Raw genomic sequence first — 72,089 nt, 5'->3', positions numbered from 1 at the left:
TGGTGTTGTGCTGCCACTCTAGTTCACTGTACCACCACCATCACTACTGTGGTGTTGTGCTGCCACTCTAGTTCACTGTACCATCACCATCACTACTGTGGTGTTGTGCTGCCACTCTAGTTCCCTGTACCATCACCATCACTACTGTGGTGTTGTGCTGCCACTCTAGTTCACTGTACCATCACTACTGTGGTGTTGTGCTGACACTGTAGTTCACTGAACCATCACCATCACTACTGTGGTGTTATGCTGCCACTCTAGTTCACTGTATCATCACCATCACTACTGTGATGTTGTGCTGCCACTGTAGTTCACTGTACCATCACTACTGTGGTGTTGTGCTGCCACTCTAGTTCACTGTACCATCACTACTGTGGTGTTGTGCTGCCACTCTAGTTCACTGTACCATCACTACTGTGGTGTTGTGCTGCCACTCTAGTTCACTGTACCACCACCATCACTACTGTGGTGTTGTGCTGCCACTCTAGTTCACTGTACCATCACTACTGTGGTGTTGTGCTGCCACTCTAGTTCACTGTACCATCACTACTGTGGTGTTGTGCTGCCACTCTAGTTCACTGTACCATCACTACTGTTGTGTTGTGCTGCCACTCTAGTTCACTGTACCATCACTACTGTGGTGTTGTGCTGCCACTCTAGTTCACTGTACCATCACTACTGTGGTGTTGTGCTGCCACTCTAGTTCACTGTACCATCACTACTGTGGTGTTGTGCTGCCACTCTAGTTCACTGTACCACCACCATCACTACTGTTGTGTTGTGCTGCTACTCTAGTTCACTGTACCACCACCATCACTAATGTTGGTTATGCTGCCACTCTAGTTCACTGTACCACCACCATCACTACTGTGGGGTTTGCTGCCACTCTAGTTCACTGTACCACCACCATCACTTCTGTGGTGTTGTGCTGCCACTCTAGTTCACTGTACCACCACCATCACTACTGTGGTGTTGTGCTGCCACTCTAGTTCACTGTACCATCACCATCACTACTGTGGTGTTGTGCTGCCACTCTAGTTCCCTGTACCATCACCATCACTACTGTGGTGTTGTACTGCCACTCTAGTTCACTGTACCATCACCATCACTACTGTGGTGTTGTGCTGCCACTCTAGTTCACTGTACCATCACCATCACTACTGTGGTGTTGTGCTGCCACTCTAGTTCACTGTACCATCACCATCACTACTGTGGTGTTGTGCTGCCACTCTAGTTCACTGTACCACCACCATCACTACTGTGGTGTTGTGCTGCCACTCTAGTTCACTGTACCATCACCATCACTACTGTGGTGTTGTGCTGCCACTCTAGTTCCCTGTACCATCACCATCACTCCTGCATCACCATGGACTGCGTGTTTTGATGCCCCATGTAATTTAAGTACAGACTTTTATCACTATATCATCATTACTTCACTATCTTTGGTATCATGTACCTGACAAACTCGGCTGCATCACCATCTTCCCAGCTGTATCACTATAGCTTCACTATCACCTCAGGCCCCACACTTGGGGTCATATACTGACCATGTTGAGTAACAAATTGTTGGTGTCACTATATGACAGCTGTTGTCACTGTTATATCACCAACAGCTCACTATCACATAACACTGTCACTGCTACACCAACATCATTTCACTTTCACCACATTATCACCTTACACTAATAGACTTCCTCCTTACATTCACTGTTATATCACTATCATTGCTACAGCACCACTACCTCGCCATCACTGTTATATCATCATCACTGTCATATCACTATCACCTCAGTATCACTGCTATATCACCACTATGCTATCACTGCTATATCACCACTATACTATTAATGCTATATCGCCTCACGATCACAGCTATATCACCTCACTATCACAGCTATATCGCCTCACTATCACTGCTATATCACCATCACCTCACAATCACTCAGGTGTGTTGTGATATTACCACACTGGTCCATGGTGTGTTGTGATATTACCACACTGGACCATGGTGTGTTGTGATTTTACCATACTGGTCCATGGTGTGTTGTGATATTACCATACTGGTCCATGGTGTGTTGTGATATTACCATACTGGTCCATGGTGTGTTGTGATATTACCATACTGGACCATGGTGTGTTGTGATATTACCATACTGGTCCATGGTGTGTTGTGATGTTACCATACTGGACCATGGTGTGTTGTGATATTACCATACTGGTCCATGGTGTGTTGTGATATTACCATACTGGTCCATGGTGTGTTGTGATATTACCATACTGGTCCATAGTGTGTTGTGATATTACCATACTGGTCCATGGTGTGTTGTGATTTACCATACTGGACCATGGTGTGTTGTGATATTACCATACTGGTCCATGGTGTGTTGTGATATTACCATACTGGTCCATGGTGTGTTGTGATATTACCATACTGGTCCATGGTGTGTTGTGATATTACCATACTGGACCATGGTGTGTTGTGATGTTACCATACTGGACCATAGTGTGTTGTGATATTACCATACTGGTCCATGGTGTGTTGTGATATTACCATACTGGACCATGGTGTGTTGTGATATTACCATACTGGTCCATGGTGTGTTGTGATATTACCATACTGGACCATGGTGTGTTGTGATATTACTATACTGGTCTATGGTGTGTTGTGATATTACCATACTGGACCATGGTGTGTTGTAATATTACCATACTGGACCATGGTGTGTTGTGATATTACCATATGGGTGTGAGGTGGTGTTATGCCCACACATACACCAGTATGATCGTACTGTAGCTGGTGTATGATGTGCTCAAACTGTATAGTGATGTCTTGGCTGATTAGCCTAGTATCACTAATATTAATTTATGTAGTTATTCTTTTTTCGACAACACACTAGTATTAAATGTGTATTGCTAATGTATTCCACATATATCTATGTTTATTATATATCTGTACCATAAGTCCTTGCCATGTATTTGTGGATATATATTAGAAGTCTAGTGAATAGCAGTAGCCTAATGTGATGTAGCTTGAAAAACATCCGTATATGCTTATATTATGGAATGCTACATAATGCTGTATAGGAAATATTATGTGAACTATGATGGAGAATGTATAAATTTAGGTCTCGGATGTATTACTGTCATGTATACTGTATAATTTCCCTTTCATTATTGTTCATTGCATTGTCCTCTAAAATTAAATTAGATTTTGGCACTGTGAGATGTATACCACATAGACATGGTTTTGATTCACATGTTGCATATATATACTTAATATTGTAATCATGTATACTTATGTATAATGGCTGGCGGGCAGACATCTTGAAATCCTCCCTTAACCCCTCCTCCCCTCTCCCGCCAGTGTTACCATGTCTTGCCAATATGAATTCTTTGTTCACATACTTTTATATCATGATATAATCTTTTATGTACTGAATTAATATTGAAATGCATTATTATGTAAGGTTATGTATTATAGTCTTTATTTTGTTGATATATGATTTACACGTCCTTGATCGAGATATTTCTGTATATGAGCTTGAGATATTTGAAAGAGGAGTCAGCTGACTCATAGAGGTGGATACAGTGTCGCTCCCGGCCAGCATGGCTCTGGGCGGTCACTCTTTGATTTTCTCAGTCGAGCGCATGTGTTGCCGCTACGGTCCGGGTTTTGTGACCTTATTTGTGTCATTTGACTGCTAGGATATTTGTCATGTTGCAGTAATGTATACCATGGATCAATTCTACCATTGTGCATCCTTTATACCAGGTGATAGGTGCTATTATATATCTTAGTGAGGTGGGTACCTGAGGATCTTAAGTGATGCCATTGTGCTGTATATGATATTGATTCCTCATACCTCATTTGTTAATGGTTGTGACACCACCACCACCACCCTGTATTGGTATTAGAAGCATATTAGGCGCTAGTGTCCCACTGCGCCACGATAGAGCCTGGCGTCAGCTAGTGCTGATTGTATGCAGTTTTGAGACCTGTTGATGATCATGCCCAGCTTTGAGAAGCTGGATAAATCATTGAGTGTGAGTTTATAGATTGTATTCTTTTTTTTGGTATGTTAATGCCCAGTAAACTGGAATATTTTTTGTTAGCCTTTCACTCCCCTAGACACTTATTGATATTTGGCCAGGCTATGTTTTACATTGATGCTGTAGGTTACTCCCTCTTAACACACACACACACACATATATATATATATATATATATATATATATATATATATATATATATATATATATATATATATATATATATATATATATATATATATGTCGTACCTAGTAGCCAGAACTCACTTCTCAGCCTACTATGCAAGGCCCGATTTGCCTAATAAGCCTAGTTTTCATGAATTAATGTTTTTTCGACTACCTAACCTAACCTAACTTTTTTGGCTACCTAACCTATAAAGATAGGTTAGGTAGGGTTGGTTAGGTTCGGTCATATATCTACGTTAATTTTAACGCCAATAAAAAAAATTGACCTCATACATAATGAAATGGGTAGCTTTATCATTTCATAAGAAAAAAATTTGAAAAAAATATATTAATTCAGGAAAACTTGGCTTATTAGGCAAATCGGGCCTTGCATAGTAGGCCAAAAAGTGAGTTCTGGCTACTAGGTACGACATATATATATATATATATATATATATATATATATATATATATATATATATATATATATATATATATATATATATATATATATGTGTGTGTGTCGTACCTAGTAGCCAGAACGCATTTCTCAGCCTACTATGCAAGGCCCGATTTGCCTAATAAGCCAAGTTTTCATGAATTAATGATTTTTCGACTACCTAACCTAACCTAACTTTTTCGGCTACCTAACCTAACCTAAGCTATAAAGATAGGTTAGGTTAGGTTAGGTAGGGTTGGTTAGGTTCGGTTAATTTAGGTTCGGTTATCTTCGTTAATTTAAACTCCAATAAAATAAAATTGACCTCATACATAATGAAATAGGTAACTTTATCATTTCATAAGAAAACAATTAGAGAAAATATATTAATTCAGGAAAACTTGGCTTATTAGGCAAATCGGGCCTTGCATATTAGGCCGAGAAGTGCGTTCTGGCTACTAGGTACGACATATTTATATATATATATATAAATATTATATATATATATATATATATATATATATATATATATATATATATATATATATAATATATATGTATATATATATATATATATATATATATATATATAATATATATGTATATATGTTGGGAGTTCATAACCTCATATCATAACAGGTGGGGAGTATTTCTTAGTTCTTTCTCACCCAACTTGGGAGTGTCAACAAGAATCACTGCTGTCGTTGCTGAGCAGCAATATGAGCCCAGAGGTCCACTTTGGATAGTCGTTGTCCCTGTGAGGCTTTGGGCACCCCCAGCTCCACTGGTTCCTCCCGTCAACTGTGAAGGAAAGAAAGCTCTGCTTCTGGCACTTCACTGATGCCAGTAACACCCAGAGAGTCACCTGGTGAGGCCTCACATCAACCATACGTCCACCAACCATACCACATTGAAGAAATGCCATTTATTTATTTATATACAGGAAGGTACATTGGGTTTATAAGAATCCATAGCAATGATGTTTTTACATTCTTGTAAAGTCTTGTAAATTAGAACAGAAAGCCACTCAAGAGAAAAAGAACACTCCAAAATATTTTTTCATGTATGTGAAATCGTAATAAAAATCTCCTCCAATATTGGACCTACTACTATAAACAAAGGTTCATGCACAGAGGACGACAAAGAAATTAGCGTAAGCCTAAAAAATCAGTACGAGGGGTATATTTAGCACTCCTCATCAATACTAATTTGATTCACAGGGAGTAATCACACTAACAACCTATGTGTTTGGTAGTCCAATGCACACACCTCAGACAATCAGGCCACAACATGGAAAAGGATTGCAACCTGCAGTTCTGCTGAACACACGAGGGTTTCCTGAGGCACTGAAGCCTGACCAGGATTTTCACAAAATCCCACATGCACTCTAGGGAGATTTTCACACAACCCCCGTCCCCCCGCCCATGCACTCTCGCTGTCATCTAGGACACACTACCTCTACCACACTATTCATGCTCCAGCTCCTCTACCACACTCCTCATGCTCCGGCTCCTCTACCACACTCAGGCTCCAGCTCCTCTACCACACTCCTCATACTCCAGCTCCTCTACCACTCATGCTCCAGCTCCTCTACCACACTCCTCATGCTCCAGCTCCTGTACTACACTCCTCCTGCTCCAGCTCCTCTACCACACTCCTCATGCTCCGGCTCCTCAACCACACTCCTCATGCTCCAGCTCCTCTATCACACTCCTCATGCTCCAGCTCCTCTACCACGTTACTCATGCTCCGGCTCCTCTACCACACTCCTCATGCTCCAGCTCCTCTACCACACTCCTCATGCTCCAGCTCCTCTACCACACTCCTCATGCTCCAGCTCCTCTATCACACTCCTCATGCTCCAGCTCCTCTACCACGTTACTCATGCTCCGGCTCCTCTACCATGCTCCTCATGCTCCAGCTTCTCTACCACACTCCCCATGCTCCGGCTCCTCAACCACACTCCTCATGCTCCAGCTCCTCTATTACACTCCTCATGCTCCAACTCCTCTACCACGTTACTCATGCTCCGGCTCCTCTACCATGCTCATGCTCCAGCTCCTCTACCACACTCCTCATGCTCCGGCTCCTCTACCACACTCCTCATGCTCCAGCTCCTCTACCACACTCCTCATGCTCCAGCTCCTCTACCACACTCCTCATGCTCCAGCTCCTCTACCACACTCCTCATGCTCCAGCTCCTCTATCACACTCCTCATGCTCCAGCTCCTCTACCACACTCCTCATGCTCCAGCTCCTGTACTACACTCCTCCTGCTCCAGCTCCTCTACCACACTCCTCATGCTCCGGCTCCTCAACCACACTCCTCATGCTCCAGCTCCTCTATCACACTCCTCATGCTCCAGCTCCTCTACCACGTTACTCATGCTCCGGCTCCTCTACCACACTCCTCATGCTCCAGCTCCTCTACCACACTCCTCATGCTCCAGCTCCTCTACCACACTCCTCATGCTCCAGCTCCTCTATCACACTCCTCATGCTCCAGCTCCTCTACCACGTTACTCATGCTCCGGCTCCTCTACCATGCTCCTCATGCTCCAGCTTCTCTACCACACTCCCCATGCTCCGGCTCCTCAACCACACTCCTCATGCTCCAGCTCTTCTATTACACTCCTCATGCTCCAACTCCTCTACCACGTTACTCATGCTCCGGCTCCTCTACCATGCTCATGCTCCAGCTCCTCTACCACACTCCTCATGCTCCGGCTCCTCTACCACACTCCTCATGCTCCAGCTCCTCTACCACACTCCTCATGCTCCAGCTCCTCTACCACACTCCTCATGCTCCAGCTCCTCTACCACACTCCTCATGCTCCAGCTCCTCTATCACACTCCTCATGCTCCAGCTCCTCTACCATGCTCCTCATGCTCCAGCTCCTCTACCACACTCCTCATGCACCGGCTCCTCTACCACACTCCTCATGCTCCGGCTCCTCTACCACACTCCTCATGCTCCAGCTCCTCTACCACTCATGCTCCAGCTCCTCTACCACACTCCTCATGCTCCAGCACTTCTACCACACTCTTCATGCTCCAGCTCCTCTACCACACTCCTCATGCACCGGCTCCTCTACCACACTCCTCATGCTCCGGCTCCTCTACCACACTCCTCATGCTCCAGCTCCTCTACCACTCATGCTCCAGCTCTTCTACCACACTCCTCATGCTCCAGCTCTTCTACCACACTCCTCATGCTCCAGCTTCTCTACCACACTCCTCATGCTCCAGCTCCTCTACCACACTCCTCATGCTCCCGCTCCTCTACCACACTCCTCATGCTCCAGCTTCTCTCCCACTCATGCTCCAGCTCTTCTACCACACTCCTCATGCTCCAGCTCCTCTACCACTCATGCTCCAGCTCTTCTACCACACTCCTCATGCTCCAGCTCTTCTACCACACTCCTCATTCTCCAGCTCCTCTACCACACTCCTCATGCTCCAGCTTCTCTACCACACTCCTCATGCTCCAGCTCCTCTACCACACTCGTCATGCTCCAGCTCCTCTACCACCCTCCTCATGCTCCAGCTCCTCTACCACACTCATGCTCCAGCTCCTCTACCACACTCCTCATGCTCCGGCTCCTCTACCACACTCCTCATGCTCCAGCTCCTCTACCACACTCCTCATGCTCCGGCTCCTCTACCACACTCCTCATGCTCCAGCTCCTCTACCACACTCATGCTCCAGCTCCTATACCACACTCCTCATGCTCCAGCTCCTCTACCACACTCCTCATGCTCCAGCTCCTCTACCATGCTCCTCATGCTCCAGCTCCTCTACCACACTCCTCATGCTCCAGCTCCTCTACCACACTCCTCATGCTCCAGCTCCTCTACCACACTCCTCATGCTCCAGCTCCTCTACCACACTCCTCATGCTCCAGCTCCTCTACCACACTCCTCATGCTCCAGCTCCTCTACCACACTCCTCATGCTCCAGCTCCTCTACCACACTCCTCATGCTCCGGCTCCTCTACCAAACTCCTCATGCTCCAGCTCCACTACCACACTCCTCATGCTCCAGCTCCTCTACCACACTCCTCATGCTCCAGCTCCTCTACCACTCATACTCCAGCTCCTCTACCACACTCCTCATGCTCCGGTTCCTCTACCACACTCCTCATGCTCCAGCTCCTCTACCACACTCCTCATGCTCCGGCTCCTCTACCACACTCCTCATGCTCCAGCTCCTCTACCACACTCGTCATGCTCCAGCTCCTCTACCACACTCCTCATGCTCCAGCTCCTCTACCACACTCCTCATGCTCCAGCTCCTCTACCACACTCCTCATGCTCCAGCTCCTCTACCACACTCCTCATGCTCCAGCTCCTCTACCACACTCCTCATGCTCCGGCTCCTCTACCACACTCCTCATGCTCCAGCTCCACTACCACACTCCTCATGCTCCAGCTCCTCTACCACACTTCTCATGCTCCAGCTCCTCTACCACACTCCTCATGCTCCAGCTCCTCTACCACACTCCTCATGCTCCAGCTCCTCTACCATACTCCTCATTCTCCAGCTCCTGTACTACACTCCTCATGCTCCAGATCCTCTACCACACTCATGCTCCAGCTCCTCTACCACACTCCTCATGCTCCAGCTCCTCTACCACACTCCTCATGCTCCAGCTCCTCTACCACGTTATACTCATGCTCCGGCTCCTCTACCACTCATGTTCCAGCTCCTCTACCACACTCCTCATGCTCCAGCTCCTCTACCATGCTCCTCATGCTCCAGCTCTTCTACCACACTCCTCATGCTCCAGCCCCTCTACCATGCTCTTCATGCTCCGGCTCCTCTACCATGCTCTTCTGGCTCCGGCTCCTCTACCACACTCCTCATGCTCCAGCTCCTCTACCACACTCATGCTCCAGCTCCTCTACCACACTCCTCATGCTCCAGCTCCTCTACCACTCATGCTCCAGCTCCTCTACCACACTCCTCATGCTCCAGCTCCTCTACCACACTCCTCATGCTCCAGCTCTTCTACCACACTCCTCATGCTCCAGCTCTTCTACCACACTCCTCATTCTCCAGCTCCTCTACCACACTCGTCATGCTCCAGCTCCTCTACCACACTCCTCATGCTCCAGCTCCTCTACCACACTCGTCATGCTCCAGCTCCTCTACCACACTCCTCATGCTCCAGCTCCTCTGCCATGCTTCTCATGCTCCAGCTTCTCTACCACACTTCTCATGCTCCGGCTCCTCTACCACACTCCTCATGCTCCAGCTCCTCTATCACACTCCTCATGCTCCAGCTCCTCTACCACGTTACTCATGCTCCGGCTCCTCTACCACACTCCTCATGCTCCAGCTCCTCTACCACACTCCTCATGCTCCAGCTCCTCTACCACACTCCTCATGCTCCAGCTCCTCTATCACACTCCTCATGCTCCAGCTCCTCTACCACGTTACTCATGCTCCGGCTCCTCTACCATGCTCCTCATGCTCCAGCTTCTCTACCACACTCCTCATGCTCCGGCTCCTCAACCACACTCCTCATGCTCCAGCTCCTCTATTACACTCCTCATGCTCCAGCTCCTCTACCACGTTACTCATGCTCCGGCTCCTCTACCATGCTCCTCATGCTCCAGCTCCTCTACCACACTCCTGATGTTCCGGCTCCTCTATCACACTCCTCATGCTCCAGCTCCTCTACCACACTCCTCATGCTCCAGCTCCTCTACCACACTCCTCAAGCTCCAGCTCCTCTACCACACTCCTCATGCTCCAGCTCCTCTACCACACTCCTCATGCTCCAGCTCCTCTATCACACTCCTCATGCTCCAGCTCCTCTATCATGCTCCTCATGCTCCAGCTCCTCTACCACACTCCTCATGCACCGGCTCCTCTACCACACTCCTCATGCTCCGGCTCCTCTATCACACTCCTCATGCTCCAGCTCCTCTACCACTCATGCTCCAGCTCCTCAACCACACTCCTCATGCTCCAGCTCTTCTACCACACTCCTCTTGCTCCAGCTCCTCTACCACACTCCTCATGCTCCAGCTCCTCTACCACACTCCTCATGCTCCGGCTCCTCTATCACACTCATGCTCCAGCTCCTCTACCACACTCCTCATGCTCCAGCTCTTCTACCACACTCCTCATGCTCCAGCTTCTCTACCACACTCCTCATGCTCCAGCTCCTCTACCACACTCCTCATGCTCCCGCTCCTCTACCACACTCCTCATGCTGCAGCTCCTCTACCACTCATGCTCCAGCTCTTCTACCACACTCCTCATGCTCCAGCTCCTCTACCACTCATGCTCCAGCTCTTCTACCACACTCCTCATGCTCCAGCTCTTCTACCACACTCCTCATGCTCCAGCTCTTCTACCACACTCCTCATGCTCCAGCTCTTCTACCACACTCCTCATTCTCCAGCTCCTCTACCACACTCGTCATGCTCCAGCTCCTCTACCACACTCCTCATGCTCCAGCTCCTCTACCACACTCGTCATGCTCCAGCTCCTCTACCACACTCCTCATGCTCCTGCTCCTCTCCCACACTCCTCATGCTCCAGCTCCTCTACCACGTTACTCATGCTCCGGCTTCTCTACCACACTCCTCATGCTCCAGCTCCTCTACCACACTCCTCATGCTCCAGCTCCTCTACCACACTCCTCATGCTCCAGCTCCTCTATCACACTCCTCATGCTCCAGCTCCTCTACCACGTTACTCATGCTCCGGCTCCTCTACCATGCTCCTCATGCTCCAGCTTCTCTACCACACTCCTCAGGCTCCGGCTCCTCAACCACACTCCTCATGCTCCAGCTCCTCTATTACACTCCTCATGCTCCAGCTCCTCTACCACGTTACTCATTCTCCGGCTCCTCTACCATGCTCCTCATGCTCCAGCTCCTCTACCACACTCCTCATGCTCCGGCTCCTCTACCACACTCCTCATGCTCCAGCTCCTCTATCACACTCCTCATGCTCCAGCTCCTCTACCACGTTACTCATGCTCCGGCTCCTCTACCACACTCCTCATGCTCCAGCTCCTCTACCACTCATGCTCCAGCTCCTCTACCACACTCCTCATGCTCCAGCTCTTCTACCACACTCCTCATGCTCCAGCTCCTCAACCACACTCCTCATGCACCGGCTCCTCTACCACACTCCTCATGCTCCGGCTTCTCTACCACACTCCTCATGCTCCAGCTCCTCTACCACTCATGCTCCAGCTCCTCTACCACACTCCTCATGCTCCAGCTCTTCTACCACACTCCTCATGCTCCAGCTCCTCTACCACACTCATGGTCCAGCTCCTCTACCACACTCCTCATGCTCCGGCTCCTCTATCACACTCATGCTCCAGCTCCTCTACCACACTCATGCTCCAGCTCTTCTACCACACTCCTCATGCTCCAGCTCTTCTACCACACTCTTCATGCTCCAGCTTCTCTACCACACTCCTCATGCTCCAGCTCCTCTACCACACTCCTCATGCTCCCGCTCCTCTACCACACTCCTCATGCTCCAGCTCCTCTACCACTCATGCTCCAGCTCTTCTACCACACTCCTCATGCTCCAGCTCCTCTACCACTCATGCTCCAGCTCTTCTACCACACTCCTCATGCTCCAGCTCTTCTACCACACTCCTCATTCTCCAGCTCCTCTACCACACTCGTCATGCTCCAGCTCCTCTACCACACTCCTCATGCTCCAGCTCCTCTACCACACTCGTCATGCTCCAGCTCCTCTACCACACTCCTCATGCTCCAGCTCCTCTACCACACTCCTCATGCTCCAGCTCCTCTACCACACTCCTCATGCTCCGGCTCCTCTACCACACTCGTCATGCTCCAGCTCCTCTACCACACTCCTCATGCTCCGGCTCCTCTACCACACTCCTCATGCTCCAGCTCCTCTACCACACTCGTCATGCTCCAGCTCCTCTACCACACTCCTCATGCTCCAGCTCCTCTACCACACTCCTCATGCTCCAGCTCCTCTACCATGCTCCTCATGCTCCAGCTCCTCTACCACACTCCTCATGCTCCAGCTCCTCTACCACACTCCTCATGCTGCAGCTCCTCTACCACACTCCTCATGCTCCAGCTCCTCTACCACACTCCTCATGCTCCAGCTCCTCTACCACACTCCTCATGCTCCAGCTCCTCTACCACACTCCTCATGCTCCAGCTCCTCTACCACACTCCTCATGCTCCAGCTCCTCTACCACACTCCTCATGCTCCAGCTCCTCTACGATGCTCCTCATGCTCCAGCTCCTCTACCACACTCCTCATGCTCCAGCTCCTCTACCACACTCGTCATGCTCCAGCTCCTCTACCACACTCCTCATGCTCCAGCTCCTCTACCACACTCCTCATGCTCCAGCTCCTCTAATAAACTCCTCATGCTCCAGCTCCTCTACCACACTCCTCATGCTCCAGCTCCTCTACCACACTCCTCATGTTCCAGCTCCTCTACCATACTCCTCATGCTCCAGCTCCTCTACCATACTCCTCATGCTCCAGCTCCTGTACTACACTCCTCATGCTCTAGCTCCTCTACCACACTCATGCTCCAGCTCCTCTACCACACTCCTCATGCTTCAGCTCCTCTACCATACTCCTCATGCTCCAGCTCCTCTACCACGTTACTCATGTTCCGGCTCCTCTACCACTCATGCTCCAACTCCTCTACCACACTCCTCATGCTCCAGCTCCTCTACCATGCTCCTTATGCTCCAGCTCCTCTACCACACTCCTCATGCTCCAGCTCCTCTACCATGCTCTTCATGCTCCGGCTCCTCTACCATGCTCTTCTGGCTCCGGCTCCTCTACCACACTCCTCATGCTCCAGCTCCTCTACAACACTCCTCATGCTCCAGCTCCTCTACCACACTCCTCATGCTCCAGCTCCTCTACCACTCATGCTCCAGCTCCTCTACCACACTCCTCATGCTCCAGCTCCTCTACTACACTCCTCATGCTCCGGCTCCTCTACCACACTCCTCATGCTCCAGCTCTTCTACCACACTCCTCTTGCTCCAGCTCCTCTACCACACTCCTCATGCTCCAGCTCCTCTACCACACTCCTCATGCTCCGGCTCCTCTACCATTCATGCCCCAGCTCCTCTACCACTCATGCTCCAGCTGCTCTACCACACTCCTCATGCTCCGGCTCCTCTACCATGCTCCTCATGCTCCAGCTCTTCTACCACACTCCTCATGCTCCAGCTCCTCTACCACACTCCTCATGCTCCAGCTCCTCTACCACGTTACTCATGCTCCGGCTCCTCTACCATGCTCCTCATGCTCCAGCTCCTCTACTACACTCTTCATGCTCCAGCTCCTCTCCCACACTCCTCATGCTCCAGCTCCTCTACCACGTTATTCATGCTCCGGCTCCTCTACCACGCTCCTCATGCTCCGGCTCCTCTACCATACTCCTCATGCTCCAGCTCCTCTACCACTCATGCTCCAGCTCCTCTACCACACTACTTATGCTCCAGCTCCTCTACCACTCATGCTCTAGTTCCCCTACCACACTCCTCATGCTCCGACTCCTCTACCAAACCACTCATGCTCCAGCTCCTCTACCACACTACTCATGCTCCGTCATCTGTAATAGCTTCGTGAATCTGGCCCCAGGTGCGTAAGTGCTTGCGTAACTGCTTCGTGAATCGGGCCCCAGGTGCGTAAGTGCTTGCGTAACTGCTTCGTGAATCTGGCCCCAGGTGTGTAAGTGCTTGCGTAACTGCTTCGTGAATCTGGCCCCAGGTGTGTAAGTGCTTGCGTAACTGCTTCGTGAATCTGGCCCTACACTTGGACTGACAAACATTTTCTTTTTTTTTCCATTCACCTGAGGCTCTGAGAGACCTGAACCGGGACCCACACGTGTATGAGGCCGAAGCTCTACCGACCGAGCTATTGAGGAGTCTTAATAGGGAAAGTTTCCAGAAAGTTCCTGATGATTATTGTTGCTATGTTGATGTGAGAGACAGGCTGTAGGACAGGTTGTAGGAGGACAGGTTGTAGGAGGACAGGTTGTTGGAGGGCAGGTTGTAGGAGGACAGGTTGTTGGAGGGCAGGTTGTAGGAGGACAGGTTGTTGGAGGGCAGGTTGTAGGAGGACAGGTTGTAGGAGGACAGGTTGTAGGAGGACAGGTTGTTGGAGGACAGGTTGTAGAAGGACAGGTTGTAGGAGGACAGGTTGTTGGAAGACAGGTTGTAGGAGGACAGGTTGTTGGAGGGCAGGTTGTAGGAGGACAGATTGTAGAAGGACAGGTTGTAGAAGGACAGGTTGTAGAAGGACAGGTTGAAGGAGGACAGGTTGTAGGAGGACAGGTTGTAGGAGGACAGGTTGTTGGAGGGCAGGTTGTAGGAGGACAGGTTGTAGGAGGACAGGTTGTAGGAGGACAGGTTGTTGGAGGACAGGTTGAAGGAGGACAGGTTGTAGGAGGACAGGTTGTAGGAGGACAGGTTGTTGGAGGGCAGGTTGTAGAAGGACAGGTTGTAGGAGGACAGGTTGTTGGAGGACAGGTTGTAGGAGGACAGGTTGTTGGAGGGCAGGTTGTAGGAGGACAGATTGTAGAAGGACAGGTTGTAGAAGGACAGGTTGTAGAAGGACAGGTTGAAGGAGGACAGGTTGTAGGAGGACAGGTTGTAGGAGGACAGATTGTTGGAGGGCAGGTTGTAGAAGGACAGGTTGTAGGAGGACAGGTTGTTGGAGGACAGGTTGTAGGAGGACAGGTTGTTGGAGGGCAGGTTGTAGGAGGACAGGTTGTAGGAGGACAGGTTGTAGAAGGACAGGTTGTAGGAGGACAGGTTGTAGGAGGACAGGTTGTAGGAGGACAGGTTGTAGGAGGACAGGTTGTTGGAGGGCAGGTTGTTGGAGAACAGGTTGTTGGAGGACAGGTTGTTGGAGGACAGGTTGTAGGAGGATAGGTTGTTGGAGGACAGGTTGTAGGAGGACAGGTTGTAGGAGGACAGGTTGTAGGAGGACAGGTTGTTGGAGGGCAGGTTGTAGGAGGACAGGTTGTAGGAGGACAGGTTGTAGAAGGACAGGTTGTAGGAGGACAGGTTGTAAAAGGACAGGTTGTAGGAGGACAGGTTGTAGGAGGACAGGTTGTAGGAGGACAGGTTGTAGGAGGACAGGTTGTTGGAGGGCAGGTTGTAGGAGGACAGGTTGTAGGAGGACAGGTTGTAGGAGGACAGGTTGTAGGAGGACAGGTTGTAGAAGGACAGGTTGTAGGAGGACAGGTTGTTGGAGGGCAGGTTGTAGGAGGACAGGTTGTAGGAGGACAGGTTGTAGGAGGACAGGTTGTAGGAGGACAGGTTGTTGGAGGGCAGGTTGTAGGAGGACAGATTGTAGGAGGACAGGTTGTAGGAGGGCAGGTTGTTGGAAGGCAGGTTGTTGGAGGACAGGTTGTAGGAGGACAGGTTGTAGGAGGACAGGTTGTAGAAGGACAGGTTGTAGGAGGACAGGTTGTAGGAGGACAGGTTGTAGGAGGACAGGTTGTAGGAGGACAGGTTGTAGGAGGACAGGTTGTTGGAGGGCAGGTTGTAGGAGGACAGGTTGTTGGAGGACAGGTTGTTGGAGGACAGGTTGTAGGAGGACAGGTTGTTGGAGGACAGGTTGTAGGAGGACAGGTTGTAGGAGGACAGGTTGTTGGAGGACAGGTTGTAGGAGGACAGGTTGTAGGAGGACAGGTTGTAGGAGGACAGGTTGTAGGAGGACAGGTTGTTGGAGGACAGGTTGTAGGAGGACAGGTTGTTGGAGGGCAGGTTGTTGGAGGACAGGTTGTTGGAGGACAGGTTGTAGGAGGACAGGTTGTTGGAGGACAGGTTGTTGGAGGACAGGTTGTTGGAGGACAGGTTGTAGAAGGACAGGTTGTAGGAGGACAGGTTGTCGGAGGACAGGTTGTAGGAGGACAGGTTGTTGGAGGGCAGGTTGTAGGAGGACAGGTTGTAGAAGGACAGGTTGTAGGAGGACAGGTTGTTGGAGGGCAGGTTGTAGGAGGACAGGTTGTAGAAGGACAGGCTGTAGGAGGACAGGTTGTTGGAGGACAGGATGTAGAAGGACAGGTTGTAGGAGGACAGGTTGTTGGAGGGCAGGTTGTAGGAGGACAGGTTGAAGGAGGACAGGTTGTTGGAGGACAGGTTGTAGGAGGACAGGTTGTTGGAGGGCAGGTTGTAGGAGGACAGGTTGTAGAAGGACAGGCTGTAGGACAGGTTGTAGAGGACAGGTTGTAGAAGGACAGGTTCAAGGAGGACAGGTTGTTGGAGGACAGGTTGTTGGAGGACAGGTTGTAGGAGGACAGGTTGTTGGAGGACAGGTTGTTGGAGTACAGGTTGTAGGAGGACAGGTTGTTGGAGGACAGGTTGTTGGAGGAGAGGTTGTAGGAGGACAGGTTGTAGGAGGACAGGTTGTAGGAGGACAGGTTGTAGGAGGACAGGTTGCAGGAGGACAGGTTGAAGGAGGACAGGTTGTAGGAGGACAGGTTGCAGGAGGACAGGTTGTTGGAGGACAGGTTCTAAGAGGACAGGTTATTGGAGGACAGGTTGAAGGAGGACAGGTTGAAGGAGGACAGGTTGTAGGAGGACAGGTTGTAGGAGGACAGGTTGTAGAAGGACAGGTTGAAGGAGGACAGGTTGTTGGAGGACAGGTTGTAGGAGGACAGGCTGTACAAGGCTTGGCTGTAGGAGGACAGGTTGTAGGAGGACAAGTTGTAGGAGGACAGGTTGTAGGAGGACAGGTTGTAGAAGGCCAGGCTGTAGGAGGACAGGTTGTAGGAGGACAAGTTGTAGGAGGACAGGTTGTAGGAGGAAAGGTTGTAGAAGGACAGGCTGTAGGATGACAGGTTGTAGGAGGCCAGGCTGTAGGAGGACAGGTTGTAGGAGGACAGGTTGTAGGAGGACAGATTGTAGGATGACAGGTTGTAGGAGGACAGGCTGTAGGAGGACAGGTTGTTGGAGGACAGGTTGTAAGAGGACAGGTTGTTGGAGGACAGGTTGAAGGAGGACAGGTTGAAGGAGGACAGGTTGTAGAGGACAGGTTGTAGAAGGACAGGTTGAAGGAGGACAGGTTGTTGGAGGACAGGTTGTAGGAGGACAGGTTGTAGGAGGACAGGTTGTTGGAGGACAGGTTGTAGGAGGACAGGTTGTTGGAGGACAGGTTGTTGGAGGACAGGTTGTAGGAGGACAGGTTGTTGGAGGACAGGTTGTAGGAGGACAGGTTGTTGGAGGACAGGTTGAAGGAGGACAGGTTGTTGGAGGACAGGTTGTAGGAGGACAGGTTGTAGGAGGACAGGTTGTAGGAGGACAGGTTGTTGGAGGACAGGTTGAAGGAGGACAGGTTGTTGGAGGGCAGGTTGTAGGAGGACAGGTTGTAGGAGGACAGGTTGTAAGAGGACAGGTTGTTGGAGGGCAGGTAGTAGGAGGACAGGTTGTAGAAGGACAGGTTGAAGGAGGACAGGTTGAAGGAGGACAGGTTGTTGGAGGACAGGTTGTCGGAGGACAGGTTGTAGGAGGACAGGTTGTTGGAGGACAGGTTGTAGGAGGACAGGTTGTAGGAGGACAGGTTGTAGAAGGACAGGTTGAAGGAGGACAGGTTGTTGGAGGACAGGTTGTAGGAGGACAGGCTGTACAAGGCTTGGCTGTAGGAGGACAGGTTGTAGGAGGACAAGTTGTAGGAGGACAGGTTGTAGGAGGACAGGTTGTAGAAGGCCAGGCTGTAGGAGGACAGGTTGTAGGAGGACAAGTTGTAGGAGGACAGGTTGTAGGAGGACAGGTTGTAGAAGGACAGGCTGTAGGATGACAGGTTGTAGGAGGCCAGGCTGTAGGAGGACAGGTTGTAGGAGGACAGGTTGTAGGAGGACAGATTGTAGGATGACAGGTTGTAGGAGGACAGGCTGTAGGAGCACAGGTTGTAGGAATACAGGTTGTAGGAGGACAGGTTGTAGGAGGACAGGTTGTAGAAGGACAGGCTGTAGGAGGATAGGTTGTAGGAGGACAGGCTGTAGTAGGACAGGCTGTAGGAGGCCAGGTTGTAGGAGGCCAGGCTGTAGGAGGACAGGTTATAGGAGGAGAGGCTGTAGGAGGACAGGTTGTAGGAGGATATAGGCTGTAGGAGGACAGGCTGCAGGAGGACACGTTGTAGTTGGACAGGTTGTAGGAGGACATGTTGTAGGAGTACAGGCTGTAGGAGGACAGGCTGTAGGAGGACAGGTTGTAGGATTACAGGTTGTAGGAGGACAGGCTGTCGGAGGACAGGCTGTAGGAGGACAGGCTGTAGGATGACAAGCTGTAGGAGGACAGGTTGTAGGAAGACAGGCTGTAGGAGGACAGGCTGTAGGAGGACAGGTTGTAGGAGGACAGGCTGTAGGAGGACAGGCTGTAGGAGGACAGGCTGTAGTAGGACAGGTTATAGGAGGACAGGTTGTAGGAGGACAGGTTGTAGGAGGACAGGTTGTAGGAGGAAAGGCTGTAGGAGGACAGGCTGTAGGAGGACAGGCTGTAGGAGGACAAGCTGTAGGAGGACAGGTTGTAGGAAGACAGGCTGTAGGAGGACAGGCTGTAGGAGGACAGGCTGTAGGAGGACAGGTTGTAAAAGGACAGGTTGTAGGAGGACAGGTTGTAGGAAGACAGGCTGTAGGAGGACAGGCTGTTGGAGGACAGGCTGTAGGAGGACAGGCTGTAGGAGGACAGGTTGTAGGAGGACAGGTTGTAGGAGGACAGGCTGTAGGAGGACAGGCTGTAGGAGGCCAGGCTGTAGGAGGACAGGTTGTAGGAGGACAGGTTGTAGGAAGACAGGCTGTAGGAGGACAGGCTGTAGGAGGACAGGTTGTAGGATGACAGGTTGTAGGAGGACAGGCTGTAGGAGGCCAGGCTGTGAGAGGACAGGTTGTAGGAGGACAGGCTGTAGAAGGCCAGGCTGTAGGAGGACAGGTTGTAGGAGGACAGGTTGTAGGAAGACAGACTGTAGGAGGACAGGCTGTAGGAGGACAGGTTGTAGGATGACAGGTTGTAGGAGGACAGGCTGTAGGAGGCCAGGCAGTGAGAGGACAGGTTGTAGGAGGACAGGCTGTAGGAGGACAGGCTGTAGGACAGGTTGTAGGAGGACAGGTTGTAGTAGGACAGGCTGTAGGAGACCAGGCTGTGAGAGGACAGGTTGTAGGAGGACAGGCTGTGAGAGGACAGGTTGTAGGAGGACAGGCTGTAGGAGACCAGGCTGTGAGAGGACAGGTTGTAGGAGGACAGGCTGTAGGAGACCAGGCTGTGAGAGGACAGGTTGTAGGAGGACAGTTCACTAACTAATCATCACTAACGAACACCAGGACATGTTCCTAACATAAAACTTACTCCTTCAATAACGTCATATAATTCAGTCTTCCCACAAGTCAATTAACCTTATTTAAACCTATAAATAATAAGTTGCCAATAACAACCAAAATCATTAAATTACTGAGTTGCAAAAACATTTTATGGCAAATTTTTAGTCACGAAAATTGCTTTCGAGTTGTAATTTTTATTTATATTTAAATGAGTTCGTTTTTGTACAGCCATTAACACGCATTTCTGACGGGTCGTTAATCTCAATTTCCTCAATCGGACGAGGGAGTGGGGAATGGTGGGAAGGACGAGGGGACGTAAGTGAGAGATGGTGGGGAGGACGAAAGGAAGAGGTAGGGGGATAATGGTGGGGAAGGATGAGGAGACGGGGGAGTTTGGGATGGTGGGGACGAGGGGATGGGGGAATGGAGAATGGTGGGGAGGACAAAGGGACAGGGGAGTGGGGCATGGCGGGAAGGAAGAGAGGACGGTGGAGTGGGGAATGGTGGGGAGGACTGGGGGACAGGGAAGGTTGCTGTGGCTCAGCAACGCGTGGCCGGATACTGCTAGTAAATAAATAAATAAATAATAAATAAATAAATAAATGATATAATCGATAATTTTATACATTTTATGATAAACATTTTAACCCAGTTTTATCCAGTGCTCCCACATGTCCCTTAGGCTTGTATTTTAGCTTATGTTACTTGATCTATAACTGTCACGCTATCACGGAATAAATCCACATGTTGACTTAGATATCTCTGAAGTTACACAGTTTATATAATTGACAAATTTCAACATTCTCTGTGATTCTTGTTTGACAGAAAACGAGATACATTTATGGGGTGACTCTGCTGGTTAGTGACCTTAACACCTGTTGTACGAGGAGCGCTCAATCACTTGCTATGCATCATATTAAACTAACAATTAACAATACCCATATTAAAAGCAGAGTAGTTGGAAAATTATTTTTAGTGTTCACATTGACAAGGAACTGAATTTCACTTCGTCATATACGAAATATAGCAAAAATAAATGTCTCAAACAGTAAGCATCGTAAATTTATTTATATATTTATTTTATATATACAAGAAGGTACATTGGGTCAACGACTCAAAAGTCCCAGGTGTAAACGAAATTAAATCACAAGTTATAAAAGAACTGGCAGATGAACTGTGCCTCCCACTGAAATTAATATTCAGAAAATCTTGTATTAACAAGCTTAGGTCTACACAGCAATATGCTGCTTCGCTATTCTATATGATGGATTACAAAGTGTAGATCAAAAACTAGCCACAAGTTCATCTAACCTCCCCGCCTCACAGGAAGGCCAGTCATACACGGAATCAGGAGAGAATATGGAATGCCAGGCTGATCCACCAGTACACTAGCACAAGAATATCTTCCAATACACGTAAGTGTATGAAGTAGTCCCGGTGGTGTAGTGGTTAAGACTCGCCTGGCGTTTAGCTTGCGCTTTGTCCTGAGTTCGTATCCTGGCCGGGGAGGATTTACTGGACGCCGCCAATCCTTAACTATAGCCTTTGTTTACCCCTACAGTAAAATGGGTACCTGGTTGGTATTCCAGGGAACATAGGACTAAGGACCTGCCCGAAACGCTATGTGTGCTAGTGGCTTTACAACCATGTATGAACTCCTCCATATATAAATAATAATAATAATAATAATAATAATAATAAAAGTAGTTACAGAGCTCAAAATACCTCGTACCATTTGGTCTGAAATCATTGATAACAGGGCAGTCAGAGATGTTACAACATTCCCAGTGTTATGTTTAGGCCGGAAGTTAGTTAGTTTAGTTCATTTATTATGCACCCTATACCCATCTTGTGGGCGGTAGTGGAAAGGGTTACAGAGGCACATAATGGGCTCAGGGACTGAACCCCACAATTCATTTAGCTAAGCAAGTTACAATCTTGATGAGCTACCTTGAGGTTACCTTGAGGTGCTTCCGGGGCTTAGCGTCCCCGCGGCCCGGTCGTTGACCAGGCCTCCTGGTTGCCGGACTGATCAACCAGGCTGTTGGACGCGGCTGCTCGCAGCCTGACGTATGAGTCACAGAAGCAAAGCTAGGTTACAAAATTCAGTATAAGTCGTCACATCAACAATGGGTTCGAGATCGACCACAAGTACAGTTTCTAAATTAAGCAACTGACATATGTGGAGAGCTAGTGTCACAATTGATATGTTTGTCCTGCACACCGCCCCCCATCCAGTGGGCAGCGGTGGATAGGTTACAATCACTCAGTTACTACCTACAGTTAGCAAACTGGGGATATTTGGCTAAAATTTCTAGTAGATCATTTTGAATGAAATGTTTACACATCTCTGGAACATTGGTTAAAGAATTGTCTCTGAATTCAGGTAACTTTTCGCACTCCATCACATAGTGACGGAGGGTGTGCGAATAATTTTGTTGACACAGTTTACATTTGGTCAGGTCTACATCAGCAGATAATGAGAATTCCCAGAGATACCTGTAACCGAGTCTAAGCCGAGCAGTAGTAACATCTAGAAGTCTGCTGATTTTATTGGATGATCCATAGATGTGTGGCTCCTCTTGCATGATAGTATGATGATAGATGGAATTACTGGTGTCAATTTCACTTTGCCTCAGATCTACAAGATCTTGTTGAAGTTCTCGGTGTACTGCTGCTCTCAGATTGCTCATTAACAATCCAAGGTTACACTCAACGGCTCCTTTAAAGGCAGATTCTTTGGCTAACTTATCAGCTCTATCATGCATTCGGAGGCCAACATGAGATGGAGACCACATGAAATGGACTCTGTTACCATCCTTAATAATTTTGTTGTATTTGTGTCTAGCTTCGGACACGAGCATGTTACAGTTATGTCTTAAAGAGTTGAGAGCATTTAAGGATGATAAGGAGTCACTTACAATTAATGTATCAAGTTTGGAGACTTGTTCCTTGCACTGAAATGTGTACAAGGCAAATAGTTCAGTCTGAAGGGTAGAGGCCCAGTTGTTTATACGGACTCCCCACTCAAAGTATAGGCCATCGCCCATTGTCAGGACAACTGCACTTCCAGCTGCACCCGTGGTGCGGTATAGGGAACCATCAGTGTATATAATTTGAGAGAGAGAATGCTCTGTGGACAGAGCATCAATATGGCTTAAGGCGTTGAGCTTTGCCTCAAGACGAAGCTTGGGCTGATCTCTAATTTGCTTCTTGGGTGGAAAGGGAGGGATTAAAACTGGAAAGGGTGTAACCTCCCACGGTGCAGGAAAGTGCCGTTGTTGTTTCTCTTGGTACAAATCATGAACCCGATACATTCTGAGTTGAGTTCCAGTTTTTGTTATCCATTTGGAACAATGCTGATCTTCAATAAAGAAATTCTGGAGGGCTTCTGTGCAAGGATTAGGATGAGTTAGCCTAAGCATTTTTATACCAATTTGACAGTTAATTTCAGTAACACGATCAACAACGCTCAGAATATTAAGTTCCTTTCTCATATTAAGTATCTTTGTGGTACAAGGGCACCCAAGGATTTTCCTCAAGGCTTCGTTGTGCAATTTTTCAAGCCCTCCAAGCTTTCTTTCAGGCATCAAAACAAGCAGAGGTGCAGCATAATCCACTAGAGATCTGATGTATGCAACGTACATCATTTTGACAATTCTGACATTGGCACCATAGCCTGAGTGATAACCTGCAACAGCCTTGAGAGCTCGAAGCCTCTCTTTATACTGACGACAGAGTCTGAATACAGCAGGACCATACAGTGGCACCTCAAGGCCAAGGTATTTGAATCTGTTCACATAGTCAAGCTGGGAGCCATCAGACAGTTACATCTTGCGAACAGCTCCTCCCTGCCTGGGTGGGTGCCGATTTAGTATCTTTGTTTTCTCTGCTGAGATAATTAAACCTAGGTCCTGACATGAGTCTAATACAGAGTTAAGAGTGTTCTGCGTGTTAGCATACCCAGTGGTGTGTATCATTATATCATCAGCATAGCTAATGATGTGGACGTTGGGTTTGCTCGGTATAGAGTTTAACAGTGTGTTTATTAAGATATTAAATAAGGTAGGACTGAGGACACCACCCTGCGGGGTACCTAGTTCAAAGTCTCTTGTTACACTCCTATGTCCCTGGAAAAATACATATGACTTCCTGTTGGATAAGTAACCCCTGATCCAACAAAGAAGCCGACCACCAATATTCATTCTTGCAAGCTCACTCAAGATAACATGTCTATTTGCAATATCAAAGGCAGACTTAAGATCTAGGAAGGTGGTATATGACTTTTCAGTGTGCAGGGTAAGAAAGGTGGTGATGCAATGATGCACACTCCTTCCATGCATGAAGCCTTATATCTGGGGGGATAGCATGGTTCTTATTCTATGGAGGAGACGGTTTAGGACCATTCTCTCGAATGTTTTGCAAATGCAGCTAGTAAGGGAAATTGGGCGGAAAGCATTCTCTTGATTTGGCTTGGGAATTGGAATGATTATACTGTTGGTCCAAGAGATAGGAAGTTCCCCAGTAACATAGCTTGTTACGGCCCTATTGGGTCGCAACCGGGTTCTTCTCTGATATTGTTAGAGTTTGGGTATCCGGCCCCAAGTTAGTAGTGGCTTTCAAGGGGTGTGTTCCGTAACGCAAGTTAAATTAATGGGGAAGGGATACAAATGCACTGCTTTATATATATAATCACCACCACCATAAATAAATATATAAACAGTCACACGGGGTTGCTATAACTACACTTATTATATACAGATTCGTCTTCCTCTGAAGACACAGGGTGCTCCACGGTGCTCACGATGAGTAGCCCTGGTTCTCTTCTTTGGCCCACGATGAATCTTCTGATTCTCTCGGCGAATCTACCCTGGCCACAGGCCAGCCAAATCACAGTCCCACTGGGTGCGTCGTCGTGGAGGCCTTCAACCACGATCCAGCCTGTAGCTGGCAGGTTCCGATCAGCTCCGCTGTGTAGGCCACTCCACGACCGATACTAGGGTTGTGAGCCCTAGGCAGGAGCCTCGTGTGATTCCGCTGATCACTCTCCTCTCTCAGCACCACAGTGGCTAGTCTCCTCCACCAACCAGCCCTGGATACGACGATTCCTCGACTTTGCCACGTCACAGACAGGCTAACACTCTCAACAGTGTCCGTCCGGGGGTGACTCACAGTTCTCAGAGCAAACTCGTGGAGAGACCTTGGCTGCCTTGGGTAGACTGCCTCATCATCCAATACAGTAGTCCCAGGTCGACTCTGTAATCAGACACGTCATTAGTACTAGGGACGCTCTAGGGCACCTCACTTACAGGCTTAGACACAAACGTCCACCTATCCACTCCATAGATGGCGTTGCTGTCTAAGCGCCACCTCACCAGAGGTCAGCAGCGGCTATGTTACGAGCTGATTAAGACGGGAATCCAGCACCTGTGGCCGGTATATCCCGTCCTCACTAGTTGGCGTCGTCCATTTGGAGGGGGTTTCGGGAGCTGACTCACAGATGGCGTTGTCGTCACTGCTCCGTGCTACGACGCTGGATTTGGGTCCGTAACATAGCTCATATTATACAGCTCAAGCAGGGGATTCCCTGGTACTAAAGGAAGCAGACGCAATATGTCATAAGTGATACCATCTTCACCGGGGGATGTGGCTTTGCCTTTGTTTAGGGCCGCGAGTAATTCAAACTCAGTAAATGGCACGTTGCATTTATCTTCCTTGTGGAGCATGAAGTCAACGAGCCTTTCTCGATCTCCGTAACCAGCATTTAATCTGAACTGTATGTCTGGGGGAAGATTATTGAAGCTAGAGGTGGTTGCCCAAGCATCGACTAACTCGTTAGCTCTGTGTAGAGGGTGAGGGTGTGCTACTTGGCCGATCTTATCGCCTTTAATTCTTTTAATATCCTTCCATGCCTAACTGAGGGGGGTGTGAGAGTTGAGACTGTTAACAAAAGTTTCCCAGTTATCTTGCCTGAGCTCTGTCATGCGCTCCTTCGCCTTGGCTAGGGCTTTCTGAAAGAGCTTGAGCATTGCTGGCGTACTTGTTTCCCTATATGCAAGCCCAACTCGTCTGGCAGTGCGTTTCAAAGTACGCAGTTTGGGGTCATTGTAATTGGCATGGCGTTTATTACCTTTCATATCGTTCCGACTATTGGATGGTGCAGGGGGCCGACCTAAAGGGTCAGCAAACATCTGAATGCTCTGTACTAGACCGTCGTTAAATGTCTGGACTGTGGAGGGATCATAAGTGCTGTACCACGCTGACACATGAGCAACAAAGAAAGTCTTTACGTCGAGCAGGAGGAACACTGGGCCGTTTGTGTTTGAAAGTTCCACCGGGCAGGATGGTATTTCCTATACATTGAGTAGCCAATCTAGGGTGATGATCTGACAACAAATCTGTTACAATAGGTGATGTGTACCAGACGTGAGAGACGTTGAAACCAACACAGAGGTCTAGAATGCCTCCACAAATATGCGTGGGTTCAAGGTCACCCACAATCTGCACATCTTGTTGACTATTTAGTAGCGACAGCAGTTGATTCCCGTTACCGTTACTGAAGCGAGAGCCACCAATGTCCTTGTGTCTAGCATTGTAGTCACCAAGAATGATGGTTGGCTCTGCTGGAGCGCAGGCCGGAAGATCAATATAATTTAACTTTCCTGCTGGAGCATATAGATTAAACACATTGAGAATAGAGTTGCCCACATAGATCCTCACTCCAAGATACTGTTGACCTGCAGTTTGTTTTTCTGGCAGAAGTTGATGGGGTAGGGATTGTTTGATGTATAGAATGCAAGAGTTACTGGATCTGAGGTTGTAAGAAACAAATGAGGGCAATTTCGTGGGTGAGGATCTTGCGGGAACTCTGCACTCCTGGAGACATACAATATCGATGTGTTCAGTTGTTACTTATTTATTTATTTATTTATTTATGCATATACAAGAATGTACATAAGGAATGTGAGGATACAAATATGGTAATTACAGTCTTGTAAAGCCACTAGCACGCGCAGCTAGTGGTGTAAACTAGCTTTACATCACAAATTACTTTGTGATGTAAATCTGAGAACCTTTTTTTGAGGGATGCAATGTTCCAGCTAAGGACGGATAACTTAGTTAATTGTGCATTTAAAGTCAGCATTATATATTGATATTATTAGTTCACTTAATATATATTATCTATATACATATTATCTATTGCACTACGATATAAGTCCAGGAACATTTCTTAGTTTATTACCAATGTCACACATTTGCATCCAATGGTCTAGTACAATTTGTCTGTCATTTCCAGCTATAGAGTCGCTTTGAACATACTTTAGCACAACTCTGGCAGTTAACTTGCGTGGAAGGACTCCACTACACAAGATCACTAGAAGTTTCCCCTGATGGGCAAGCGAACACATGTTTGGAGGGTTCAAGGGTGGAAGGGGGAGTTTGGCGGTCATTGCTTACAAGTCCCCTCATACGCGTGAGCATCATCGAAATATCGCTGGTGGATTTTTTCTCATGTTGGAGTTGCTCTTGCAGCCGCTCCGTTTGCTGCTGTGCCTGCTGCTGGTGTTCTTGCAACCGGTCACGAAGAGCAACCACTGCTTGAACAGTGGAGCAACCCAAGGGCGAGGTGGTAGGGAGGCTGAGGTTGCGATCTGTCTCATTTTGATCCAGTTCTTTATCCCCCACTTCCAGTTGACTGTGGGGTCCAGCTGTGGATGGTGGTCTCACAGCAGGTGACATTATCCCAGAACCAGGAAGTGGCCACTCCACATCAAGAGAAGGCCCACCACTGGCAGAAGATGCAGCACCTGGTTTTTGTGGGAAATATTGACACATCGCTGGAACATTGGTTATAGAATTGTCTCTAAATTCACCTATCTTTTCGCACTCCATCACATAGTGTCGGAGGGTGTGCGAATAATTTTGTTGACACAGTTTACATTTGGTCAGGTCTACATCGGCAGATAATGAGAATTCCCAGAGATACTTGTAACCGAGTCTAAGCCGAGCAGTAGTTAGCATTGTAAATGTGTGGCCACGTCTGTGGTAGAAAATAATAATAATAATAAAAAAAATTCCATGACCGATAAGCAACTGAATGCCACTGTAAAAACATATGTATCTTCACTTGAGCTTTATATATGTCTATGGTAAAGTATTTAAAATGAAGCTTATGTTTCTATCTTTCTTGAGACATAAAACTCTTACGTTTATTAAGGAATCTGCGTGAAATAAGCATTGTTCTGAAATTAATATTGCGGGTTTCCAGCTCTACGAGCCATTAAATATGCAACTTTTATACCGCTACAAATATCTTCGGTTTTACTTTAAATATTGTCCTGGAAAAGTTTTCACATACAGTTCCTTTTTCCAGCATGGGCAACCATTTTGGAAACACCACACAAGGGTTGACCCGATTGATACATGGGTTAGATTCTATTACGGTTCAGATCACATCCACTATGGGAGAGCTGTTTCCTTCAAAAAGTATAATCATGTGGCATTATGTTTAAAGAAACAATTCCAAGTACATTCTTTGATTAAAAAACATGAGAATAAATACAAGTGTTAATTTCAAATGACTAGATATAAACAAAAATAAGAGGTTGGAAAAATGATATGTGTAACAACACCAAAACATTGGAACCCTTAGGTGATGAGAGAGTAAACAACCGCCGCCATTTTAGCAGGCCGGTGATGTCCAGCACGAGTATTAAGGGAAAACCTTGACACAAACTGCACCTATCATAAAGAAGAAGCACCACCATTGACCACCAAGTGCTCACATCAAGTCTAACTCTAAGAAACAACACTCAAGCCTTGACGCTTCTCCCAACATCCGGGGGAGAAAACCTTCACACTAACTGCACCTGTCATAAAGAAGATGAAGACTCACCAGTGTCCACAGTGTCTGAAGGTATTCACTCGTCCAGAAAGTGTGAAGACTCACATGTTAGTGCATTCAGGTGACAAACCTCATGAGTGTCCAAAGTGTGGGAAGAGATTCAGTCAACGTGGAAATATGAAGACTCACATGTTAGTGCATTCAGGTGACAAGCCTCACGAGTGTCCAGAATGTGGAAAAAGATTCAGTCATCATGGAAATATGAAGATTCACAGGATGGTGCATGTGGATGAGAAACCTTTTCAATGTGCCGAGTGTGGCAAAAAATTTAAAAAACGTGGAACTATAATAATGCACATGTTAGTGCATTCAGGTGACAAGCCTCATGAATGTCCAGAGTGTGGGAAGAGATTCAGTCGTCTTGGAGATATGACGTCTCACATGTTAGTGCATTCAGGTGACAAACGTCATGGGTGTCCAGAGTGTGGAAAGAGATTCAGTCGTCTTGGACATATCAAGTCTCACATGTTAGTGCATTCAGGTGATAAACCTCACGAGTGTCCAGAGTGTGGGAAAAGATTCAGCCGTCTTGGAAGTATGAAGACTCACAGGATGGTGCATGCGGATGAGAGACCTTTTCAATGTGCCGAGTGTGGCAAAAAATTTAAAAAACGTGGAACTATAATACAGCACATGTTAGTGCATTCAGGTGACAAGCCTCATGAATGTCTGGAGTGTGGGAAGAGATTTAGTCGTCTCGGACATATAAAGAGGCACAAGATGATACATGCAGATAATAGGCTAACACTTTGAGTGTGGAAGATAATTAAGAAAATGTTGAAGGATAATGAGGCACATAATGGTATATTAACTTACCTTTAACAGTGTGCTATCACAATGTCAGTTGGATGTTCTTCAGAGGTAATTATATTGGGTCCGTCTAATTACCACAAGCTAACACAAGCTACACAAGCTTCAGAAAGCTTCCTGTCAATACGTTAGTAATGAATAAATATGATATATTTACTCATTATAAAGTTGGTGCTGAACGTACAACACGAAAAAAAAAAAATTTAATCTGAAAAAGTATCTTTTTATAAAGAAATTAGACGAAAATAAAGAGCTGGTGACGCCAAATCAAGTCGATGATCCAAGCGTCAATGTTGTGGAGCGACTTATCCAAGACAGATTGTTGCCTGGAGAGTGTTTGCTGGCATATCAGCCTCTTGTACACACGTCGCACTTCTCTGCTCAAATTGTCACAAATTGAAATAATGGTATAAACTACAATAATGCATAGTTACAATAATATTTAGCATAAATAGCCAGAAAATATTGAAATTGTATTGAAAAATAGGTATCTGGAAGTGAAATTAACTCCATGGGACAATTGTGAAATTAACTCCATGGGACAATTATCTTTAAGATTATTTTACTTTACAATTATCATTAGTCAAATTTTTTATATGTTCATCTTGACAGTCTCTACTGACTTTTTGTTCTCTCCACTAAACTTGTGTATCCTCCATGGTGATTTAGTGACCTTTATTCTACCTCTAATTGTTTCAATTCTTTTGTTTACTTGCATTTATTGTTGTGTTTTGCTATAATTATTCTCTAATTTTAGTAGACTTAATACTTTGTAAGCTCTCATTGTATTGTTATATTATTGTATTGTTGTGTTTTGCTATAATTACTTTCTATTTTACAGCAGATTTAGTATTTTACTGTTCCTGTAATTGCTTATCTTATTGTATCGTGACATTATTTTATCTATATGCTTACTGATATTGATCCTGATCGAAATGTTCCGTCCCATATCCACACAAATCAGCACATTGATCATCATTATTGCAGGTATTACACAGCAAATCTTGCATAAAACAAACTCCTAAATAACACCTGCTTATCAGTTTACAACCAAAATGTTAGGTCACTTGGTAAACATTTTGATGATATAAATGCACTACTTACAGCACTAGGCACTAAATTATCATTCATCATTTTAACGGAAACTTGGCTAAGTAATGACTATACCCAACTCTTCAATTTAGCTGGTTATAAAACAATTCATAACTGCAGGCCTAATAAAAAAGGTGGAGGCACAGCAATATATTACAAAGATACCTTCATTTGCAATAGTGTTATTAGTGATAGAGACGACTATTGTGAATATACCTTTGCCAAGTTCTCCAGTAAATCCCTTAAATCCTCCCTGACTATCGGTGCCATCTATAGATTTCCTAATACCAACATAGCTTTATCCTCAGACAATGTAAGGAATCTTATCATAAATAACAATCTCAATAAAAATCACATCATTCTGGGAGGTGATTTCAATATTGACCTGGGTCTTCAAAACAACCCTCAAGTTGACTATTTCCATAACAGCATGCACTCCTGTATGCTAATCCCCACAATCACCAAGCCCACCCGAGTCACTCAAACATCTGCCACTACCCTGGATCACCTATGGACTAATATAACAGATCCCCTTACATCTGGGGTAATTTATGATGGAACAACTGACCACTATCCTACCTTCCTCATAGCAAACTTGGACACATCACCACCAGAAACCAAGAAACTCTCATTCAGGCTACATAGTGAATCAGCTTTAGACAATATCTCTAATGCACTTCACAATATTAACTGGGAATCTGAATTTAATAATACACAGGATATAAACTCATTAACTAACCTCTTTCTCTCCAAAACTCTAAGTCTCTACAACACTCGCTGTCCCCTCCTTACCAAACAAGTAACTGATAAAAGAAAAAATAACCCCTGACTCACAAGTGGCATAATTAAATCAGTCAACAAAAAACATGAATATGAAAAGAAATTTAGGAGTGGCTTAGTTTCAAAGGAAGTAGTTAAAAGGTACTCATCAGTGCTTACCAGTATCATAAGAAAAGCAAAACTTTCATATTATGAGACTAGATTCAAAGAAGCAAAAGGCAACATGAAAAGCACATGGAATACCATCTCTAATATCCTAGGAACTAAACAACACTCCCACAACCAGATAACACTCTCCAAGGATGGCCTTACACCGTTATCTGACTTAGAAATGGCGAATGAATTTAATAGCTTCTTTTCATCGATTGGTGCTAACCTTGCAAGTAAAATCCCACAGACTCAGGCACATAACACATATCTCTCAGGCAGCTATCCAAACTCTCTTCTCCTTTCACCAGTCAGCCCGACAGATGTTGTGTCCATCATACACTCACTAAAAACCAAAGCTGGGAACATCAGTGAAATCCCATCCATTGTATACAAGAGCGCCTCCCATGCCCTTGCACCACCTATAGCTCTGCTGTTCAACAAATTCCTTGAGTGTCATACCTTCCCTGATATCCTTAAAAAAGCAAGAGTAACGCCAGTTCATAAAGGAGGTAATCCGGCAGACATAAACAACTATAGACTAGTATTGAACCTACCCATTCTATCAAAAATATTTGAAAAAATTATCTACAAACAGCTCTACTCCTATCTCGTAAAATTCGACATTCTTAGCCCCTGTCAGTTTGGCTTCCGCTCTCAAAAGCGTACCAACGATGCAATTATTAGTCTCCTTGATATAATTTACTCTGCCCTTGACAAAAATGAGTTTCCGATTGGACTCTTCATTGACCTGAGAAAGGCCTTTGATACTGTTAATCACGATTACCTCTTATGTAAACTCCATCATTATGGAATCCGAGGCCATTCACTGGACTATATCCAATCCTATCTTAGTGATAGACACCAATGTGTAGCCATCAACAATATAACCTCTCCCATTCTACCAATAACCGTTGGAGTGCCACAGGGCAGCATCTTGGGACCTCTTCTATGTCTTATATACATCAATGATCTGCCTAATGTCTCTAACATTCTGAAACCTATTTTGTTTGCTGATGATACTACCCTCATCTACTCCAACCACAACCCACATACATTAAATGATGTTGTTAATAATGAACTAAAAAAAAGTCCACTTATGGATGTCAACCAACAAACTAACACTTAACATAGAAAAGACCTACTACATCTTATTTGGAAGCAAATCTACAAATGCAATTCAGCTTCAGATAGACAATGTAAACATTAGCAATAAAAATGATGGAAAGTTTCTTGGCCTATTCCTAGACAAGAGACTCAACTTCAGTACCCACATACAACACATAACTAAAAAAAGTCTCTAAAACAGTTGGTATACTCTCCAAAATCAGATATTATGTACCTAACTCTGCTCTCATCTCTCTATATTATGCATTAATCTATCCCTATCTCAACTATGGTATCTGTGCATGGGATTCAACCACTGCAAACCACCTCAAGTCCATCATCACCCAGCAAAACTCTGCCATCAGAATAATAACAAATTCTGCTTTCAGACAACACTCAGCCCCCTTGTTTAACTTCCTAAACATGCTAAACATAATCTCACTCCACACATTCTCTTGTGTCAACTACATTTACAAAACCCTGTTCTTAAATGCAAATCCTGCTCTGAAACTCTTCCTGGGCAGATGTAATAGGACCCATTATCACCACACCAGAAATAAATATCTCTTTGATATCCCCAGAGTTAAACTTAATCTGTGTAAACACTCTATGCAAATAAAGGGACCCAGTTTATGGAACTCACTCCCTACTGAATTGAAAAGCTGTCCAACTTTTACATCATTCAAAATCAATACTAAAAAGTACCTAATTTCATCTTCATAGTTTTTCACTTTTTGCCTTAAAATTGCACTGTGTCTATTGCTACCCAATCTCCCAACCTTTATGTTCCCAATTTGAACATCTTTACCATTGTGATCATTGCTGTCTTATATGTGCTGTCAATCTGCTGTATGGTGTTTATTAATCTTGTTTAAATTACCAATCAAGCTGTCAATGTAATCAATCAGAGCTTTAATATAACAATGTGCTTTAATATACTTACTAAGCTCTCTCATCTCATTTTTCTCTTGCAATGTATTTGTTATCATTTATCAATTCTGATAGAAATTAGCTACTTAAAATTATCTGTTAGATTAAGGACCTGCCCGAAACGCTGCGCGTACTAGTGGCTTTACAAGAATGTAAATACTGTACTATCCAATGTATTCTCACAAACCCAATGTACCTTCTTGTATATATATAAATAAATAAATAAATAAATAAATAAATAAAGCGATCTTACATTCAAGTTAATTACAGAGATATTGTGATTATGTGTTAATACATTGTTTACATCATGAGCTATAAAATATCTGCAATTTTGATCATTAAAGTGATGATTGTCATAGATAGTGGATAAGAGGTTTAGTTCTGGGTCTATACTTATCTGCATAAAAAGGCTGGTTGTAGGAAAACAAGGCAAGAATGGCAATTACAAAACAAAATTTTGATATAAAAGGGGGAAAATTAAAATATAAACAAGACCTATACAAGACAAACACAAAATGAAGAAAAAAAAGAAAAATGAGGTAGATTGCGTACAAGTACTCTCAGGTACACTGTAAGTAATATTTTGCATTTTGAGACACAGGCAAAGTCAGGGGTACAATGGAGTAAGGAGTATGGCGAGGCTAGGCAACAGAAGTAATAATGAAAGCAAAGAATAAAGTTGAATAATAAACATAGGCAAGTTTAATCTAAAGATTATTAACTATAAATAGTTTAGTTATGATCCTATAATTAATAAGAACTAAAGAAAATATTAAGGCACTCAATTAATTAAGTCCAATAAATGACTAATATACATTAAATTAAAATTTACTTTAAAAAAGTGTAACAAAGAGACTTAGGATACCTAGCCCGCACTAGATGACAAGGGGGTTAATTATGTTGACTCAATGAGAGGGATAATAAGGTGAGACAAACCACATTGGGAGAGGAAAGTGTTGAGGTTATCCTCATTAGCAATTGTAAACATTTTACCTCCTGAGGTCTTTCTCACTTTAATCAAGCCATCTCTAACGAATCACTTATGAATCGCATCTGGGTTTTGATGACGGATTTGACGCAGGCGGTGGAGGAGTTGCTGTCTTTTTCTAGTCAAGCACTCGTTGATGTAGATTTCCTTTCGTTGGGATGCAGCTGTCCGGACAAGATGCGATTTTATGGACTGGGAAGCTAGCTTGAGGCGAATTTTTCGCTGGTTCAGACCTGATGTAATCTTTTTGCCTACTCTGTAGGCAGCAATAATGTCAGTTTTATTTAGAGTGACACGCAATTCGTCTTTTATGAGAGCATGAACTATTTCAATACACTTTTCACCTTCACGTTCCACAGGAATATTTTGGGACGACACAATAATATAGTCAAGCAGCTTTTGCTGGTCCTGTTCATCCTGGGAGATGGAATGTTGAGCAGATGACACATTTTATATCATATTCTTTATGCTCAATTAGTATTAAGTTCTAGATATTAATGTTTTTTCTTGCCCGAAACGCATTGCGTAATAGTGGCTTTAGGCATTGTATGTACTAGCTCTATCTATATATCAATCCATTAATGTAACATCACTTGTATGTATATACCTTACCTGAATAAACATCTGAATCTGAATCTGATTTGCAGATGACACTAAGATCTATGATAAAGAAGGAAGTGAAAGTGATATTGAGACCTTACAAAGAGATCTACATGAACTCCACCAATGGTCAGATGACTGGCAAATGCTCTTTAATGTCGATAAATGCAAGACCTTGCCTGTAGGGCATAACATTCCACGTCACAACTACCAAATTGCCAGCACTACCTTACAACAGATAGATGAAGAATGCGACATTGGAATCAGAATCCATCATTCACTAAAAGTTGCACAACAAGTGGGAGCGGCAATAAAAAAGCGAACCAAACTTTGGGAATAATCAAGCGTGCCTTTACCTTCAAGTAAACTAAAGTAGTCCTTCAATTGTATAAGTCTCTGGTGCGCCCCCACCTGGATTATTACATACAGGCATTGAGACCTTATCTTCAGAAAGACATAGCTGCTCTGGAGAAGATGCAACACCGGACAACAAAAATCATACCAGAGCTTAGTCATCTCTCGTATCAGGAAGGGTTGAGGGCCACTGGCCAAACAACACAGTAAATCAGGCATGACAGGGCGGAGCTCATCGAAACACTTAAAATACTAAACAATTTGGACGATGTTGATCCGGACACTTTCTTCACAAGGTCAGATACAATACAATACAATACAATACAATTTTATTTAGGTAAGGTACATACATACAATAAATATTTACAAGGATTGTTTAACTTATAGGTATAGCTAGTACATACAATGCCTAAAGCCACTATTACGCAAAGCGTTTCGGGCATGATAAACTTAAATGACAAGCTTAATACTAATTGAACATAATGAGTAGAATGAAAACAAGAAATGAAAACATAGATGAAAAAGCAGCACAAATACAATTATGTCGACAAACAGCGCTCTTTAAAGAAAAAAACAGACATTGGTTGACAATAGAAGGGTAAGGTAGGTTACAGGGAATTTATTAGGTATAGCTTCGCTTTTAACTTAAACTGGTTGAGAGAGGTACAGTCTTTAACATGGTTGGGAAGGAAGATGTAACACGAACGAGGAGCAACGGGTTCAAGCTCAACAAGCCACAATGTAGGACAGAAAACAGGAGAGGCTTTTTCTCCCGTATGGTGGTAAACCCGTGGAACAGCCTACCCGCCAAAGAGTAGGTAAGGTAAACGCCAAAACTCTACTGGGTTTTAAAATACAGATAGAAAAGATCGTCCAGGCAAATGGGTACCCAGCAAACATTTTCATGTTTTTAAAACATCCTAAAAACGACATTTCATTGTTTTCAGCACGTTTATAATTACGTTTAGAAAAGGTTTTTTGAGAACTTTTATATACAACCTTAGAACGTATATAATTAACATTTCTAAAAACTTTTTTATGATCTTTTAATTACCTACATTAAAGCGTTTAGGGTAAATTAGGGTATAATAATTTTGTAATTCATATCTGAAATAGAAAGGGAGAGAAAGAAAGAAGACATATCTGAGATAGAAATGGACATCCTATATATGTATGTGTAAATTACAAATAAATAGGGTACAAAAAGAGAATTAAAATATTATATTTATTTAATTAAGAATGAGTAATACAACAAAATATATGTAATAGCTCGAAATATATAGACTATATCTATAACAGAATATAAAAGTAAAAATTTAAAAATCTATAAAAATCTATATATGCAATATGTGAACACAATAGATTTTGTGATCAAGCAGCCTGTGATTCATGTCATGCTGAGATCAGTCTGACGTTATAAGCAGTTATTGTTACTTAAAACTAAAACAAGTAAAATTTTCCGAGTATACATATAACACTATAGTTTTTCTATGACTAATAATAAAAATCTATTAATCAAAAGTTTAGGACTAATTAACTAAAAATAAAAATCTACAAGTGAATGTAAACACAGTCAAGTATAATATTCATGTAGAAAGAGAAAGAAAAAGAGAGAGAAGGAAAGAAAGAGAAAGAAAGAAAGGGAGAAAGAGAAAGAAAAGAAAAAACAGTCATGTATAATATTCATATTAGCACCATGCAATATAACTTAGATTAAGTAAAAAATCTCAGACATTTTTAAATCAAATGAAATATGAGAGCCAGAGAGAGAGACCCAGAGCCAGAGAGAGAGAGCGTGAGCCAGAGAGAGAGAGAGTCAGAGAGAGAGAGAGTCAGAGAGAGAGAGAGAGCCAGAGAGAGAGAGAGAGAGCCAGAGAGAGAGAGAGAGAGCCAGAGAGAGAGAGAGCCAGAGAGAGAGAGAGAGCCAGAGAGAGAGAGAGAGCCAGAGAGAGAGAGAGAGAGCCAGAGAGAGCGAGAGCCAGAGAGAAAGAGAGCCAGAGAGAGCGAGAGAGCCAGAGAGAGAGCGAGAGAGCCAGAGAGAGAGACAGAGCCAGAGAGAGAGAGACAGAGCCAGAGAGAGAGAGCCAGAAAGAGAGAGAGAGAGAGAGAGAGAGAGAGAGAGAGAGACAGAGAGAGAGAGAGCCAGAGAGAGAGAGAGAGAGAGAGAGAGAGAGAGAGAGAGGGAGGGAGGGAGAGAGAGAGAGAGCCAGAGAGAGAGAGAGAGAGCCAGAGAGAGCGAAAGAGCCAGAGAGAGCGAGAGAGCCAGAGAGAGAGAGAGAGAGAGCCAGAGAGAGAGAGAGAGCCAGAGAGAGAGAGAGAGCCAGAGAGAGAGAGAGAGCCAGAGAGAGAGAGAGAGAGGGAGGGGGAGAGAGAGAGAGAGAGAGAGAGAGAGAGAGAGAGAGAGAGAGAGAGAGAGAGAGAGAGAGAGAGAGAGAGAGAGAGAGAGAGAGAGAGAGAGAGAGACAGAGAGAGAGAGAGAGCCAGAGAGAGAGAGAGAGCAAGAGAGAGAGAGAGAGAGAGCCAGAGAGAGAGAGAGAGAGAGAGAGCCAGAGAGAGAGAGAGAGAGCCAGAGAGAGAGAGAGAGCCAGAGAGAGAGAGAGAGAGAGAGAGCCAGAGAGAGAGAGAGAGCCAGAGAGAGAGAGAGAGAGAGAGAGAGAGAGCCAGAGAGAGAGAGAGAGAGCCAGAGAGAGAGAGAGAGAGAGAGAGCCAGAGAGAGAGAGAGAGAGCCAGAGAGAGAGAGAGAGAGCCAGAGAGAGAGCAAGAGAGCCAGAGAGAGCGAGAGAGAGAGAGAGAGCCAGAGAGAGAGAGAGCCAGAGAGAGAGAGAGAGCAAGAGAGCCAGAGAGAGAGAGAGAAAGAGAGAGACAGACAGAGACAGAAAGACACACACACAACAAAAGAGGAGACAGAACAAAATTAAGGCAAGGAGAGAGAAGACAGAACAGAAACAACAGAGAGAGGAGAGAAATGAGAAATCATTGAAGAGAAGGGGAAGAGAAACACAAGATAAGAAAAAGATACAAGAAAAATATACAAGATAAAAATGACATAAATGAATACCACAAATATAAAAAGTAAAGGAAGAGAGAAGCTAGAAGAGACAGGAAACGAGAGGTGTTAGAAGAGAGGAGGAAAGGAGAGATTAAAAGACAAGAAAAACAGGAGAGAAACGTAAAAGAAATAAAAAAAAGGGACATTTGTGAGGAGAGAAAATAAAGAGACCAGAGAAGACCATATATCAAGAGTGTGAGGATAAAGACTTATATATTTTCTTAGTAGACATCCTCTGGCTCTTGTTGCCCTTCTTGTATACGAATTGTACTTGCAAGTTTTCCCTGAAAAGATATTAACAAAATTAATATTTAATTATTTATTTATATAAATTACACACACACAAACTTACATATATATATATATATATATATATATATATATATATATATATATATATATATATATATATATATATATATATAATATATATAGACCAGAGACCAATTATATATATATATATATATATATATATATATATATATATATATATATATATAATTTCGTAAACCTCACCCTGTAAACATTCATGTTTCTACATGTTAAACAAGCTACGAGGATGAGGGAAGGGGATGTTCCCTCCATGCTGGATATTATATTTACCAGGAAAGAGAAAGATATATTTATCATTCAGTACCTCCCTCCTTTGGTACCTCCCTCCTTTTACCCAAGTGACATGGTCACTTGGGTAAAAGTGACCATGTCTTTTTGGGAATAAAGTATGCAATGCATTATAATCTGGAAGAAAATGAGCTTGAAGCAGTTGAAAAACCTGACTTGTGGAGAGGTCATTATGGGGAACTCAGATATTTCCTTAAGGAATTTGACAAACACTTGCTGTTAGGACATGAAGTAAATGAGATGTATGTCAAGTTTTGTGAAATATATGATAATGGCACAACAAAATTTATACTAAAGCAGAGATGCAGAACTAGGAAAAGGGGAAAAATTGCCCAAACATACAAGCAATACACAGATGCGAGAAACAACAATAGCAGTAAGGAGAGGGGCAGAAAGACTGACTTTCGGTCATATTCAACAACACAAATATACATACACACACACACACATTATTGGAAAAAATTGGAATTGGAATATTGGAAAAAATAATTAAAACTAAATGGGTAGAACACCTGGAGAGAAATGATATAATTTCAGACAGACAGTATGGTTTTCGATTTGGAAGATCCTGTGTATCGAATTTACTCAGTTTCTATGATCGAGCAACAGATATATTACAGGAAAGAGATGGTTGGGTTGACTGCATCTATTTGGACCTAAAAAAGGCATTCGACAGTTCCACATAGAGAGGTTGTTCTGGAAACTGGAAAATATTGGAGGGGTGACAGGTAAGCTTCTAATATGGATGAAAAATTTTCTGACATAGAAAAATGAGGGCAGTAATCAGAGGCAATGTATCGGACTGGAGAAATGTCACAAGTGGAGTACCACAGGGTTCAGTTCTTGCACCAGTGATGTTTATTGTCTACATAAATGATCTACCAGTTGGTATACAGAATTACATGAACATGTTTGCTGATGATGCTAAGATAATAGGAAGGATAAGAAATTTAGATGATTGTCATGCCCTTCAAGAAAACCTGGATAAAATAAGTATATGGAGCACCACTTGGCAAATGGAATTTAATGTTAATAAATGCCATGTTATGGAATGTGGAACAGGAGAACATAGACCCCACACAACCTATACATTATGTGAGAAATCTTTAAAGAATTCTGATAAAGAAAGAGATCTAGGGGTGGTTCTAGATAGAAAACTATCACCTGAGGACCACATAAAGAATATTGTGCGAGGAGCCTATGCTACGCTTTCTAACTTTAGAATTGCGTTTAAATACATGGATGGTGATATACTAAAGAAATTGTTCATGACTTTTGTTACGCCAAAGCTAGAATATGCAGCTGTTGTGTGGTGCCCAACAACAGAAGTTGGCCCATATCTTAAGAAGCACATCAACAAACTGGAAAAGGTGCAAAGACATGCTACTAAGTGGCTCCCAGAACTGAAGGGCAAGAGCTACGAGGAGACGTTAGAGGCATTAAATATGCCAAAACTAAAAGACAGAAGAGGTGATATGATCACTACATACAAAATAGTAACAGGAATTGATAAAACCGACAGGGAAGATTTCCTGAGACCTGGAACTTCAAGAACAGGAGGTCATAGATTGAAACTAGCTTAACACAGATGCTAAAGAAATATAAGAAAATTCACTTTCGCAAATAGAGTGGTAGACGGTTGGAACAAGTTAGGTGAGAAGGTGGTGGAGGCCAAGACTGTCAGTAGTTTCAAAGCGTTATATGACAAAGAGTGCTGGGAAGACGGTCTCATCCTTTAACTACACTTAGGTAATTACACACACACACACACATACATATTATATATATATATATATATATATATATATATATATATATATATATATATATATATATATATATATATATATATATATATATATATATATCGGACAATTAGTAAAAAAAAAAAAAAAAAAATTAAATTATTTTACCTTGTACCTAGATCCACCAGGCCTGTTTGGTGCCTGTTTCAGTACTTCAGACATCTGGAAGGTCACATCCTCCTCCTCAACTTGTGGATGTGCGTTGATAGATGATTCTGTAAAATTAAGTTATTTATATAATAATAAATTCAGTATAACAATAATATTCTGTAAAATTAAAAGTAATTTATACATCAATCAGATAAAACTCTCCAGAGATGGTGATACACAACATATAAAGGACAAGTTTCAGAACAAAATATGCATTTAGGAATAAGGTTTTGTACATGTAGGTAGCACATGAGAAAATAAGTGGAAGGTGATCAAGTTTATATTAACATGTTAATGACTTTGTTAAGGCTTTGCAAGAATGAAAAAATATTAATAATATAATATCACCTACCAATTAATTGTACATCATTTATAAGTCAATTATTTGCATTATTATTATTCAATACTAATGATATAAAAATGCATTTTGTAATCTACTATTTATGCAAGTATTAAGCACAGGATCATGAAATAAACTGCAAAATACTGTAATGGATAAACCAATTAAGTTTACATTTTCCTATAGCTAAGTCAGTCAGTTCTATTAGCAGCAGAGAACAATTATGCCCAACCTCTATTAAATGAAACAATCTTAAGAGCAAGTGATAGAAATATAATCATTTATGCTTGGGATTATGGAATGGTTCCAAATATGAAAAATATTAAGTTTTTTGGTTAAAATTTTTTAACTTAAAATTTACATTTTTAAGTGAATTTTAAACTTTAAAAAAATTATTTAATTTTTTGGTTACTTACTTAAAATAACATTATATAGTTCTTGTTTTTGTAGAAATGCCAATTTCTTCTTTTGCCCTTCCAGACTGTATAGTGACCACAGGCCGTTTGTTCATATCTTCATTATTCTTCGAACTGTGGTTGCACAATCAGACCCACGTACACTGGTTAAAAGCATCACCTAAAAGCAACAACAAAAATGTAGTACACTGACGAATTTTGAATATATATATATATATATATATATATATATATATATATATATATTAGTTGATTTTATACCCGCATTAGGTCAGGTGATAATACAATGAAGGTGAAAACATGGGGGGATACATAAGGGATAAACATAGGGGCTGCAGAAGGCTTATTGGCCCATACGAGGCATCTCCTATCTAAACACAAAGATTAATCCAGTGTAATTGGCCTGTTATGTTGTAACATAACATATATATATATATATATATATATATATATATATTATATATATATATATATATATATATATATATATATATATATATATATATATATATATATATATATATATATATATATGTCGTACCTAGTAGCCAGAACGCACTTTTATGCCTACTATGCAAGGCCCGATTTGCCTAATAAGCCAAGTTTTCCTGAATTAATATGTTTTCTCTAATTTTTTTCTTATGAAATGATAAAGCTACTAATTTCATTATGTTTGAGGTCAAATTTTTTTTATTGGAGTTAAAATTAACGTAGATATATGACCGAACCTAACCAACCCTACCTAACCTAACCTAACCTACCTTTATAGGTTAGGTTGGGTTAGGTAGTAGAAAAAGTTAGGTTAGGTTAGGTTAGGTAGGTTAGGTAGTCGAAAAAACATTAATTCATGAAAACTTGGCTTATTAGGCAAATCGGGCCTTGCATAGTAGGCTGAAAAGTGCATTCTGGCTACTAGGTACGACATATATATATATATATATATATATATATATATATATATATATATATATATATATATATATATATATATATGTGTATATATATATATATATGTATGCCATATACATATATATGCTATGTTGTATGCTACAACTTGGCTGATAATAAAGCCATTCACAACTGCAGGCCTAATAAAAAAAGGAGGTGGCATAGCAATATCTTACAAAGATACCTTCATCTGCAATAGTCTCATTAGTAATAGAGACGACTATTGTGAATATACCTTTGCCAAGTTCTCCAGTAAATCCCTTAAATCCTCCTTGACTATAAGTGCCATCTATAGATTTCCCAATACCGACATAGCTTCATTCTCAGATAACGTAAGGAATCTTATCATAAATAACAATCTCAACAAAAATCAAACCAACTTAGTGGTTTGTAATGGTGAACAAAACATGCAGATACTTATATATAACCTGTGAATAGAGTGTAATAACACCAAAACTATTTGTTTATTGTTTTATGACCATAATAATTGAATCACTAATATGATTCACTAATATATAATCCTAATAATAATCACTAATATATAATCCATTGAGCATGCTGCATCTCTTTCAGTCTCTTTGCAATTTGAACAAGAGGGTTTTTAATTGATCGAACCATATTCTTAAAGTAAAGTAAATGAGATGTATTCCATATTTTGCAAAATATACGATGAAGGCACACAAACATTCATACCAAAACTGAAGGGCAGGATTTATGAGGAGACATTAGAGGCATTAAATATTCCAAACTAGAAGACAGAAGGAAAAGAGGAGATATGATCACTACGTACAAAACAGTAACAGGAATTGATAAACTTGATAGGGAAGATTTCCCGAGACCTGGAATTTCAAGAACAAGAGGTTATAGATTTAAACGAACTAAACAAAGATGCCGAAGAAATGTAAGACAATTCACTTTTGCAAACAGAATGGTAAACGGTTGGAACATGTTAGGTGAGAAGGTGGTGGAGGCCAAATCCGTCAAAAGTTTCAAAGCATTATATGACAAAGAGTGCTGGGAAAATGGGACACCACGAGTGTAGCTCTCCATCCATCTGATTGATAACCCAAATGAATTTTTCATGGATATGATACCAACATCAAATCATAAATCAGATGTGATCCTATCCCCACTGGATTTTGAAGAAGCCATAGACAGTATGCCTATGCACTCTGCACCAGGCCCTGACTCTTGGAACTCTATATTCATCAAGAACTGTAAAAAACGTTATCGCAGGCCCTTCACATTCTTTGGAGACAAAGCCAAGATACTGGCATTGTCCCTGACATACTAAAAACAGCAGAGATAGCACCGCCCCATAAAGGAGGAAATAAGGCAGAGGCAAAAAACTACAGACCGATAGCACTAACATCGCACATCATAAAAATCTTTGAGAGAATGCTAAGAAGTAAGATCACAAAATACATGGAATCACAGCATCTCCATAACCCCAGACAACATGGTTTCAGAACAGGGCGCTCTTGCCTATCACAGTTGCTGGACCACTCTGACATGGCACTAGATGCCATGGAAGACAAACAAAACGCTTTGACAAAAAAAAGCCTTTGACAAATGTGACCATTGTGTTATTGCACATAAAATGCGTTCAAAAGGAATTACCGGAAAAATAGGCAGATGGATATACAACTTCCTGACTAATAGAACCCAATGTGTAGTAGTCAACAAAATAAAATCTGGACCATCAACCGTAAAGAGCTCAGTCCCCAAGGGTACTGTGCTTGCTCCAATACTTTTTCTCATCCTCATATCGGACATAGACAAGGACACAACCTATAGTACTTGATCATCCTTTGCAGATGACACTAGAATCTTCACGAGAGTAGGCAACATAGAGGACACGGCAAACCTCCAATCAGATGTAAATCAGGTCTTTCTATGGGCTACAGAAAATAACATGGTGATTAACGAACATAAGTTTCAGCTCATGCGCTACGGAAAAAATGAAAATATAAAAACGGAAACCACTTACAAAACTCAGTCAAATCATAACATTGAACGGAAAAGCAACGTAAAGGATTTGGGTGTACTGATGTCAGAAGGCCTAACATTTAAAGAACACAATAAAGTAGCCGTCACAACTGCAAGAAAAATGACAGGATAGATAACAAGAACTTTTCACACTAGAGATGCTATACCGATGATGATAGTTTTCAAGACGCTAGTGTTCTCTAGAGTGGAATACTGCTGCATAATGAAAGCCCCTTTCAAAGCTGGAGAAATTACTGACCTATACTTATGCATTTATCTTCGGTTTAACACAACAGGCACCAGACACACGCTAGGCATCATACACACTAGGATAAAACAAACATTAGGCTGGAAGTCAGAAAAGAATTCCAAGAATTTTACTGGAAAGGCTTGCTGTTAGGAAAGGAAGTAATTGAGATGAATTAATGCACAGTATGTCAATTTTGTGAAATATATGATAAAGGAACAAAAACATTTATACCAAAACAGAGATGCAGAACTAGGAAACAGGATTTGTTCAACTGAAATTTCAAGACGGACAGAGACCAAAAGACACAAAAATGGAATCAATATACGAAGAGGCCAAACCCCCAAACATACCAGTAATACAAAGAGAAACAACTACACGGCAGTGAGGAGAGAGGCAGAAAGAAATTTTGAAAAAAAGGAACAAACAAATGTAAAGTAGAACAAATCATATTCTATAAATACAGCAACAACTAATTGCAGGTAAAGGATAATATTCAGAGCTTTTAAATGCATGGATGGCGAAATACTCAAGAAATTGTTCACGACTTTTGTTAGACCAAAGTTGGAATATGCAGCGGTTGTATGGTGCCCATATCTTAAGAAGCACATAAACAAACTGGAAAAGGTGCAAAGACATGCTACTAAGTGGCTCCCAGAACTGAAGGACAAGAACTATGAGGAGAGGTTAGAGGCATTAAATATACCAAATATACTACACAAATATATATACTACACATGCACAATAAACTACCCTACACAGGCTGAGTATGGTGTGTACAATAAATTATTAGCTAAAAGATAAGACTGAGTTTGTATAAATGGGGGTTAAGTCAGAGTGGGAAAATGTAAGTGGAGTGCCTAAAAACCCTGTCCTGGGACCTCTGTAATTCATAATATATACAAATAATTTAGACTCAGGTTTGATCAGCAATATTTGAAAATTTCCAGACGATACAAAAGGGATTTTTTTCTGGATTCAGGATTATTTTTTTATGGCTGAAAACAGGTTTTCAGCAATAAAAGAAATACAGTATTGCTGGAACAACCGTCGACATCTTCAAGAGAAAACCTGAACATCTTCAAGAAGTGAAGATGACCTTGAGAAGAAGTATAGGTTGGGAGAAGTATAGGTTAGGAATTGTCTCCAAAGAATTCTCAAAGAATTACTCGTTATTGCTATCCAAGATAATTAGACGAGCCAAAGCTAAATACTACGAAGATAAATTTACCCAAATAAAGAGTACCTTACCTAAAAATATGTATGTACCTTACGTAAATAAACATTTGATTTTGAAGTGCCGGACAAACAAGGCTGTGGTGGATATGTGGGCCTGAGGGGCCTGTCCAAGCAACAGCCTGTTGGATCAAGCTCTCACATGTCAAGCCTGGCCTTGGAAGGGCTTGGTGAGTAGAACAACTACCAGAACCCTATAATGCATGTATCAAGGTGTCCAGGCAGTGAGCACCACATAATGCAGTGCAGTCCTGTAAGAATAAGCACAGTAAGTATGGGCATGGAGGGGGTGCAGCAGTGGCTTGTGAAGGGCTGGAGAGTAAATGGACATGCCCAGGGGTAAAAAGCATTAGGGTAACAGAACATAGCCCATAAAAATAGTAATGACAATGAATGAATAATTATATGAATGCAATAATACTTCATATCTCAATAGGAAAACTAAGCAGGGTGCAAGACAAGGTACTGGTGGTGATAGTGGTTGGTACAAGTCCTCACATCCCCACAGACACCAGTAACAGCCCTCACCTCCCAACACAGTACCCTTGTAGCGAGTTAATCTTATACTCGCTTCATTATCTTATAGCATAACTAATTAACACTAATTACAGAAGCTACACAGGTGATACTTTGGTGTGAGTTGAGCGCACTGAGCGTCGGTATCGGTACACCCTTGTTCCTTAACAACCCTTTGGACCTATATTACAGAAAAATAGAATCAATTAATTTAATAAAATATAAAATATAAGTGCTTACTTACGATAATACTATCGGTGGAACACAAAATCTTCTTCTTCTTGATAGTAGGTGCAGTTTGCATGAAGGGTTAGTCCTCTTCTTCTTCTTCTTCTTGATAGTAGGTGCAGTTTGCATGAAGGGTTTGTCCTCCCGATGACTGCACCAGTACAGATGTTGGTAGAGGCGTTTATGTTGAAGATGATAAGAGTTTCAAAAGTGCTTGTTGCGTTGTGCTGTAGACAGAGGAGCTGCGACTAAAACAGAGGTGGATGTTAGAGGGAGACTTGCCGCACCGTAGGGCGGTGTGTTGTGTTTATGGCGTCAGCTGATCCTTGGTGTTGCGACGAAACATTTGTTTTCTGTGTTTAGCTGTTGGTGGCGCCAGGTATAAATGTGGCGCGGGTCAGATGTGACCCAATTTGTTGGTCGATTGGAGATATTTAGCCAGTGCTTTGACTATTTGGTATTTTTCTTGTAACGAGTGGTCACCGCCTCCTAATATATGCTCGATGGTAAAGGGTATTTTAAATGAGATAAGTTCTTGTTTGAAATTTACTCTGGCACTATAGTGTCGGAAGCAATGTAGGAGATAGTGTTCGATTGTTTCAGGCACCTGACAGTGGATGCAGAGTTCGTTGATGTCTGTTCTGTACTTAGAGCTTTGTGCTGCTAGTTTGGTGTGTCCCAGCCTTAATCTGGTCATCGCTATATCAATTTCTCTGCTTTTATATCTGACATGTTTCCAAGTTTCCCATTTCTTTTTAATGGACCCATAGTACAAAGGTGAGCATGACGTTTTCCATTTCGTCGCAAAATCTTGGGTGATGGTATTTTTGAAGGCTCCTTTACGTGCAACATGGGGAATTGGATGACGGGTAATGTGAGGTGTGTTGTGCATTGCTTTGGCTAGTTGATCTACTAGTTCATTATGGAGAATACCACAATGCGCTGGGACCCATTGGATAGAGGTATCATAACTGTTCAATCGATGTTCATGAAGAAGTTGAAGACATGGGTAAACAAACTCCTTGCACGTTTTTGAAGAGTACGTAATTGCTTGAATCGCACTCTTGGAGTCACTGCAGATTGTATATGTCCCGACTGGTAATGTTGTGATTATTTGGAGAGCTTGATATAAGGCATATAATTCAGCTGTGAAAACAGATAGTTGGTTTGGTAACCGCCATCCCTGCTTGAGATGGTATTCCGGTATCCATACAGCGCTAGTGACCGAGGGTACGTTGTTCTTGATGATGCGAGATCCATCTGTATAAATCGCTGTGGTATTTGGGTAGCAATTTTTCATTGTTGAGAGAAAGACTGAGGCTATGGCTGAGTTTGGTGCAGACTTTGGAATGTTGTCTTCGAGTTGTATTGCTGTATTAGGAGTTGTATAAAGCCAGGGTGGAATAGGGGGAACAGTAAGTTGGGTTTCCGAGTTTTGGAGTAGAGAGAGGTCTATATTGAGGTTATTTGTAGCCCGTGTGAGGAAAGGTTGTGAGTGATTGGTTGGGAAGCGGGGGTTATGTGGGTTAACTGTTGGGTTAATTTTTGATCTGTATGGGTGTGTCTGGTGAGCAGTGGTACAGAGTGACAGATAGTTGGCACACATTATGTCTCGTCTGGTGGCTAGGCTTGTGAGGCCCGTTTCCCCGTAAAGTCCGAGGATAGGAGTGGAACGCATTGCGCCACATATAAGTCGCATGGCATTGTTTTGGATGACCTCTAGGCTCTGTAGGTTGGTAGGCGCAGCCGATGCATATGCTTGGCAACAATAGTCTATTTGGCTGCGAATGTAGGTTGTATAGAAACGGAGCAGGATTTTATGGTGTGCTCCCCAGGTGGTGCCAGTGAGGGCTTTCAGTATGGCGAGTCGGGGTTGTGTCGTCTGTTTAAGGTGTTGAATGTGTGCTTTCCAGGTAAGTGAGGGCGAGTCTAAGTGCATGCCAAGGTATTTATGTTCTCGTACGTGTTGGATGGGAGTGTTGTGTATTGTGAGGGTGGGTAGATGAACGAGTCTTTTTTTAGTGAAAATTTGATAATAGGTTTTGGTAGTACTAACTTGAAGGCCCCATTGTTGTGTCCAATCTATGAGGTGATCAAGTGCTGTTTGCATTGTTGAGACTGTATTAGGTAAGGCGTTGTCTGAATAATACAGTGTTAAGTCGTCGGCGTACGCCGAGAGGTTAACAGGATGGGTGTTAGGCAAATCTGCTAAGAATGCAGCAAAAAGGGTTGGGCTTAATATGGAGCCTTGTGGGACACCCGTTTGTATTGGGATGTCATCGGAAAACTCGCCTTGTATATAGACTTTAGAGGTCCTGTTCGTAAGATAAGATTTTAACCATAAAAGTAATCTTCCCTGTACGCCTAAACGCGCAAGCTTTGCGAGGAGGCAAGTATGAGGAATGCTATCAAAAGCTCCTTTGAGGTCTAAGTAGACAACAAGACAATATTTACTGCTTCTGAGAGAGGTGCGGATTTCATGTTCAAGGCAGAGTATCTGATCGAGTGTGGAGCATTGCGGTCGAAATCCAGCTTGGAGTGACGGTATAATATTATTATATTCTAGATACCATTGGAGGCGAGTATGTACTAGTCTTTCCATGACTTTACTGAGGCATGATAGTAGGGAAATAGGTCTATATGACGCAGGTTGGGATGGGTCTTTTCCTGGTTTAAGGAACGGAAGAATAATACTGGTCTGCCATTGTGAGGGAATATTTCCGTGAGTCCAGCATAGGTTGTAATAGTTTAGGAGAGTACTATGTGCAGTTGATGGGAGATGTTTTATGAGTTCATATGGAATTCCATCCTCTCCAGGTGCCTTGCCAAGAGGTAGGCGGGTTAAGGCTAATTGTAGCTCGCTTAAGGTGTATATGTTGTCGACGCCAGGCATGGGTAGCAGTATGGCACGGTCAATTTCTTGTCTGAGGGGGAGTTCTTGGGCATGAAAGAAGGGTGTTGAGAGGGTAACTTTAAGACATTCAGCAAGAACATTTGCACGCTCCTGAGGTGTTTGACAGAGTGAACCGTTGATCGTCAGGGGGAACGAAGGGAATGTTGGGCGACCTTTAATGCTGTTAAATGTAGCCCAGACTTTTGAATGTGGCGTAGTGGGTGTGAGGCTATCACAAAATTTTGCCCATGATGCTCGCTTTGCTGACAGTATGGTTTTTTTGGCTTCTGCTGTAGCCCGCCGGAGATTAACCCAGTTCTGTAGGGAGGGTTGACGTCTTTGTTTTTTTATGGCTCGTCGGCGTAAAGCGACTGTTCGTGCACATTCCGCGTTCCACCACGGTTTAAGTGGTTTGTTGGACCTATGTCCTGAAGTTTTCTTGAGCATTTGGGTGGCTGCACAATTTATGGCCGAGGTGATTGTGGACAGTCGCGTGTTGGGGTCTACATCGTCTGTATCTGGGAGACAGACAGTATCAGCCCATTTTTTCTTATCTAGTTTCTTAATGTTCCACTTGGGGAGCGTTAGGGGGTGGGTTGGTGGCTGAAAGTTAGTAAATTTTATAATGAGGGGTTTGTGGTCACTTCCAATATCTGGTCCAGTATGAAACTGTAGTTCTTGTTGAAAGTGTGCAGAGCCAAAGCAGATGTCCAATGAGGCTTCATAATTGGTTCTGTAGTTAAAGTAGGTTGCAAGGTAGGGCGGCGAAAGAAGAATATATGGTGTAGTGTCTAAGTAGTTATATAAATCGGTGCCTGCAGTATTTTGGGTACCTCTACTCCATGTGGGGTGGTTTGCATTGAGATCACCTGTAACAATGATCGGTTGCCGTAGTTGGTTTAGATAGAATTCTAGTTCATTTAAATTTATTGTGCCACCAGGGTTGTATATACCCAGAAAGGATATGTGTGTACCATTGTAGGGTATTAGGCATGCTAAAATTTCTAGCTTACCATTTACAAAATGTGTAAGCGTTACAGGTTTACATGTCATGTTACTCCGTGTTAGGAGGAAAATACCACCACCCATACGGTTTGGTCTGTCCAGTCTCTGCATCTGAAAGTTTTTAAAAATAGGATTTTGTTTAGGGGTGAGCCAGGATTCGGTTATGAAAGCTAAGTCCGGTTTGGATGAGTAAAGGAATTGTTTAAGTTCTGTGAGAGATGTTTTAATGCTTTTTGCGTTCCAAGTCATGAATGTTAGGGGAGCCATTTAGGATGTGTGGGTTATGGATGTGTCTGTTTTCCTTGGCATGCCAGTAGTAGTACGTGTTGGATACCTAGATGTGGATGTGGGCTGTGCCTTACTCTTGGTACTGGCGGTTTGGGTTTGTGGCAAGTCAGCCTGTGGAATGATTTTGGTAAGGCGTGCTAGGGAGTTATTTATGAGTTTTTCTATCATCTGTTCAAACAATGTGTGTCCAGCAATGGTGGCTTTGTTTGGGCGGATGTCAGTGTCTGTAGCTGTTGATGGGATGTCTTTTGGGTCAGCCTCAGGAGTGGGTTGTGTTACTTGTGTAAAGAATTTAGTTAGCAGTCGGTCCAGCGTCTTTTCTAGTGCATTTTCAATGCGCGTGACAACAGTTTCAACAAGATCATTTTCAATGCGAGTGACAAGAGTTTCAACAAGATCAGGATTCAGTTGTGCATTTTGTGAGGGATGGTTGGACCCTGGGGTTGTGGGAGTGTCGGTGACAGATATATCAGGTACAGGCAAAGGCTGTGTTTGAGTGTGAGGTAGTGTTTGATGATGGGCTGTGTTTGGTTGTTTCAGTGCACTACTGTATAGCAGGTTGTTGGTAGGGAGAACCTTAGTTTTTGCTGCTGCTGCTATGTATGAGGGACATTGTTTGAATGTAATGTCGTGGTCGCCACCACAGTTTGAGCAGGTAAGTGTATCTGATGTACAATCTTGCGTGTAATGGGAACCAGAGCATTTCCCACATTTAATGTCTTTGGTGCAGCCTTTCCAGGTATGGTTAAAACCTTTACATTTAAAACACTGAGTGGGACGTGGTATATACACCTCTAGTTTATGGAGGAAGCCATTTAACCAAATCCTCTCAGGGGGGATGTAGTCTAGAAAGGTGGGTTAGTCCTCGCCATGACTGAACTGACGACAAAATGGCCGATGTGTTGATATGGCGTCAGTTGACGCTGTGACGTCACAGGTGAGGGACGCTTTGCGCATTACTCCCTCGTACTTAAAAAGTACTACAGGTACTTTTTGGTTTTATTTTTGAATATGGCAGAAGTTGGACAGCTTTTCAAATCATTATAAGGGAGTGAGTTCCATAAACTAGGTCCCTTTATTTACATAGAGTGTTTACATAGATTAAGTTTGACTCTGGGGATATCAAAGAGATATTTATGTCTGGTGGGGACGTGGCCATGTGTTCTATTACATCTGTCCAGGAAGAGTTTCAGAACAGGGTTTGCAGTTAGAAAAAGGGCTTTATAAACGTAATTTACACAGGAGAATGTATGGAGTGAATTTGTTTAGCATGTTTAAGGATTTGAACAAGGGAGCTGTGTGTTGTCTGAAGGTAGAGTTAGTTATTGTCCTGATAGCAGATTTTTACTGGATGATGATGGGCTTGAGGTAGTTTGCAGAGGTTGAACCCCAAGCACAAACGCCATAAGAATGATAGGGATAGATAAGTGCATAATAGAGTGAGAGGAGAGCAGAGTAGGGTACATAATATCTGATCTTAAACAGTATACCAACTGTTTTAGAAACCTTTTTAGTTATGTGTTGTATATGGGTGCGGAAGTTGAGTCTCTTGTCTAAGTATAGGCTAAGAAACTTTCCATCATTTTTATTGCTAATGTTTACATTATCTATCTGAAGCTGAATTGCATTTGTTGATTTGTTTCCAAATAAGATATAGTAGGTCTTTTCTATGTTTTGTGTGAGGCTTGTTGGTTGACAACCACAAGTAGACTTTTTTTAATTAATTGTTTACAACATTATTTAACAGGAGTGGGTTGGGGTCAGAGTAGATGAGTAGTATCATCAGCCAACAATATAGGTTTAAGTATGTTAGAGACATTAGGGAGATCATTGATGTATATAAGAAACAGGAGGGTCCTAGGATGCTGCTCTGTGGCACCTTTACGGTAATTAAGTGGTAGAGTGGGAGAGGTTATATCATTGATGGCTTCATATTGGTGTCTGTTACTAAGATAGGATCGGATATAGTTTAGGGCAAGGCCACGGATTCCATAATGGTGGAATTTAAGTAAGAGGTAGTTATGGTTAACAGTATCAAAGGCCTTTCTCAGGCCGATGAAGAGTTCAATTGGAAACTCACTTTTGTCAAGGGCTGAGAAGATTAAGTCAAGCAGACTAACAATAGCATCATTGGTACTCTTTTGGGAGCGGAAGCCAAACTGACAGGGACTTAGTATATTGAATTTTACAAGATTGGAGTAGAGCTGTTTGTAAAAAAAAAAAAAATAATTTTGATAATATAGGTAGATTCGATATGGGTCTGTAATTATTTATGTCTGCCGTGTTACCTCCTTTATGAACTGGCGTTACTCTTGCTTTTTTAAGGATATCAGGGAAGGTATGACACTCTAGGGATTTGTTGAACAGCAGTGCTATGGATGGTGCAAGGGCATGGGAGGCACGCCTGTGTACCATCGATGGTATTTCACTAATGTTCCCAGCTTTGGTTTTTAGCGAGTGAATGATGGACACAACATCTGTAGGGCTGACCGGAGAGAGGAGAAGAGAGTTTGGATAGCTGCGTGAAAGATATGTGGTAACATATGTCTGAGTCTCTGGGATTTTTCGGGCAAGGTGAGCACCAAACGATGAAAAGAAGCTATTAAATTCAGTTGCTGTTTCAAGATCTGTTGCAGGTGTATAACCATCCTTGGAGATTTTTATCTTATTATGTAAATGTTGTTTAGCTCCTAGGATGGTAGAGATGGCTCTCCATGTGCTTTTTATGTTGCCTTTTGCTTCTTTGAATCTATTCTCGTAATAGGAACGCTTTGCTCTTATTATACTGGTAAGCACTGATGCATACCTCTTAACTACTTCTTTTCCAACTAGGCCAATCCTAAGTTTTTTTTCATATTCATATTTCTTGTCGATTGCTTTAAGTATGCCATTAGTGAGCCAGGGATTATTTAACCTTTTTGCCAGTTACTTGCTTGGTGAGGAGAGGACAATAAGTATTGTAAAGGCTTTAAATTTTGGAAAGAGGCTAGTTAACGAATTATTATCCTGTGTATTGATAAATTTAGATTCCCAGTTTACATTGTGGAGGGCATTTGTGAGATTGCCTATTGCCGCTTCACATTGTAACCTAAAGGTAATTTTCTTGTTACCTGGTGGTGTTATGGCCATGTTCGCTACAAGGAAGGTAGGATAGTGGTCAGTTGTTCTGTCAGTGATTATACTTGATGTAAGAGGAGCTGTTATGTTGGTCCATCAGTGATCCAGGGTAGTCGCAGATGTTTGAGTGACTCGGGTGGGCCTGGTGATTGCGGGGATGAGCATACAGGAATTCATGCTGTTGAGGAAACAGTCTACTTGAGGGTTATTTTGTAGCCCTAGGTCAATATTGAAATCACCTCTGAGAACTATGTGATTTTTGTTGAGATTATTGTTTATGATAAGGTTCCTCAAGTTGTTATTGTATTTGTGTCTAGCTTCAGACACAAGCATGTTACAGTTATGTCTTAAAGAGTTGAGAGCAATTAAGGATGATAAAGAGTCACTTACAACTAATGTATCAAGTTTGGATACTTGTACACATTTCAGTGCAAGGAGCAAGGCAAATAGTTCAGTCTGAAGGGTAGAGGCCCAGTTGTTTATACGGACTCCCCACTCAAAATATAAGTCATATCCTATTGCCAGGACAACTGCACTTCCAGCTGCACCCGTTGGGCGCTGTAGGAAACCTTCAGTGTATATGATTTGAGAGAGAGAATGCTCTGTGGACAGAGCATCAATATGGCTTAAGACGTTGAGCTTTGCCTCAAGACAAAGCTGGGACTGATCTCTAATTTGCTCCTTTGATGGAAAGGGAGGGATTAAAATTGAAAAGGGTGTAATTTCCTACAGTGCAGGAAAGTGCTATTGTTGTCTCTCTTGGTACAAATTATAAATCTGATACTTTCTGAGTTCAGTTCCAATTTTATTTATCTATTTGAAACAATGTTTACATTCAATAAAGAAATTCTGGAGGGCTTCTGTGCAACGGTTAGGATGAGCTAGCCTAAGCATTTTTATACCAATTTGACAGTTATTTTCAGTAACACGATAAACAACGCTCGGAATATTAAGTTCCTTTCTCATATTAAGTATCTTTGTGGTACGAAGGCACCCAAGGATTATCCTCAAGGCTTCGTTCTGCAATTTTTCAAGCCCTCCAAGCTTTCTTTCAGGATGCCTTAAAGTTAGTTTAGTTCATTTATTATGCACCCCATACCCATCTTGTGGGCGGTAGTGGAAAGGGTTGCAGAGGCACATAATGGGCTCAGGGACTGAACCCAACAATTCATTTAGCTAAGCAAGTTACAATCTTGATGAGCTAGTTACAAAATTCAGTATAAGTCGTCACATCAACAATAGGTTCGAGATCGATCACAAGTACAGTTTCTAAATTAAGCAACTGACATATGTGGAGAGCTAGTGTCACAATTGATATGTTTGTCCTGCACACCGCTCCCCATCCAGTGGGCAGCGGTGGATAGGTTACAATCACTTAGTTACTACTTACAGTTAGCAAACTGGGGATATTTGGCTAAAATTTCTGGTACCAGATCATTTTGAATGAAATATTGACACATCGTTGGTACATTGGTTATAGAATTGTCTCTGAATTCACTATCACATAGTGACGAAGGGGTGTGCAAATAATTTTGTTGACAGTTAACATTTGGTCAGGTCTACATCGGCAGATAATGAGAATTCCCAGAAATACTTGTAACCGAGTCTAAGCCGAGCAGTAGTAACATCTAGAAGTCTGCTGATTTTATTGGATGAACTATAGATGTGTGGCTCCTTTTGCATAATAGTATTGAACGAAAGTTAATCTCCCCAAACACTTTCGCGTTTTGGGCAAGTTACCCCTCCACTCTCTCCATTTTTGTTTGGACATTCCCTGGTAGTGTGCGGAAATACTGAAAAGTGTATACTCTTTTCAACTTTGTCACCTTAATTCTCGTCCTATGTCTTTCATTTTGGTATCAATGCGTTCGCAATAGAATTCCCAACAGAACTATGTGCATATAATGTCAAAGACAGCAGCGCGCTCCACCCGCCGACAAGATGAATGTAGGCCAAGGGTACCAGAAAAAGAAAGCTGAGCCACCCTCAGGCAACTCTCATTACATTAGAGAGTGTGATAATACTGAAAAGTGTATACCCTTTTCAACTTTGTTACCTCAATTCTCATCCTAGTTTTTTCAATTTGGCATCAATGTGTTCGCAATAGAATTCTCTACAGGACTAAAGGCATATAAACTCCAAAAGCCCGGCTTACCATCCGCAACAAACAGAGTAAGCGAGAGTGTGTTACCAGGGAGCGCACAAGAGCGATAAAATGTATACACTCTTTTCATTTTGGTCACCCCAATTTTCATCCTAGGTCTTTCATTTTGGTATCAATGTGTTAGCAATAGAATTATCTACAGGTTTAAATGCATATAAACTCCAAAAGCAAGGTGTACCATCCGCACAAAACAGAGAAAGTGAGAGAAAGTAACCCGGGAGCACTCTAGTGCAATGTAATGTGAACACTCTTTTCACTTTGGTTACCTCAATTCTCGTCATATGTCTTTCATTTTGGTATCAATGTGTTCGCAATTGTATCTGCTGGCATTTTACCCTTTGCTTGGATCTGAAGGGTTTTAGGCTCACCACGATGCAATCTGATAGTACCACAGGTGTATATACCTATCTTCAAGCAGCAATTCACTCATTCAAACCGACTTATAATAGTTATCCATATATAAATGGTAATCTTTGTTCTACCTGTTAACCTGTCATATGAAGAAAGATTGTCAAAGCTTATATTACATTCTCTAGAAAAGCAAAGAATTAGGAGTGACATATGGTAGAGGTGCACAATGGGATGAATGGACATAACAAAGGGGACATTAATGGGGTATTAAAAGTAGCAACACAAGACAGAACTCGAAACAAAGTGTAAAAATTGGAAAAATTTAGATTTAAGAAAGAACTGCATGAGTAAATACACTGGGTTTGTACCTTAAGGTTCATGTATGCAATATTACAGAGTTCCAGTTAACTCCCATGCATGCAATTACTTTATGTTATGTTTATGTTTTTTATGTTAAAATGTTTTTGTTGATTTGTTTGTATATTTTCATAAGTAAAGCATGCTTACCGTCTTATTCCAAGTTTTATGATAACTTTACAAGGTTTAAAACATAAAGTTCAATATATATTCTGGTTTTCACACAGGAATTATACGTTAATATAACATCATAATAACGTAATGATGTCGTGTAAATAACGTTATACTGACGTCATATAAATGTTATATTTATGTTATAAGAACGTAAATTGGATAGCTTTACAGAAAGTAAACAAAAAAAACTAAATGTTGACTGAAAATTATTTATTCTTAAATATAAAGCATGAAAACATTATAATACCATAGCATTCACTATTATTTTTAAATTTTTACATAAATCTTAAAAAACTGTGTCTCAAGAATATATGTTTTTAGTTATATCCTTTGGTTTTAAGAACATCAGATATACGTATTTATGTCAAAAGTTACAGTATTACCTTTGTGGAACCATTTAAAAACGTCCACAAACGTTCTGTGTTTGCTGGGTAGGACCTTTCACAAGCCGCCAACTTCCTGTCCTCATTGAGGCCACCAATATTAGTGGCTCTCAGGTTAATTAAAGGTCGGCAAAGATCAGTAACCAAAGAAAATGGGAAGAGCACTATGGCGAGTAAGCGAGCGAGCGAGTGACGTCATCACAACAAAGGTTGCTATAGACGTCTCCACGACTCGTGAAGTTCGCCTGTCTTAAAGACCTGTGTCCACAATACCCGCCAAATTGTCCCTCCCACAGTACTCTCAGGACACTTATGGCAGTGTAAGTGTGTGGTGAGGCCACACCACTGAAGACATTGAGGATATACCACGAGGGAGAGACAAAACTGTTGAAGGAAGGAGTCACTGGCTCCACCTGACCACCTTGTTTCTCGCACTCTCATCATCCTCCATAAGTACTTGAGTGCATTACCTGCTTGATAGGGTTCTGGGAGTTCTTCTACTTCCCAAGCCCGGCCCGAGGCTAGGCTCGACTTGTGAGAGTTTGGTCCACCAGGCTGTTGCTTGGAGCGGCCCGCAGGGCCACATACCCACCACAGCCTGGCTGATCCGGAACTTCTCTTAGAAAACAGTCCAGTTTTCTCTTGAAGATGTCCACGGTTGTTCCGGCAATATTTCTTATAGTCACTGGGAGAACGTTGAACAACCGTGGACCTCTGATGTTCATACAGCGAAGAGTTAGGGGTGACATGATAGAGGTTTACAAGTGGATGAATGGACACAACAAAGGGGATATTAATAGGGTATTAAAAGTATCAGCACAAGACAGAACACGAAACAATGGGTATAAATTGGATAAATTTAGATTTAGGAAAGACTTGGGTAAATACTGGTTCGGTAACAGGGTAGTTGATTGTTGATTTGTGGAACCAATTACCGCGTAACGTGGTGGAGGTGGGGTCCCTCGATTGTTTCAAGCGCGGGTTGGACATGCAAAATGAGTGGGATTGGGTGGTTATAGATAGGAGCTGCCTCGTATGGGCCAATAGGCCGTCTGTAGTTGCCTTTGCTCTTATGTTCTCTGATTGTGCCTATGGCACCTTTGCTCCTCACAGGTTTAATCCTGCATTTTCTTCCATATCATTCACTCCAGTACGTTGTTATTTTACTGTGTAGATTTGGGACCTGGCCCTCCAGTATTTTCCATGTGTATATTATTTGGTATATCTCTCGTCTCCTTTCTAGAGAGTACATTCGGAGAGCTTTGAGACGATCCCAATAATTTAGGTGTTTTATCTCAACGATGCGTGCCGTATATGTTCTCTGTATTCCCTCTATTTCAGCAATCTCTCCTGCTCTGAAGGGGGGAAGTGAGTACTGAGCTTTCTGCTCCACCATTGTCTGCTCCAATATTGTCTTACACCCCTAACATACAATTGTTAATAATAAAAATTTATTTAGGAAAAGTACATACATAGTTGCAGAGTTACAGTACAAACATTCTGTTTGATTTAAAGATAGAGGTAGTACATACAATACCTAAAGCCACTAGTACGCATAGCGTTTTGGGCAAGGTGAGGTGGGGAAAAAAACCCACTTAGACTAAAACTTAATAGTAATTAAGCTTAAAGTATAATTGCATTGAAAGAAAAAAAAATAATAAAAGATGAAAAAAGGGGGGGAACATGGTAGAAAATAGCCAATATACAAGTTGGTCAACAAACAGCATGTTTTTTTTTCTTCAACAAAAATGTTGGGGTATGGAAATAGGACTATGGAATTGTTGGAGGTGTGGACGTTGGCCAGTGGAATTGTTGGGGTAAATTATATGCCTGGCATTGTTGGGGTGTGGACATTGGCCTATCAAATAATGATAACTTTTATAATAATAATAAGAAATTTCACTGGGGCTGTGTAGTGTTGCAAACCCATGACCAAGGTATTGCCAGCTGCATACTCTACTACTGTACCACCACTGACTTTCTTACAATTGGATTTCTACTGATATCACAGGAACGGCCAAGCGGACAGCACGCTGGACTTGTGATCCTGTGGTCCTGGGATCGATCCCAGGCGCCGGCGAGAAACAATGGGCAGTTTCTTTCACCCTACGCCCCTGTTACCTAGCAGTAAAAATTGGTACCTGGGTGTTAGTCAGCTGTCACGGGCTGCTTCCTGGGGGTGGAGGCCTGGTCGAGGACCTGGCCGCGGGGACACTAAAAAAAGCCCCGAAATCATCTCAAGATAACCTCAAGTCTGTGATATCCTGATATCACAGTCCTGAAGCCAGTCCAAGTTTTATGTAAGACCCCCAAGCACTCAGGTGAAGGATAAAGTACTGTAGTTCAACATTGTATGCTCAACTTCAGATACACAGAAAATCACACTGTGATATACATCAATGAACAATCCACTGAGGCTGTGAGGTGATGCAAACATTGCAGGTTTGCATCATCTCACAGCCCGAGGGAATTTTCTCATTTACGTACTGTATATCACTTTAGTGTGATTTTCTGTGTAAATAATAATAATAATATTAATAATAATATTATTTATTCAAAAGATTGTGTGTACAAAGAACAAAGTCCATCTTTGGCTAACTGCCAACAAACTCACCCTTAACATTGACAAAACCTTCTATATTCTGTTTGGCAATAAATCCTCTAGTCTTATAAATCTCAAAATAAACAATACCCAAATTTGTAACAAATTAGATGGCAAATTCCTTGGCATTCTCATTGACCACAAGCTGAATTTCCAGGGACACATTCTAAATATATCAAAAAAAGTTTCAAAAACTGTGGGCATTCTTTCTAAGATCAGATATTATGTACCACGCCCTGCTCTGGTGACTCTCTATTACTCCCTTATCTATCCTTATCTCAACTATGGTATTTGTGCTTGGGGTTCTACTACCCAAAATCACTTACGTCCTCTAATTACCCAACACAAAGCCGCTATTAGAACAATATCCAACTCTGGCCCCAGACATCACTCGGTACCCCTACTCAAATCTCTTAATATGTTAGATATTAAGTCACTGCACATTCTCTCATGTGTATTATACATATATAAAACGCTAAACTATAATGCCAATCCTGATCTTAAAAGCTTCATAGAAGGTTGTAACAGAACCCATGAGCACCACACCAGAAATAAATACAGTTTTGATATTCCTAGAGTACGTCTTAATCAAACTAGAAATGCTCTGCAAATCAAGGGGCCCAGAATGTGGAATGACCTTCCCAACCATGTTAAAGACTGTACCTCTCTCAACCAGTTTAAGATAAAAACTAAACACTACCTAATAAATTCCCTGTAATCTACCTCACTCCTCTATTGTCAACCCATGTCTGTTATTTTCTTTTTTTTTCTTTTTTTTAATCAACACTGTTTGTCAACCTATTGTATTTGTGCTGCTTTTTCAGTCATGTTCCCCCTTTTTTTTTATCTTTATTTGTATTTGTTCTCAACATCTTTTATTCTTTATGCTCAATTAGTATTAAGTTCTAGATATTAATGTTTTTTCTTGCCCGAAACGCATTGCGTAATAGTGGCTTTAGGCATTGTATGTACTAGCTCTATCTATATATCAATCCATTAATGTAACATCACTTGTATGTATATACCTTACCTGAATAAACATCTGAATCTGAATCTGAATAAGAATATTGTTCAATTGAAGGGACAGAAGTTACACATACTAATGAAGCCACTATTACGCAAAGCGTTTTGGGTAAAATTAATAATAATATAGAAATTTTTTAATTAAAGTTGTGACGGGATAAAACACTTAATACTGTTAGAGAAGTAAGCTAACAAAATGAGAATGTTCAAGGAAAATAAAAAATGAATACAAAGAAGGTGATACTTAAGGATGACAAGCATAGACTATTACATTATGGAGTCAGTAGTTCTAGCAACAGTACAGTAGTTTATTTACATTAATTATAGAATGGAAATACAAGGTGTAATTTAGAAAAGCAAGTGAACTATTCCTCATAACATTTTCTTTGAACATATCAGAACATAGAGTAACATACTATAATTTAAGTTTAATTTGGCCAACAGTTTCAAATAACCAAGATCATAAAGGACACGAGTAAACACTTTATCAAAGAAATGCATGAAATTAAATGACATTAAATGTAGATAGTAAATGTAGAAATTAAATGTGTGTACTCGCTTGAATGAACTATATGAAGCATAGCCGATTCATTCCAGTGTGGAATTCATTCCATCCGTTCGGCCCCAGCAACTCCCTCCCCCCCCCCAAAAAAAAATACAATCACATTAATGAATATGCCAGTCCACATTTGCCTTATGAAAAATTTAAATAATAAAGAATTTGTATTGCAATGAAATAAATTGATATTGCACGTTACAGTACTGTACTTACTCTACCAGTTGAGTTTTGTAGTGCAAACTTTGTTAGCCTTAATATCCTGAGAGTGCCACACATATGAATATAAATTGTTTAAAGAACAGTAACTTTTCTAACAAATGTACATTATACTCTACAGTCTGTACATGAAGTACAGACCACTAGAATCACACTACTGCAGTACACTTATATCATATAAACTACACTTTGTATATTTAATGTCATTAGAACTGTGCTGTACAGCTCAATTGGTACTCCCAGGTAAGTTATGGCTAGTGCTGGGTGCTGGTCCAGTTGCCTGGGCATCCTTGGAAGGTGAGTCCTTGCTAGTGCTGGGTGCTGGTCCAGTTGCCTGAGCATCCTCGGAAGGTGAGTCCTTGCTAGTGCTGGGTGCTGGTCCAGTTGCCTGGGCATCCTCGGAAGGTGAGTCCTTGCTAGTGCTGGGTGCTGGTCCAGTTGCCTGGGCATCCTTGGAAGGTGAGTCCTTGCTAGTGCTGGGTGCTGGTCCAGTTGCCTGGACATCCTCGGAAGGTGAGTCCTTGCTAGTGCTGGGTGCTGGTCCTGTAGGCCTACTGTGAAACCGTACCAAAAACTTTTGAATCTTAGTTTGTTTCTTTGTTATAATATCTTTCATGTCCTTTAGGTGCAGGTAATAATCTGTCAGCTCTTCATTATCAGTTACAACAACCAAATCAAGCAGATCATTAACCTTTTGCAATGATGCAGCATATAGAATAGGTAACATACTATCATCTTCCTCTTCCACATCCTCATCATTATTACCAGTAACACACTGGATAATCTCATCATCAGTTAATTCACCATAACCTGGATCATCAGCATCATTATCTAACCACTCATACACATCAGAAAGTTGCAAATCTTCCTCACCTTCATCTCTGAATGTCTGAAAAATCGCATTATCAAAGCTCTCAAAATCATAGTCATCTTCGTCTTCATTCTAACCAGGTACCGGACTCAGAATTTTATTCCATGCATTCTGTAATGTGGTGACCTTCAACTCTCTCCATTCTTTGGCCGAGTTGTAAATTGTGTCTTTAATTGAATATTTCTTGAAGTTTTCTAGTGTTCACTAGCCTTTGTATCCTTATTAGCCACTGTGCTGCTTGGGCTCCAAATGTGGCACCCCCTTCCCCCTCCTGTATGCATAAAATAAATTCTTGGCAAAAAATTTTTTCACTTATAATATTGTTAAAATACAGTCTCTGATCATGGGAAACTAAACAAAAAATATTGTATGTGACATACTTTAGCCGTGATGGAGCTGGGAAGTTGAGAAAATTATGGGCACTAGGCGATGGAGCGCTCCTGGTCAGTCAGCTTGCGTTGCCCAGTGCATCTCATCTTCCTCACAGAGCAGAACCTCCATAATGTCTGAATTCATAACTCTTTTATAAAGCCTTTTCAGAGCATAGATAACCCCCCTAATCCATGGGCTGTATTACAGATGTAGTGTTTGGTGGTAAAGCCATACATGTTATTTTGCCATCAGGCGATGTTAATTTAGCAATGGGGTGAGCTGGGGCATTATCAGTCAACAACATTGCCTTTACCTCAGCAGGATGAATTCTACACATATTGATCTGCTGCTTTTTTTATTTTTTTTTACAAAAGTGATTCTGGAACCAATCCTCAAAAATAATCTGTGTGAACCAGGCATTTTTTGTGTTGTAGTAGATGACAGGTAATCTGTTCATGCAGATTTTCAATGCTCTCGGGTTGGCACATTTCCCAATTCGTACTGTACTTTGTTCGGTGACTGCCATCTGCGTTACAGCACAATAATGCTGAAATTCTTTCCTTCTTTACCTTGCAACCAGGGATACTCTTCTCAAGCCTGAAGGCCAAAGTGTTTTTTTGAAGGCATTTCCAGTTAAAGCCTGTTTCATCTGCATTGTACACTTAAAACCAGTTTAAATTATTAGATATCATGTGGTGAGAAAGTTTAAGCTTATATGCACTAGCGCTTCCAACATCTGCACCTAAGGCCTCGCCACAAATTTTCTTGTTAATGATGCCCTAACTCTTTAAATCGACATGCCCATTCAGTGCTAGCCTTGAAATTGTCTATGTTTAACTTTACAGCAAGTCTTTCAGCTGCATTTCTAATAGAATCAACTGAAACAGCAATTCTTTGCTGTGTAAACAATGCTGTGTAAGCCATTTAAATACGGACGAGTTCAAATCCGTATACTTAGCAGGCTTCAATGTTTTCCTGTTGCCTATTGCATGAGTTTGAGCAAAGAATTTCTTAATATTATCCTTCTGGTTTTTTATATCACAAACTGTAGCTTTACCGACGTCGAATTCTTGGGCGAGTCGAGTGACAGTATCCTTGCTCTGCTTTCTCTATCAAATCAACTTTCTGATCAATTGACAAATGTTTTCTCTTTTGTTTTAAACCTTCATACATAAACCTTGTTTTATACAGTACAGTTCTGTATTAACCCTTAAGCTGTGCATGGCATACATATACGACAGGATCTGATGGCAAAGTTCAGTTTCTCAAATTTGCTCTAATGTTTTCCAATTTTTTGTGCATACTAGCAAATCCTGCAACTTTGTCTAAATGATCATAAACGTAACTTGAAAAATAAGAAAATAAAAAATAATTATAAAATTGAATATTGAAAACTTCAGATTTTAAAATCAGCTGCAAAAGTATAAACTATCACCAATTGTTCATTTGGTGTTATTATGCTCTCAGAATAGTAAATGATCTTCATTTTCATAGATTTAGAATATATGTTTTCAGTTTAGTTTACTGTAAAAAAATCGTCAATGTGGCATTTGAATTATGCGCCAAATTTACAAAAAAAAAGAAATTGATAACTACAAATGTTTAGAGTTTGTGAAAAATCCATTCTAATAGGATTGTAGAACACACAGCAGTGAACATTATTTGTAAAAATGGTAAAAATCTGTTAGAAACTGAATTTTATGAAGCTGACTCAAAATTTTAGAGATACTTGAAGTTTTGAAGATACTTGAAGATACTTGTAATTGAAGTTGAAGTTATCGACAATGAATAAGGTAGTTCTACTGTAATTCATTAATTTACTTATATGTTTTAATAAACGTTGTTTGGCATTCGTACTCGAATATGTGAAAGTTGTAGGTCAATATGTGTTGGAATGATGTCAAGAAAAAATAACCCCCCAAAAAACTAAATATAGGGAAAATTATAATGATTTAAGGGATAAAAATATATGCTTTGTAAAAGTGATAAAGCCCTAATCTGGTCCCTAATCATCAAAACTGCCTAAAGAGACAAAGAAAATAGAATTTGAAATCTGTGAAAAACTCGGTAAAAAAAAAATCAAAGTCCCAAGTTCTGCCAGTTATGACTGATTTATCTGGTGATCAATTTCATTCTATCTTGACATAGTTAGGGGATGGGTATGTACTCTCCAGGATGTAGAGGTTACAACAAAAGGAGATAATAAACAAACGAGACAAAAAAAAAAGACATTGGTGAAAGTAACAGATATTAACATTAGGCAATGCATTTTTATATATAACAAAATAGAGCATGATAACATACTCATTATTATTGGTATTATTATGTATTACTCAGCAATGCTATACAGACACCAGCTGCATATCTACTTTGTGGGCACTTCTTGCTACTGTTCTTCTTTTTTGTACATTGGACAAGTGTTTGCGTCTCTTTATTACTGCATTATCCCTCAGTTCCAGTTAATAGGAGCTGTTCTCCTTAAAAAAATTTTTTCTAAAATACATTTCTGAAAATATTGGAATGAAACTTTCATGATGCTTAAGCCAATAAGTTGGAGATTTGTTTAACATTTAATATTAATTTTCACATAATTCGAATATTTTCTGGGGGGAGCCCCGTCGGCTCCCCAGAGCTTTACCGGCTGATATGCTAATGTCAGACTTTGGCATCAGTCATGTGTATGGAGTTCTAGGGCCTACCGGGGACCACGGCCAGAACCTGGCCCCCTCAGAGAGGCAAGGGGAGCAATGGCCTATAGAAACCCCCGTGTGGTAGGAAGCATTCTATGTCTGCAATCGACCGGGTCAAGCATCCAGAAAGGTAAGCATTCCAAAACAAACCCCTATTCTGGTGAAAATTGCTACCTAAAGCCGAACTAGAGGATAGAACTCTTCAACAGAAAACCAGGAAACTAGTACGATGTCATACGTCACCGCGCCGCTGTCTGCGCAGCTCCCCCCTCCCCGGGAGGGGGAAGGGGGAGCCCCAGACCTCCCACGCCGGCTATCCACCCATCAGTTCTTCGGCTGATGCTATAGGCACCGGTTATGTGCTCCGGCTCCAGTGGTTGTTTCAGCACTGTACCTAGAGTGTGGTGTCTGTTTTCTAGGTGGTGCATGAGCCGGAGGAGGGAGTGATTCTCCAGTACTCCGGCTGCATGCGCCTAGGGTTCCCTTCCCTAGGTGCCCTGTAAGTACTGCCTTTGGGGCTTGGGGCCGCCTTCCACAAGTTCCTTGGGTCCTGCCCCTGCTTGGCCGTTTACTGCTTGGTTTTCGGCCGCTCTTTGTGTGTTCGGGTGTTCTGTCTCCCTTGTTCGCCTTAGAGTAAGGGGCAGTTTTTGCACTGGTGGGGCGCAGGGTACTGTGCAGCTTGTCTTTACCAATCATAGCGGCCGGCTCTGTTCCGCTTGGGTACGCTGTCCTCTTGCGGGGTTTTCTTTTTCTTTTTGTTTATCTACCTGGTGGGGGTCTGCCTTCGTTCTTGCCCCTTGTGTCCCTTGTGTTCTGAGTATTTCCTGGTGGTAGCCCCTGCTAGGTCTCCGTGAGTTTGCACGTCCCGGGGGTTCAGCTCTTAGAAAGTTGTTTGGTAGCTTTGGGTGCCGGTTAGCAGTACCCTGCCTGGGATTACCTGAGCGCGAGTCCTCTTATAGTAAACGGTCGCGACCCTGGGAAACCCCTGGGGGCGTGCGGGTCCGTGCGCGTGCGGGAGAGCAACCCCCTCGCTTCCTGCGAGTTTGAGGGTTGCTCTCACCCTTTGTCTCTGGGTGACTCTCTGTTTTGCCTCCGTCTGCTGCCTGTGGGGTCAGTGACACCTTCGACCCGGAGTCCTGCGAGTTTGGTTGCTCGTTGTAGCTCGGTTACCCAGTTGTGCTGACAAAGCTGGTACGGGCAGCAGGGGCGTTGCACTTGAGCCTTGGTGGTGGCAACGGTCTCGTGGTCTCGTGGATTGTGTTGAGACTCGGGCAGTCTCGGGGAATTCCCCTTCCGGGGTAGTGACGGGGGCATTTGAGCCTGTTCCTCCAACCGTGTTGTATGAGTCTGCCAGTTGGCTCCCTTCCTTAGTGTTTTCACGGCTGCCCCGGTTTTCTGGTACGGCCGGGGCTTTGGGGGAACGGCTCGGCCCCGGGGCCTGTCGTGTGGGTTCCCGGGGCTGGGAAGGGGCTGACTTGGGGGGCCTTGGGCCCGTTTGACCCCGTGGTTTTTTTTTATCCCCCTCTAGGCGGGGCTTGTGGTTACGCGGAGTGGGGTCTTTCCTCCCCACTCGCCGTACGTGCTGTTGGGCGTCGGCCCCTCCCCGGGCTCGGTTCCTTGGCCTTTGAGTCGGTTGGTTCCGTCCTGTGGGTGGATGTTTCCTCCCACCCTTTTTTGGGACGGTGTTTTCGTCATGTTTCCTCGTTTGATGGGGTTCTGCGTGACTTCTGATCTCGGATGCGTCTGCGCCTTTGTGTGCCTTCGGGACTAGTGTTGGCTTCTGTGTTCTCGAGGGTTAGGGAAGGTTTTTCGCTACTTCCCGCATTATTGGAACGTCTGTCGGCTCCTCGTCCTTGTCGCCGTTTTGGGCTATTTGTGGCCCGGTTGGGCTACTTGTGAGCCGGTTGGGATACTTGTAGCCCTGTTGGGCTACTTCTCGCTCTGTTGGGCTTTTTGTCGCTCTGTTGGGCTACTTGTCGCTCTGTTGGGCTACTTGTCACTCTGTTGGGCTACTTGTCGCTCTGTTGGGCTACTTGTCGCTCTGTTGGGCTACTTGTTGCCCTATTGGGCTACTTGTCGCCCTGTTGAGCTACTTGTCGCCTGGTTGGGTTCCTTTTTGGGCTCTTTGCTTCTTTGGCCGGTTTTATTGTTCCTGCTTCCTTTTTTGGCTACTTTTCTAGTGCAGTAGTCCTGGTTGGCGCCTGCCCGCAGAGAGGGCTGTGCGGTTCGGCCAGCGTGTCATGCGCATGCACTGTGGAGTTTGTTTTGGTCTGGGCGGTGTTTCAGTGCTGGTGTTTTGCGCCCTTTTTGCTACGATACTTCGCCTCTCGTTCTTCTCCCTTGCTGCGGTATGTGCCCCTTCGCTCCGGGGGTGTGTTGGTTCCTTGTTGTGGGGAAGACACTGCGGTTTTCTCTGTGTCATGGGTGTGGGCCGCCTCCTTCGCCTCTCCCTGCTCTCCTGCGGGTCCGGCAGGGTCTGGCTTTCGCATCTTCACCTGGCAGTGCTCCCAGGTTCTTCTGGGCACGGTTGAGTCATGTCAAGTTCGTGCCACCGTTCGCCAGGTGAGTTTCTGCGGTCTGGCGTCTTTTGGCCGGGCGCTGGATGCGGAGTTGTTTATATACCTGTCTTTATTTAGGTATATTTTTGTACGACTGAGACTGTTCGCACACCTGTGACTGTCCCTTTTTCAACCCTTCCTGTCCCCTTCATGTGCATGTCCAACCCATGCTGGAGTCATTCAGGGGACCCACCTTTTTTAATGTTGTGAGGTGTGGGGGTTGTAGGGTTGGTTCTGTACTCACCTGGTAAGGCTCCTGGCTGTTCTTGCAGGGTTTGAGCTCTGGCTCTTGGGTCCCGCCTATCTGGTAGAACTTGCGGGATAGTACTAGTGGAGTGCAGTGGTGCTATTGGCACATTTGGGGAACACTGTATTACTATCAGAGGTCTGTACTTGTTACACGACCTACTTGCGAGCATAAGCCTTCTTGCTGGTTCGTCCGTGGACTTCCAGGGCACACTAGCCTGTTTTCGTATAGCAGTTCCGGCCCATCCTGGTTGTGGGGGTATGTGGGCCGGCGGACTGCTCCTAGCAGCTGCCTGGTGGGCCACCCTCTGGCCGGTCTAGCCTGGCCTTGGGCCGGGCTTGAGGTGTAAAAGAGCTCCCAGTACCTCATTCAGCAGGTATCGAGCGGGGTTTCTCCGCCGTCGGTCGCCTGGTGCAGGTTTCTGGGCCTGCAGGGTTTTGTCGTGTCTCCGTTGGCCCTGTCTGGCGTCTGCCTGCTCCGTTCTCTGCCTTTGCAGAAGGGAGTTGCTATTTACATGTTGCAGTGGTGCCTGTTGCTGCTGCTGCACGTGTGCATTGGTACCGTGTTTCACAGTGGCGTGTCCTTGTTCCTGTGTCCGGTTGTGGTGTGGCACTTTGCTGCTGTTTTGTGCCTGGGGATTGCGTGGGGTTTTTGTCCCTGCCTGATTGTCCACCCCTGGTTGTTTTCCTGGGGTTTTTGTGCTTCTGCTCTTTCTTCCTGCCTCCTCTGCAGCATGGGTGTTCTGCGTGTGTTCTTGGGCGTTTTTCAGCCTGTGTCCTTTGATGTGCTTCTTTGTCTCAGTCTATTGCAGTTGTTCATACCCCTTGGTTCGGGTACTGTTCTGGCGGCGACCCTTCCGCCTTCTTTGGTTTCCTAGCTTGCCCTGCCGTTTTTTTTTTTTTGGGGGGGGGGGGGGGGTCTTGCGATGTCTCGCGTCGGACCCGTCGTTTCTGAACTCCTGGCGGGCTTGCATGCTTTGGGGAGTTTTTCTGTTCGGCAGACGTTCCATCTCCTTGTGCCACCTGGGTTTCTGTGGTCGCGCCCGAGATCTTCCCTCGGCTCCACCTTTTCCTGGGCTCGGAGGGGCCTTATCGGGGTTGCTTATGTTCTGCCTCGCGGTCGCGCCTCCGGTTGGTGGTCGGGTGGCTTCGTGGTAGGTGTCCCACCTGCGTGCTTCTCTTGGCGGCTGTATGTGGTATTTTGGCGGTCGTTCCTTTTCCTGTCCCTTCTTAGGTGATTACTCTTGTTAGCTTGGTTTACTCTCGGCTTGGTTTTCTGGTGGGGGTTGGGGGCCGTCGTCTTGCCACATACTGTCGCCTCTTTTCGTGCAGCGCTGGCAGAGCCGCTTCAGCTTGCTTTCGGTCTTGGTGTTGCTTCGCACCGTTAGTAAGCTGTCTGGTGCGTCGTTTCACCTCCAGCCTGTTCGTGCGCTGCTTGCACCATCCTGGTCTCTGGTCAGCGTGCTCTGTCTTCTCCTCGGTTGGTAGTGCCCCTTCGGTTCCGGTGTGTTTTTTCGTCGGCGCTTTCCTTTTGGCCTTTGCCTCTGGGGGTCGAGTCGCTGAGTTTTCTTGCTCCTTTGGTTTTAGCGTTTTGGTTGTTCGGTGGCAGCAGTCTCCATCTTTTCTGGCGCGGGTTGGGGCTGCTGCGTTCTGGAGGGGTCAAGGGTTTGTTGGTGCTTCGTTGGTTGGGCCGGGGGTGTGTCGTGTTTGGTGTTCAGTGGCGGCCCTCCGCTGTTGTTTGCGTGCCACAGCGTTTGGGTCCAGAGCGTGTTTTGCTTTGATCCGGTTCTGTTCTTCCCGGTTCGTGGATGATGGTGTCCCGGGTGGTCAGCCGTGTTCTTGCGGCTAAGCTGCCTGTGTTCTTCCCTCATGCCTGTGGCGTTCGTGGCTTCGCTGCTCTCGCTGCCGTCTGGGCGACGTGGCCTTGCGGTCTTTCGGGCATGGATTTTTGGTGTTCGTGCGGGGGCCTTGCTGCTCATTGCTCATGGGACTTTTCGGGGCTGTGGTGACTTGGGTTGGCGTTTGCTGCCGGTTGTCTCGCTTCCGTGGGGGGTGCGTGGTGTCCGCCTCCCGATTCTGTCCCTTTGACCTTCCTCTGTGGGTAGTTAGCTCCGGGGAGCCGACGGGGCTCCCCCCAGAAAACCAGCGTTGAATGTAGTGAAACGCCATTTTCTGGGTGAGACCCAGAGGCTCCCCGGCAACCCTCCCTCCCTCCGGTCGGCGATTTTTCGCGTGTTTTGACATCCAGCCTCAAAACTGATGGGTTTATAGCCGGCGTGGGAGGTCTGGGGCTCCCCCTTCCCACTCCTGGGGAGGGGGGAGCTGCGCAGACAGCGGCGCGGTGACGTATGACGTCATACTAGTTACCTTGTTTTCTGTTGAAGAGTTCTATCCACTAGTTCGGCTTTAGGTAGCAATTTTCACCAGAATAGGGGTTTGTTTTGGAATGCTTACCTTTCTGGATGCTTGACCCGGTTGATGGCAGACATAGAATGCTTCCTACCACACGGGGGTTTCTATAGGCCATTGCTCCCCTTGCCTCTCTGAGGGGGCCAGGTTCTGGCCGTGGTCCCCGGTAGGCCCTAGAACTTCATACACATGACTGATGCCAAAGTCTGACATTAGCATATCAGCCGGTAAAGCTCCGGGCAGCCTCCGGGTCTCACCCAGAAACGGGCGCTTCACTACATTCAACACTGGTTTTTTGCCCAGCCCCAGCTTTTACAGCCCAGGCTGTAACAGCTTATTGATCAATGCACATGGTTTGTATTACGTAGGCTGTTAGAGAGGGAGGGAGGGGAGGCAGTCATGAACCTACCCATACCCCCTTCCCAATTCCAGCCCACCCTCCTTATTCCAGCCCACCCTCCTTATTCCAGCCCACCCTCCTTATTCCAGCCCACCCTCCTTACTCCTGCCCACCCTCTTTACTCCTGCCCACCCTCCTTACTTTTGCTCAAAGCATAATACCTAAAAAAAAATATTTAATTT

At 43.5% G+C, this 72,089-nt stretch overlaps 1 long non-coding RNA gene across 2 annotated transcripts; it reads right to left on the bottom strand.

Annotated features, from left to right (window-relative positions):
* Window positions 1-38,431: 38,431 nt before the first annotated feature.
* On the bottom strand, window positions 38,432-47,321 carry LOC138371336 (uncharacterized). Of its 2 annotated transcripts, XR_011230400.1 has the most exons (4): window positions 47,246-47,321; window positions 46,501-46,736; window positions 41,268-41,374; window positions 38,432-39,017 (listed from the first exon to the last, which is right to left on the bottom strand). It is a non-coding gene; the product is annotated as an uncharacterized lncRNA (long non-coding RNA). The 2 variants fall into 2 exon arrangements; XR_011230399.1 differs by lacking the exon at window positions 47,246-47,321 and having other exon boundaries at window positions 46,501-47,169.
* Between the last annotated feature and the right edge of the window lie 24,768 nt (window positions 47,322-72,089).

The sequence above is a fragment of the Procambarus clarkii genome, chromosome 35, assembly GCF_040958095.1.
Source record: "Procambarus clarkii isolate CNS0578487 chromosome 35, FALCON_Pclarkii_2.0, whole genome shotgun sequence".
In the NCBI taxonomy this organism is placed as follows: Eukaryota; Metazoa; Arthropoda; class Malacostraca; order Decapoda; family Cambaridae; genus Procambarus; species Procambarus clarkii.
The sequence above is the reverse complement of the archived record's forward strand: the minus strand, read 5'-3'. Positions and strand labels throughout refer to the sequence as shown.